Source organism: Hyla sarda, unplaced genomic scaffold (assembly GCF_029499605.1).
Source record: "Hyla sarda isolate aHylSar1 unplaced genomic scaffold, aHylSar1.hap1 scaffold_742, whole genome shotgun sequence".
In the NCBI taxonomy this organism is placed as follows: Eukaryota; Metazoa; Chordata; class Amphibia; order Anura; family Hylidae; genus Hyla; species Hyla sarda.
Genome location: NW_026610765.1, coordinates 26,941 through 96,025, shown reverse-complemented (window position 1 = coordinate 96,025; position 69,085 = coordinate 26,941).

The following is a 69,085-nucleotide window of genomic DNA, read 5'->3' as shown; positions in this document are numbered from 1 at the left end:
TCTCTTATCTGGCTCGCTCACATATCTGGCTCGCTCGCTCTCACATCTAGCTGGCTCGCTTGCTCTCATATTTGGCTCGCTCGCTTGCTCTCTTGTCTGGCTCGCTCTCTTATCTGGCTCGCTCTCATATCTGGCTTGCTAGCTTGCTCTCATATCTGGCTCCCTCGCTTGCTCTCTTGTCTGTCTCGCTCTCTTTTATGGCTCGCTCGCATATCTGGCTCGCTCGCTCTCACATCTGGCTCGCTCGCTTGCTCGCACGCATATCTGGTTCGCTCGCTCTCATATCTTACTCGCTCCGTCTCATGTCTGGCTCGCTCGCTCTCATATCTAGCTTGCTCGCTTGCTCTCATATCTGGCTCGCTCGCTTGCTCTCTTGTCTGGCTCGCTCTCTTATCTGGCTCGCTCGCATATCTTGCGCGCTCACTCTCAAATCTGGCTCGCTTGCTTGCTCTCATATCTGGCTAGCTCGCTTGCTCTCATATCTGGCTAGCTCGTTTGCTCTCTTGTCTGGCTCTCTTGCTCTCATATCTGGCTCGCTCGCTTGCTTAATTGTCTGGCTCGCTCTCTTATCTGGCTCGCTCGCATATCTTGCTCGCTCGCTCTCACATCTGGCTCGCTCGCTCTCATATCTGGCTTGCTCGCTTGCTCTCATATCTGGCTCGCTCGCTTGCTCTCATATCTGGCTAGCTCGCTTGCTCTCATATCTGGCTAGCTCGTTTGCTCTCTTGTCTTGCTCGCTCTCTTATCTGGCTCACTTGCTCTCATATCTGGCTGGCTCGCTTGCTCTCATATCTGGCTCGCTCGCTTGCTCTCATATCTGGCTCTCTTGCTCTCATATCTGGCTCGCTCGCTTGCTTAATTGTCTGGCTCGCTCTCTTATCTGGCTCGCTCGCATATCTTGCTCGCTCGCTCTCACATCTGGCTCGCTCGCTTGCTCTCAAATGTGGCTCGCTCGCTTGCTCTCATGTCTGGCTCGTTCGCTCTCATATCTGGCTCGCTCGCTTTCATATCTTACTCGCTCGCTCTCATGTCTGGCTACCTCGCTCTCATATCTGGCTTGCTCTCATATCTGGCTCGCTCGCTTGCTCTCTTGTCTGGCTCGGTCTCTTATCTGACTCGCTCGCATATCTGGCTCGCTCGCTCTCAAATCTGGCTCGCTCGCTTGCTCTCATATCTGGCTAGCTCGCTTGCTCTCATATCTGGCTAGCTCGCTTGCTCTCTTGTCTTGCTCGCTCTCTTATCTGGCTCGCTCGCTCTCATATCTGGATGGCTCGCTTGCTCTTATATCTGGCTCGCTCGCTTGCTCTCATATCTGGCTCTCTTGCTCTCATATCTGGCTCGCTCGCTTGCTTAATTGTCTGGCTCGCTCTCTTATCTGGCTTGCTCTCTCTCACATCTGGCTTGCTCGCTGCTCTCTTGTCTGGCTCGCTCTCTTATCTGGCTCGCTCGCATATCTTGCTCGCTCGCTCTCACATCTGGCTCGCTCGCTTGCTCTCAAATGTGGCTCGCTCGCTTGCTCTCATGTCTGGCTCGTTCGCTCTCATATCTGGCTCGCTCGCTTTCATATCTTACTCGCTCGCTCTCATGTCTGGCTCTCTCTCTCCCATATCTGGCTTGCTCTCATATCTGGCTCGCTCGCTTGCTCTCTTGTCTGGCTCGCTCTCTTATCTGACTCGCTCGCATATCTGGCTCGCTCGCTCTCAAATCTGGCTCGCTCGCTTGCTCTCATACTTGGCTAGCTCGCTTGCTCTCATATCTGGCTAGCTCGCTTGCTCTCTTGTCTTGCTCGCTCTCATATCTGGCTCGCTCTTTCTCATGTCTGGCTCGCTCACTCTCATGTCTGGCTCGCTCTCATATCTGGATCGCTCGCTTGCTCTCATATCTGGCTCGCTCGCTTGCTTAATTGTCTGGCTCACTCTCTTATCTGCCTCGCTCTCTCTCACATCTGGCTTGCTCGCTTGCTCTAATATCTGGCTCACTCGCTGCTCTCTTGTCTGGCTCGCTCTCTTATCTGGCTCGCTCGCATATCTTACTCGCTCGCTCTTACATTTGGCTCACTTGCTCTCTTGTCTGGCTCACTCTCTTATCTGGCTTGCTCGCTAGCATATCTGGCTCGCTCGCTTGCTCTCTTGTCTGGCTGGCTCTCTTATCTGTCTCGCTCTCACATCTGGCTCGCTCGCTTGCTCTCATATGTGGCTTGCTCGCTTGCTCTCATATCTGGCTCGCTCGCTTGCTCTCATATCTGGCTCGCTCGCTTTTTCTCATATCTGGCTCGCTCGCTTGCTCTCTTGTCTGGCTCGCTCTCTTCTCTGGCTCGCTCGCATATCTGGCTCGCTCGCTCTCAAATCTGGCACGCTCACTTGCTCTCATATTTGGCTAGCTCGCTTTCTCTCTTGTCTTGCTCACTCTCATATCTAGCTCGCTCGCTCTCATATCTGGCTGGTTCGCTTACTCTCATATCTGGCTCGCTCGCTTGCTCTCTTGTCTGGCTCGCTCTCTTATCTGGCTTGCTCGCTAGCATATCTGGCTCGCACGCTTGCTCTCTTGTCTGGCTTGCTCTCTTATCTGTCTCGCTCTCACATCTGGCTCGCTCGCTTGCTCTCATATCTGGCTCGCTCGTTTGCTCTCTTGTCTGGCTCGCTCTCTTATCTGGCTTGCTCGTTAGCATATCTGGCTCGCACGCTTGCTCTCTTGTCTGGCTTGCTCTCTTATCTGGCTCTATCGCTCTCATATCTGGCTCGCTCGCTTGCTCTCATGTCTGGCTCGCTCGCTCTCATATCTGGCTTTCTCACTTGCTCTCTTATCTGGCTCGCTCGCATATCTGGCTCGCTAGCTCTCAAATCTGGCTCGCTCGCTTGCTCTCATATTTGGCTAGCTCGCTTTCTCTATTGTCTTGCTCGCTCTCTTATCTGGCTCGCTCGCTCTCATATCTGGCTGGTTCGCTTGCTCTCATATCTGGCTCGCTCGCTTGCTCTCTTGTCTGGCTCGCTCTCTTATCTGGCTTGCTCGCTAGCATATCTGGCTCGCACGCTTGCTCTCTTGTCTGGCTTGGTCTCATATCTGGCTCGCTTGCTCTCATATCTGGCTCGCTCGCTTGCTCTCATGTCTGGCTCGCTCGCTCTCATATCTGGCTTTCTTGCTTGCTCTCTTGTCTGGTTCGCTCTCTTATCTGGCTCTCTCTCATATCTGGCTTGCTCGCTTGCTCTCATATCTGGCTCGCTCGCTTGCTCTCTTGTCTGGCTCGCTCTCTTATCTGGCTCGATCGCTCTCATATCTGGCTCGCTCGCTTGCTCTCATGTCTGGCTCGCTCGCTCTCATATCTGGCTTTCTAGCTTGCTCTCTTGTCTGGCTCGCTCTCTTATCTGGCTTGCTCGCATATCTGGCTTGCTCGCTAGCATATCTCTCATATCTGTCTGGCTCGCTCGCTTGCTCTCTTGTCTGGCTCGCTCTCTTATCTGGCTTGCTCGCTAGCATATCTGGCTCGCACGCTTGCTCTCTTGTCTGGATTGCTCTCTTATCTGTCTCGCTCTCACATCTGGCTCGCTCGCTTGCTCTCATATCTGGTTCGTTCGCTTGCTCTTTTGTCTGGCTCGCTCTCTTATCTGGCTTACTCGCTAGCATATCTAGCTCGCACGCTTGCTCTCTTATCTTGCTCGATCGCTCTCATATCTGGCTCGCTCGCTTGCTCTCATGTCTGGCTCGCTCGCTCTCATATCTGGCTTTCTCGCTTGCTCTCTTGTCTGGCTCGCTCTCTTATCTGGCTTGCTCGCATATCTGGCTCGCTCGCTCTCACATCTGGCTGGCTCGCTTGCTCTCATTTCTGGCTGGCTCGCTTGCTCTCATATCTGGCTCGCTCGCTTGCTCTCTTGTCTGTCTCGCTCTCTTTTATGGCTCGCTCGCATATCTGGCTCGCTCGCTCTCAAATCTGGCTCGCTCGCTTGCTCTCATATCTGGCTTGCTCGCTTGCTCTCATATCTGGCTCGCTCGCTTGCTCTCTTGTCTGGCTCGCTCTCTTATCTGGCTCGATCGCTCTCATATCTGGCTCGCTCGCTTGCTCTCATGTCTGGCTCGCTCGCTCTCATATCTGGCTTTCTAGCTTGCTCTCTTGTCTGGCTCGCTCTCTTATCTGGCTTGCTCGCATATCTGGCTTGCTCGCTAGCATATCTCTCATATCTGTCTGGCTCGCTCGCTTGCTCTCTTGTCTGGCTCGCTCTCTTATCTGGCTTGCTCGCTAGCATATCTGGCTCGCACGCTTGCTCTCTTGTCTGGATTGCTCTCTTATCTGTCTCGCTCTCACATCTGGCTCGCTCGCTTGCTCTCATATCTGGTTCGTTCGCTTGCTCTTTTGTCTGGCTCGCTCTCTTATCTGGCTTACTCGCTAGCATATCTAGCTCGCACGCTTGCTCTCTTATCTTGCTCGATCGCTCTCATATCTGGCTCGCTCGCTTGCTCTCATGTCTGGCTCGCTCGCTCTCATATCTGGCTTTCTCGCTTGCTCTCTTGTCTGGCTCGCTCTCTTATCTGGCTTGCTCGCATATCTGGCTCGCTCGCTCTCACATCTGGCTGGCTCGCTTGCTCTCATTTCTGGCTGGCTCGCTTGCTCTCATATCTGGCTCGCTCGCTTGCTCTCTTGTCTGTCTCGCTCTCTTTTATGGCTCGCTCGCATATCTGGCTCGCTCGCTCTCAAATCTGGCTCGCTCGCTTGCTCTCATATCTGGCTAGCTCGCTTGCTCTCTTGTCTTGCTCGCTCTCTTATCTGGCTCGCTCGCTCTCATATCTGGCTGGCTCGCTTGCTCTCATATCTGGTTCGCTCGCTTGCTCTCTTGTCTGGCTCGCTCTGTTATCTGGCTAGCTCGCTAGCATATCTGGCTCGCACGCTTGCTCTCTTGTCTGGCTTGGTCTCTTATCTGGCTCGCTCGCTCTCATATCTGGCTCGCTCGCTTGCTCTCATGTCTGGCTCGCTCGCTCTCATATCTGGCTTTCTTGCTTGCTCTCTTGTCTGGCTCGCTCTCATACCTGGCTCGCTCGCTCTCACATCTAGCTGGCTCCCTTGCTCTCATATCTGGCTCGCTTGCTCTCTTGTCTGGCTCGCTTTCTTATCTGGCTCGCTCTTATATCTGCCTTGCTAGCTCACTCTCATATCTGGCTCGCTCGCTTGCTCTCTTGTCTGTCTCGCTCTCTTTTATGGCTCGCTCGCATATCTGGCTCCCTTGCTCTCACATCTGGCTCGCTCGCTTGCTCTCTTGTCTGGCTCGCTCTCTTATCTGGCTCGCTCGCTCGCATATCTGGCTCGCTCGCTCTCATGTCTGGCTCGCTCGCTCTCATATCTGGCTTGCTCGCTTGCTCTCATATCTGGCTTGCTCGCTTGCTCTCATATCTGGCTCGCTCACTTGCTCTCATATCTGGCTCGCTCGCTTGTTCTCATATCTGGCTCGCTCGCTTGCTCTCTTGTCTGGCTCGCTCTCTTATCTGGCTCGCTCGCATATCTGGCTCGCTCGCTCTCATATCTGGCTCGCTCGCTTGCTCTCATATTTGGCTAGCTCGCTTTCTCTCTTGTCTTGCTCGCTCTCTTATCTGGCTTGCTCGCTCTCATATCTGGCTGGTTCGCTTGCTCTCTTGTCTGGCTCGCTCTCTTATCTGGCTTGCTCGCTAGCATATCTGGCTTGCACGCTTGCTCTCTTGTCTGGCTTGCTCTCTTATCTGGCTCGCTCGCTCTCATATCTGGCTCGCTCGCTTGCTCTCATATCTGGCTCGCTCGCTTGCTCTCTTGTCTGGCTCGCTCTCTTATCTGGCTCGCTCATATATCTGGCTCGCTCGCTCTCACATCTAGCTGGCTCGCTTGCTCTCATATTTGGCTCGCTCGCTTGCTCTCTTGTCTGGCTCGCTCTCTTATCTGGCTCGCTCTCATATCTGGCTTGCTAGCTTGCTCTCATATCTGGTTCGCTCATTTGCTCTCTTTTCTGTCTCGCTCTCTTTTATAGCTCGCTCGCATATCTGGCTTGCTCGCTCTCACATCTGGCTCGCTCGCTTGCTCGCACGCATATCTGGTTCGCTCGCTCTCATATCTTACTCGCTCCGTCTCATGTCTGGCTCGCTCGCTCTCATATCTAGCTTGCTCGCTTGCTCTCATATCTGGCTCGCTCGCTTGCTCTCTTGTCTGGCTCGCTCTTCTATCTGGCTCGCTCGCATATCTTGCGCGCTCACTCTCAAATCTGGCTCGCTTGCTTGCTCTCATATCTGGCTAGCTCGCTTGCTCTCATATCTGGCTAGCTCGTTTGCTCTCTTGTCTTGCTCGCTCTCTTATCTGGCTCGCTCGCTCTCATATCTGGCTGGCTCGCTTGCTCTCATATCTGGCTCGCTCGCTTGCTCTCATATCTGGCCCTCTTGCTCTCATATCTGGCTCGCTCGCTTGCTCTCATATCTGGCCCTCTTGCTCCCATATCTGGCTCGCTCGCTTGCTTAATTGTCTGGCTCGCTCTCTTATCTGGCTCGCTCGCTCTCATATCTGGCTGGCTCGCTTGCTCTCATATCTGGCTCTCTTGCTCTCATATCTGGCTCGCTCGCTTGCTTAATTGTCTGGCTCGCTCTCTTATCTGGCTCGCTCTCATATCTTGCTCGCTCGCTCTCACATCTGGCTCGCTCGCTCGCTCTCATATCTGGCTTGCTCGCTTGCTCTCATATCTGGCTAGCTCGCTTGCTCTCATATCTGGCTAGCTCGTTTGCTCTCTAGTCTTGCTCGCTCTCTTATCTGGCTAGCTCGCTCTCATATCTGGCTGGCTCGCTTGCTCTCATATCTGGCTCGCTCGCTTGCTCTCATATCTGGCTCTCTTGTTCTCATATCTGGCTCGCTCGCTTGCTTAATTGTGTGGCTCGCTCTCTTATCTGGCTCGCTCGCATATCTTGCTCGCTCGCTCTCACATCTGGCTCGCTCGCTTGCTCTCAAATGTGGCTCGCTCGCTTGCTCTCATGTCTGGCTCGTTCGCTCTCATATCTGGCTCGCTCACTTTCATATCTTACTCGCTCGCTCTCATGTCTGGCTACCTCACTCTCATATCTGGCTTGCTCTCATATCTGGCTCGCTCGCTTGCTCTCTTGTCTGGCTCGCTCTCTTATCTGACTTGCTCGCATATCTGGCTCGCTCGCTCTCAAATCTGGCTCGCTCGCTTGCTCTCATATCTGGCTAGCTCGCTTGCTCTCATATCTGGCTAGCTCGCTTGCTCTCTTGTCTTGCTCGCTCTCTTATCTGGCTCGCTCGCTCTCATATCTGGCTGGCTCGCTTGCTCTCATATCTGGCTCTCTTGCTCTCATATCTGGCTCGCTCGCTTGCTTAATTGTCTGGCTCGCTCTCTTATCTGGCTTGCTCTCTCTCACATCTGGCTTGCTCGCTGCTCTCTTGTCTGGCTCGCTCTCTTATCTGGCTCGCTCGCATATCTTGCTCGCTTGCTCTCACATCTGGCTCGCTCGCTTGCTCTCAAATGTGGCTAGCTCGCTTGCTCTCTTGTCTTGCTCACTCTCTTATCTGGCTCGCTCGCTCTCATATCTGGCTGGCTCGCTTGCTCTCATATCTGGCTCGCTCGCTTGCTCTCTTGTCTGGCTCGCTCTCTTATCTGGTTTGCTCGCTAGCATATCTGGCTCGCACGCTTGCTCTCTTGTCTGGCTTGCTCTCTTATCTGGCTCGCTCGCTTTCATATCTGGCTCGCTCGCTTGCTCTCATGTCTGGCTCGCTCGCTTGCTCTCATGTCTGGCTCGCTCTCATATCTGGCTTTCTCGCTTGCTCTCTTGTTTGGCTCGCTCTCTTATCTGGCTCGCTCGCATATCTGGCTCGCTCGCATATCTGGCTTGCTCGCTCTCACATCTGGCTGGCTTGCTTGCTCTCATTTCTGGCTGGCTCGCTTGCTCTCATATCTTTCTCACTCGCTTCCTCTCTTGTCTGTCTCACTCTCTTTTATGGCTCGTTTGCATATCTGGCTCGCTCGCTTGCTCTCATATCTGGCATGCTCGCTCACTCTCATATCTGGCTTGCTCGCTTGCTCTCATATTCGGCTCGCTCGCTTGCATATCTGGCTTGCTCGCTTGCTCTCTTGTCTGGCTCGCTCTCTTATCTGGCTCGCTCGCATATCTGGCTCGCTCGCTCTCACATCTAGCTGGCTCGCTTGCTCTCATATCAGGCTCGCTTGCTCTCTTGTCTGGCTCGCTCTCTTATCTGGCTCGCTCTTATATCTGCCTTGCTAGCTCGCTCTCATATCTGGCTCGCTCGCTTGCTCTCTTGTCTGTCTCGCTCTCTTTTATGGCTCGCTCGCATATCTGGCTAGCTTGCTCTCACATCTGGCTCGCTCGCTTGCTCTCTTGTCTGGCTCGCTCTCTTATCTGGCTTGCTCGCATATCTGGCTCGCTCGCTCTCACATCTGGCTGGCTCGCTTGCTCTCATTTCTGGCTTGTTCGCTCTCATATCTGGCTCGCTCGCTTTCATATCTTACTCGCTCGCTCTCATGTCTGGCTCGCTCTCTCCCATATCTGGCTTGCTCTCATATCTGGCTCGCTCGCTTGCTCTCTTGTCTGGCTCGCTCTCTTATCTGACTCTCTCGCATATCTGGCTCGCTCGCTCTCAAATCTAGCTCGCTCGCTTGCTCTCATATCTGGCTAGCTCGCTTGCTCTCATATCTGGCTAGCTCGCTTGCTCTTTTGTCGTGCTCGCTCTCTTATCTGGCTCGCTTGCTCTCATATCTGGCTGGCTCGCTTGCTCTCATATCTGGCTCGCTCGCTTGCTCTCATATCTGGCTCGCTCGTTCTCATGTCTGGCTCGCTCACTCTCATGTTTGGCTTGCTCTCATATCTGGATCGCTCGCTTGCTCTCATATCTGGCTCGCTCGCTTGCTTAATTGTCTGGCTCACTCTCTTATCTGCCTCGCTCTCTCTCACATCTGGCTTGCTGGCTTGCTCTAATATCTGGCTCGCTCGCTGCTCTCTTGTCTGGCTCGCTCTCTTATCTGGCTCGCTCGCATATCTTGCTCGCTCGCTCTCACATTTGGCTCACTTGCTCTCTTGTCTGGCTCACTCTCTTATCTGGCTTGCTCGCTAGCATATCTGGCTCGCTCACTTGCTCTCTTGTCTGGCTTGCTCTCTTATCTGTCTCGCTCTCACATCTGGCTCGCTTGCTCTCATATCTGGCTCGCACGCTTGCTCTCTTGTCTGGCTTGCTCTCTTATCTGGCTCGATCGCTCTCATATCTGGCTCGCTCGCTTGCTCTCATGTCTGGCTCGCTCGCTCTCATATCTGGCTTTCTCACTTGCTCTCTTGTCTGGTCGCTCTCTTATCTGGCTTGTTCTCATATCTGGCTTGCTCGCTTGCTCTCTTGTCTGGCTCGCTCTCTTATCTGGCTCGCTCGCATAGCTGGCTCGCTAGCTCTCAAATCTGGCTCGCTCGCTTGCTCTCATATTTGGCTAGCTCGCTTTCTCTCTTGTCTTGCTCGCTCTCTTATCTGGCTCGCTCGCTCTCATATCTGGCCGGTTCGCTTGCTCTCATATCTGGCTCGCTCGCTTGCTCTCTTGTCTGGCTCGCTCTCTTATCTGGCTTGCTCGCTAGCATATCTGGCTCGCACGCTTGCTCTCTTGTCTGGCTTGGTCTCTTATCTGGCTCGCTCGCTCTCATATCTGGCTCGCTCGCTTGCTCTCATGTCTGGCTCGCTCGCTCTCATATCTGGCTCGCTCGCTTGCTCTCATGTCTGGCTTGCTCGCTCTCATATCTGGCTTTCTCGCTTGCTCTCTTGTCTAGTTCGCTCTCTTATCTGGCTCTCTCTCATATCTGGCTTGCTCGCTTGCTCTCATATCTGGCTCGCTCGCTTGCTCTCTTGTCTGGCTCGCTCTCTTATCTGGCTCGATCGCTCTCATATCTGGCTCGCTCGCTTGCTCTCATGTCTGGCTCTCTCGCTCTCATATCTGGCTTTCTCGCTTGCTCTCTTGTCTGGCTCGCTCTCTTATCTGGCTTGCTCGCATATCTGGCTCGCTCGCTCTCACATCTGGCTGGCTCGCTTGCTCTCATTTCTGGCTGGCTCGCTTGCTCTCATATCTGGCTCGCTTGCTTGCTCTCTTGTCTGTCTCGCTCTCTTTTATGGCTCGCTCGCATATCTGGCTCACTCGCTCTCAAATCTGGCTCGCTCGCTTGCTCTCATATCTGGCTTGCTCGCTTGCTCTCATATCCGGCTCGCTCGCTTGCTCTCATATCTGGCTCGCTCGCTTGCTCTCTTGTCTGGCTCGCTCTCTTATCTGTCTCGCTCGCATATCTGGCTCGCTCGCTCTCAAATCTGGCTCGCTCGCTTGCTCTCATATCTGGCTAGCTCGCTTGCTCTCTTGTCTTGCTCGCTCTCTTATCTGGCTCGCTTGCTCTCATATCTGTCTGGCTCGCTTGCTCTCATATCTGGCTCGCTCGCTTGCTCTCTTGTCTGGCTCGCTCTCTTATCTGGCTAGCTCGCTAGCATATCTGGCTCGCACGCTTGCTCTCTTGTCTGGCTTGCTCTCTTATCTGGCTTGCTCGCTCTCATATCTGGCTTTCTCGCTTGCTCTCTTGTCTGGCTTGCTCTCTTATCTGGCTTGCTCGCATATCTGGCTCGCTCGCTCTCACATCTGACTGGCTCGCTTGCTCTCATTTCTGGCTGGCTCGCTTGCTCTCATATCTGGCTCGCTCGCTTGCTCTCGTCTGTCTCGCTCTCTTTTATGGCTCGCTCGCATATCTGGCTTGCTCGCTCTCAAATCTGGCTCGCTCGCTTGCTCTCATATCTTGCTTGCTCGCTTGCTCTCATATCCGGCTCGCTTGCTCTCATATCTGGCTCGTTCGCTTGCTCTCTTGTCTGGCTCGCTCTCTTATCTGGCTCGCTCGCATATCTGGCTCGCTCGCTCTCACATCTAGCTGGCTCGCTTGCTCTCATATCTGGCTCGCTTGCTCTCTTGTCTGGCTCGCTCTCTTATCTGGCTCGCTCTTATATCTGCCTTGCTAGCTCGCTCTCATATCTGGCTCGCTCGCTTGCTCTCTTGTCTGTCTCGCTCTCTTTTATGGCTCGCTCGCATATCTGGCTAGCTTGCTCTCACATCTGGCTCGCTCGCTTGCTCTCTTGTCTGGGTCATTCTCTTATCTGGCTCGCTCGCTCTCATATCTGGCTCGCTCGCTCTCATATCTGGCTCGCTCGCTCTCATATCTGGCTTGCTCGCTTGCTCTCATATCTGGCTCGCTCGCTTACTGTCATATCTGGCTCGCTTGCTTGCTCTCTTGTCTGGCTCACTCTCTTATCTGGCTCGCTCGCATATCTGGCTCGCTCGCTCTCAAATCGGGCTCGCTCGCTTGCTCTCATATCTGGCTTGCTCGCTTGCTCTCATATCTGGCTCGCTCGCTTGCTCTCATATCTGGCTCGCTCGCTTGCTCTCATATCTGTCTCGCTCGCTTTTTCTCATATCTGGATCGCTCGCTTGCTCTCTTGTCTGGCTCGCTCTCTTATCTGGCTCGCTCGCATATCTGGCTCGCTCGCTCTCAAATCTGGCTCGCTCGCTTGCTCTCATATTTGGCTAGCTCGCTTTCTCTCTTGTCTTGCTCGCTCTCATATCTGGCTCGCTCGCTCTCGTATCTGGCTGGTTCGCTTGCTCTCATATCTGGCTCACTCGCTTGCTCTCTTGTCTGGCTTGCTCTCTTATCTGTCTCGCTCTCACATCTGGCTCGCTCGCTTGCTCTCATATCTGGCTTGCTCGCTTGCTCTTTTGTCTGGCTCGCTCTCTTATCTGGCTTGCTCGCTAGCATATCTGGCTCGCACGCTTGCTCTCTTATCTGGCTCGATCGCTCTCAAATCTGGCTCGCTCGCTTGCTCTCATATCTGGCTAGCTCGCTTGCTCTCATATCTGGCTAGCTCGCTTGCTCTCTTGTCTTGCTCGCTCTCTTATCTGGCTTGCTCGCTCTCATATCTGGCTGGCTCGCTTGCTCTCATATCTGGCTCGCTCGCTTGCTCTCATATCTGGCTCGCTTGTTCTCATGTCTGGCTCGCTCACTCTCATGTCTGGCTCGCTCTCATATCTGGATCGCTCGCTTGCTCTCATATCTGGCTCGCTCGCTTGCTCTCATGTCTGGCTCACTCTCTTATCTGCCTCGCTCTCTCTCACATCTGGCTTGCTCGCTTGCTCTAATATCTGGCTCGCTCGCTGCTCTCTTGTCTGGCTCGCTCTCTTATCTGGCTCGCTCGCATATCTTGCTCGCTCGCTCTCACATTTGGCTCACTTGCTCTCTTGTCTGGCTCACTCTCTTATCTGGCTTGCTCGCTAGCATATCTGGCTCGCTCGCTTGCTCTCTTGTCTGGCTTGCTCTCTTATCTGTCTCGCTCTCACATCTGGCTCGCTCGCTTGCTCTCATATCTGGCTCGCACGCTTGCTCTCTTGTCTGGCTTGCTCTCTTATCTGGCTCGATCGCTCTCATATCTGGCTCGCTCGATTGCTCTCATGTCTGGCTCGCTCGCTCTCATATCTGGCTTTCTCACTTGCTCTCTTGTCTGGTCGCTCTCTTATCTGGCTCGCTCTCATATCTGGCTTGCTCGCTTGTTCTCATATCTGGCTTGCTCTCTTGTCTGGCTCGCTCTCTTATCTGGCTCGCTCGCATAGCTGGCTCGCTAGCTCTCAAATCTGGCTCGCTCGCTTGCTCTCATATTTGGCTAGCTCGCTTTCTCTCTTGTCTTGCTCGCTCTCTTATCTGGCTCGCTCGCTCTCATATCTGGCCGGTTCGCTTGCTCTCATATCTGGCTCGCTCGCTTGCTCTCTTGTCTGGCTCGCTCTCTTATCTGGCTTGCTCGCTAGCATATCTGGCTCGCACGATTGCTCTCTTGTCTGGCTTGGTCTCTTATCTGGCTCGCTCGCTCTCATATCTGGCTCGCTCGCTTGCTCTCATGTCTGGCTCGCTCGCTCTCATATCTGGCTCGCTCGCTTGCTCTCATGTCTGGCTCGTTCGCTCTCATATCTGGCTTTCTCGCTTGCTCTCTTGTCTGGTTCGCTCTCTTATCTGTCTCTCTCTCATATCTGGCTTGCTCGCTTGCTCTCATATCTGGCTCGCTCGCTTGCTCTCTTGTCTGGCTCGCTCTCTTATCTGGCTCGATCGCTCTCATATCTGGCTCGCTCGCTTGCTCTCATGTCTGGCTCTCTCGCTCTCATATCTGGCTTTCTCGCTTGCTCTCTTGTCTGGCTCGCTCTCTTATCTGGCTTGCTCGCATATCTGGCTCGCTCGCTTGCTCTCATATCTGGCTCGCTCGCTTACTCTCATATCTGGCTCGCTCGCTTGCTCTCTTGTCTGGCTCACTCTCTTATCTGGCTCGCTCGCATATCTGGCTCGCTCGCTCTCAAATCTGGCTCGCTCGCTTGCTCGCATATCTGGCTTGCTCGCTTGCTCTCATATCTGGCTCGCTCGCTTGCTCTCATATCTGGCTCGCTCGCTTTTTCTCATATCTGGCTCGCTCGCTTGCTCTCTTGTCAGGCTCGCTCTCTTCTCTGGCTCGCTCGCATATCTGGCTCGCTCGCTCTCAAATCTGGCTCGCTCGCTTGCTCTCATATTTGGCTAGCTCGCTTTCTCTCTTGTCTTGCTCGCTCTCATATCTGGCTCGCTCGCTCTCATATCTGGCTGGTTCGCTTGCTCTCATATCTGGCTCGCTCGCTTGCTCTCTTGTCTGGCTCGCTCTCTTATCTGGCTTGCTCGCTAGCATATCTGGCTCGCACGCTTGCTCTCTTGTCTGACTTGCTCTCTTATCTGTCTCGCTCTCAAATCTGGCTCGCTCGCTTGCTCTCTTGTCTGGCTCGCTCTCTTATCTGGCTTGCTCGCTAGCATATCTGGCTCGCACGCTTGCTCTCTTATCTGGCTCGATCGCTCTCATATCTGGCTCGCTCGCTTGCTCTCATGTCTGGCTCGCTCGCTTTCATATCTGGCTTTCTCGCTTGCTCTCTTGTCTGGCTCGCTCTCTTATCTGGCTTGCTCGCATATCTGGCTCGCTCGCTCTCACATCTGGCTGGCTCGCTTGCTCTCATTTCTGGCTGGCTCGCTTGCTCTCATATCTGGCTCGCTTGCTCTCTTGTCTGTCTCGCTCTCTTTTATGGCTCGCTCGCATATCTGGCTCGCTCGCTCTCAAATCTGGCTCGCTCGCTTGCTCTCATATCTGGCTTGCTCGCTTGCTCTCATATCCGGTTCGCTCGCTTGCTCTCATATCTGGCTCGCTCGCTTGCTCTCTTGTCTGGCTCGCTCTCTTATCTGGCTCGCTCGCATATCTGGCTCGTCGCTCTCACATCTAGCTGGCTCGCTTGCTCTCATATCAGGCTCGCTTGCTCTCTTGTCTGGCTCGCTCTCTTATCTAACTCGCTCTTATATCTGCCTTGCTAGCTCGCTCTCATATCTGGCTCGCTCGCTTGCTCTCTTGTCTGTCTCGCTCTCTTTTATGGCTCGCTCGCATATCTGGCTAGCTTGCTCTCACATCTGGCTCGCTCGCTTGCTCTCTTGTCTGGCTCGCTCTCTTATCTGGCTAGCTTGCTAGCATGTCTGGCTCGCACGCTTGCTCTCTTGTGTGGCTTGATCTCTTATCTGGCTCGCTCGCTTGCTCTCATGTCTGGCTCGCTCGCTCTCATATCTGGCTTTCTCGCTTGCTCTCTTGTCTGGCTCGCTCTCTTATCTGGCTTGCTCGCATATCTGGCTCGCTCGCTCTCACATCTGGCTGGCTCGCTTGCTCTCATTTCTGGCTCGTTCGCTCTCATATCTGGCTCGCTCGCTTTCATATCTTACTCGCTCGCTCTCATGTCTGGCTCGCTCTCTCCCATATCTGGCTTGCTCTCATATCTGGCTCGCTTGCTCTCTTGTCTGGCTCGCTCTCTTATCTGACTCGCTCGCATATCTGGCTCGCTCGCTCTCAAATCTGGCTCGCTCGCTTGCTCTCATATCTGGCTAGCTCGCTTGCTCTCATATCTGGCTAGCTCGCTTGCTCTTTTGTCTTGCTCGCTCTCTTATCTGGCTCGCTCGCTCTCATATCTGGCTGGCTCGCTTGCTCTCATATCTGGCTCGCTCGCTTGCTCTCATATCTGGCTCGCTCGTTCTCATGTCTGGCTCGCTCACTCTCATGTCTGGCTCGCTCTCATATCTGGATCGCTCGCTTGCTCTCATATCTGTCTGGCTCGCTTGCTCTCATATCTGGCTCGCTCGCTTGCTCTCATATCGGGCTCGCTCGTTCTCATGTCTGGCTCGCTCGCTCTCAAATCTGGCTCGCTCGCTTGCTCTCATATTTGGCTAGCTCGCTTTCTCTCTTGTCTTGCTCGCTCTCATATCTGGCTCGCTCGCTCTCATATCTGGCTGGTTCGCTTGCTCTCATATCTGGCTCGCTCGCTTGCTCTCTTGTCTGACTTGCTCTCTTATCTGTCTCGCTCTCACATCTGGCTCGCTCGCTTGCTCTCTTGTCTGGCTCGCTCTCTTATCTGGCTTGCTCGCTAGCATATCTGGCTCGCACGCTTGCTCTCTTATCTGGCTCGATCGCTCTCATATCTGGCTCGCTCGCTTGCTCTCATGTCTGGCTCGCTCGCTTTCATATCTGGCTTTCTCGCTTGCTCTCTTGTCTGGCTCGCTCTCTTATCTGGCTTGCTCGCATATCTGGCTCGCTCGCTCTCACATCTGGCTGGCTCGCTTGCTCTCATTTCTGGCTGGCTCGCTTGCTCTCATATCTGGCTCGCTTGCTCTCTTGTCTGTCTCGCTCTCTTTTATGGCTCGCTCCCATATCTGGCTCGCTCGCTCTCAAATCTGGCTCGCTCGCTTGCTCTCATATCTGGCTTGCTCGCTTGCTCTCATATCCGGCTCGCTCGCTTGCTCTCATATCTGGCTCGCTCGCTTGCTCTCTTGTCTGGCTCGCTCTCTTATCTGGCTCGCTCGCATATCTGGCTCGTCGCTCTCACATCTAGCTGGCTCGCTTGCTCTCATATCAGGCTTGCTTGCTCTCTTGTCTGGCTCGCTCTCTTATCTGGCTCGCTCTTATATCTGCCTTGCTAGCTCGCTCTCATATCTGGCTCGCTCGCTTGCTCTCTTGTCTGTCTCGCTCTCTTTTATGGCTCGCTCGCATATCTGGCTAGCTTGCTCTCACATCTGGCTCGCTCGCTTGCTCTCTTGTCTGGCTCGCTCTCTTATCTGGCTAGCTTGCTAGCATGTCTGGCTCGCACGCTTGCTCTCTTGTCTGGCTTGATCTCTTATCTGGCTCGCTCGCTTGCTCTCATGTCTGGCTCGCTCGCTCTCATATCTGGCTTTCTCGCTTGCTCTCTTGTCTGGCTCGCTCTCTTATCTGGCTTGCTCGCATATCTGGCTCGCTCGCTCTCACATCTGGCTGGCTCGCTTGCTCTCATTTCTGGCTCGATCGCTCTCATATCTGGCTCGCTCGCTTGCTCTCATGTCTGGCTCGCTCGCTTTCATATCTGGCTTTCTCGCTTGCTCTCTTGTCTGGCTCGCTCTCTTATCTGGCTTGCTCGCATATCTGGCTCGCTCGCTCTCACATCTGGCTGGCTCGCTTGCTCTCATTTCTGGCTGGCTCGCTTGCTCTCATATCTGGCTCGCTTGCTCTCTTGTCTGTCTCGCTCTCTTTTATGGCTCGCTCGCATATCTGGCTCGCTCGCTCTCAAATCTGGCTCGCTCGCTTGCTCTCATATCTGGCTTGCTCGCTTGCTCTCATATCCGGTTCGCTCGCTTGCTCTCATATCTGGCTCGCTCGCTTGCTCTCTTGTCTGGCTCGCTCTCTTATCTGGCTCGCTCGCATATCTGGCTCGTCGCTCTCACATCTAGCTGGCTCGCTTGCTCTCATATCAGGCTCGCTTGCTCTCTTGTCTGGCTCGCTCTCTTATCTAACTCGCTCTTATATCTGCCTTGCTAGCTCGCTCTCATATCTGGCTCGCTCGCTTGCTCTCTTGTCTGTCTCGCTCTCTTTTATGGCTCGCTCGCATATCTGGCTAGCTTGCTCTCACATCTGGCTCGCTCGCTTGCTCTCTTGTCTGGCTCGCTCTCTTATCTGGCTAGCTTGCTAGCATGTCTGGCTCGCACGCTTGCTCTCTTGTGTGGCTTGATCTCTTATCTGGCTCGCTCGCTTGCTCTCATGTCTGGCTCGCTCGCTCTCATATCTGGCTTTCTCGCTTGCTCTCTTGTCTGGCTCGCTCTCTTATCTGGCTTGCTCGCATATCTGGCTCGCTCGCTCTCACATCTGGCTGGCTCGCTTGCTCTCATTTCTGGCTCGTTCGCTCTCATATCTGGCTCGCTCGCTTTCATATCTTACTCGCTCGCTCTCATGTCTGGCTCGCTCTCTCCCATATCTGGCTTGCTCTCATATCTGGCTCGCTTGCTCTCTTGTCTGGCTCGCTCTCTTATCTGACTCGCTCGCATATCTGGCTCGCTCGCTCTCAAATCTGGCTCGCTCGCTTGCTCTCATATCTGGCTAGCTCGCTTGCTCTCATATCTGGCTAGCTCGCTTGCTCTTTTGTCTTGCTCGCTCTCTTATCTGGCTCGCTCGCTCTCATATCTGGCTGGCTCGCTTGCTCTCATATCTGGCTCGCTCGCTTGCTCTCATATCTGGCTCGCTCGTTCTCATGTCTGGCTCGCTCACTCTCATGTCTGGCTCGCTCTCATATCTGGATCGCTCGCTTGCTCTCATATCTGTCTGGCTCGCTTGCTCTCATATCTGGCTCGCTCGCTTGCTCTCATATCGGGCTCGCTCGTTCTCATGTCTGGCTCGCTCGCTCTCAAATCTGGCTCGCTCGCTTGCTCTCATATTTGGCTAGCTCGCTTTCTCTCTTGTCTTGCTCGCTCTCATATCTGGCTCGCTCGCTCTCATATCTGGCTGGTTCGCTTGCTCTCATATCTGGCTCGCTCGCTTGCTCTCTTGTCTGACTTGCTCTCTTATCTGTCTCGCTCTCACATCTGGCTCGCTCGCTTGCTCTCTTGTCTGGCTCGCTCTCTTATCTGGCTTGCTCGCTAGCATATCTGGCTCGCACGCTTGCTCTCTTATCTGGCTCGATCGCTCTCATATCTGGCTCGCTCGCTTGCTCTCATGTCTGGCTCGCTCGCTTTCATATCTGGCTTTCTCGCTTGCTCTCTTGTCTGGCTCGCTCTCTTATCTGGCTTGCTTGCATATCTGGCTCGCTCGCTCTCACATCTGGCTGGCTCGCTTGCTCTCATTTCTGGCTCGATCGCTCTCATATCTGGCTCGCTCGCTTGCTCTCATGTCTGGCTCGCTCGCTTTCATATCTGGCTTTCTCGCTTGCTCTCTTGTCTGGCTCGCTCTCTTATCTGGCTTGCTCGCATATCTGGCTCGCTCGCTCTCACATCTGGCTGGCTCGCTTGCTCTCATTTCTGGCTGGCTCGCTTGCTCTCATATCTGGCTCGCTTGCTCTCTTGTCTGTCTCGCTCTCTTTTATGGCTCGCTCGCATATCTGGCTCGCTCGCTCTCAAATCTGGCTCGCTCGCTTGCTCTCATATCTGGCTTGCTCGCTTGCTCTCATATCCGGTTCGCTCGCTTGCTCTCATATCTGGCTCGCTCGCTTGCTCTCTTGTCTGGCTCGCTCTCTTATCTGGCTCGCTCGCATATCTGGCTCGTCGCTCTCACATCTAGCTGGCTCGCTTGCTCTCATATCAGGCTCGCTTGCTCTCTTGTCTGGCTCGCTCTCTTATCTAACTCGCTCTTATATCTGCCTTGCTAGCTCGCTCTCATATCTGGCTCGCTCGCTTGCTCTCTTGTCTGTCTCGCTCTCTTTTATGGCTCGCTCGCATATCTGGCTAGCTTGCTCTCACATCTGGCTCGCTCGCTTGCTCTCTTGTCTGGCTCGCTCTCTTATCTGGCTAGCTTGCTAGCATGTCTGGCTCGCACGCTTGCTCTCTTGTGTGGCTTGATCTCTTATCTGGCTCGCTCGCTTGCTCTCATGTCTGGCTCGCTCGCTCTCATATCTGGCTTTCTCGCTTGCTCTCTTGTCTGGCTCGCTCTCTTATCTGGCTTGCTCGCATATCTGGCTCGCTCGCTCTCACATCTGGCTGGCTCGCTTGCTCTCATTTCTGGCTCGTTCGCTCTCATATCTGGCTCGCTCGCTTTCATATCTTACTCGCTCGCTCTCATGTCTGGCTCGCTCTCTCCCATATCTGGCTTGCTCTCATATCTGGCTCGCTTGCTCTCTTGTCTGGCTCGCTCTCTTATCTGACTCGCTCGCATATCTGGCTCGCTCGCTCTCAAATCTGGCTCGCTCGCTTGCTCTCATATCTGGCTAGCTCGCTTGCTCTCATATCTGGCTAGCTCGCTTGCTCTTTTGTCTTGCTCGCTCTCTTATCTGGCTCGCTCGCTCTCATATCTGGCTGGCTCGCTTGCTCTCATATCTGGCTCGCTCGCTTGCTCTCATATCTGGCTCGCTCGTTCTCATGTCTGGCTCGCTCACTCTCATGTCTGGCTCGCTCTCATATCTGGATCGCTCGCTTGCTCTCATATCTGTCTGGCTCGCTTGCTCTCATATCTGGCTCGCTCGCTTGCTCTCATATCGGGCTCGCTCGTTCTCATGTCTGGCTCGCTCGCTCTCAAATCTGGCTCGCTCGCTTGCTCTCATATTTGGCTAGCTCGCTTTCTCTCTTGTCTTGCTCGCTCTCATATCTGGCTCGCTCGCTCTCATATCTGGCTGGTTCGCTTGCTCTCATATCTGGCTCGCTCGCTTGCTCTCTTGTCTGACTTGCTCTCTTATCTGTCTCGCTCTCACATCTGGCTCGCTCGCTTGCTCTCTTGTCTGGCTCGCTCTCTTATCTGGCTTGCTCGCTAGCATATCTGGCTCGCACGCTTGCTCTCTTATCTGGCTCGATCGCTCTCATATCTGGCTCGCTCGCTTGCTCTCATGTCTGGCTCGCTCGCTTTCATATCTGGCTTTCTCGCTTGCTCTCTTGTCTGGCTCGCTCTCTTATCTGGCTTGCTCGCATATCTGGCTCGCTCGCTCTCACATCTGGCTGGCTCGCTTGCTCTCATTTCTGGCTGGCTCGCTTGCTCTCATATCTGGCTCGCTTGCTCTCTTGTCTGTCTCGCTCTCTTTTATGGCTCGCTCCCATATCTGGCTCGCTCGCTCTCAAATCTGGCTCGCTCGCTTGCTCTCATATCTGGCTTGCTCGCTTGCTCTCATATCCGGCTCGCTCGCTTGCTCTCATATCTGGCTCGCTCGCTTGCTCTCTTGTCTGGCTCGCTCTCTTATCTGGCTCGCTCGCATATCTGGCTCGTCGCTCTCACATCTAGCTGGCTCGCTTGCTCTCATATCAGGCTTGCTTGCTCTCTTGTCTGGCTCGCTCTCTTATCTGGCTCGCTCTTATATCTGCCTTGCTAGCTCGCTCTCATATCTGGCTCGCTCGCTTGCTCTCTTGTCTGTCTCGCTCTCTTTTATGGCTCGCTCGCATATCTGGCTAGCTTGCTCTCACATCTGGCTCGCTCGCTTGCTCTCTTGTCTGGCTCGCTCTCTTATCTGGCTAGCTTGCTAGCATGTCTGGCTCGCACGCTTGCTCTCTTGTCTGGCTTGATCTCTTATCTGGCTCGCTCGCTTGCTCTCATGTCTGGCTCGCTCGCTCTCATATCTGGCTTTCTCGCTTGCTCTCTTGTCTGGCTCGCTCTCTTATCTGGCTTGCTCGCATATCTGGCTCGCTCGCTCTCACATCTGGCTGGCTCGCTTGCTCTCATTTCTGGCTCGTTCGCTCTCATATCTGGCTCGCTCGCTTTCATATCTAACTCGCTCGCTCTCATGTCTGGCTCGCTCTCTCCCATATCTGGCTTGCTCTCATATCTGGCTCGCTCTCTTATCTGACTCGCTCGCATATCTGGCTCGCTCGCTCTCAAATCTGGCTCGCTCGCTTGCTCTCATATCTGGCTAGCTCGCTTGCTCTCATATCTGGCTAGCTCGCTTGCTCTTTTGTCTTGCTCGCTCTCTTATCTGGCTCGCTCGCTCTCATATCTGGCTGGCTCGCTTGCTCTCATATCTGGCTCGCTCGCTTGCTCTCATATCTGGCTCGCTCGTTTTCATGTCTGGCTCGCTCACTCTCATGTCTGGCTCGCTCTCATATCTGGATCGCTCGCTTGCTCTCATATCTGGCTCGCTCGCTTGCTTAATTGTCTGGCTCACTCTCTTATCTGCCTCGCTCTCTCTCACATCTGGCTTGCTCGCTTGCTCTAATATCTGGCTCGCTCGCTGCTCTCTTGTCTGGCTCGCTCTCTTATCTGGCTCGCTCGCATATCTTGCTCGCTCGCTCTCACATTTGGCTCACTTGCTCTCTTGTCTGGCTCACTCTCTTATCTGGCTTGCTTGCTAGCATATCTGGCTCGCTCGCTTGCTCTCTTGTCTGGCTTGCTCTCTTATCTGTCTCGCTCTCACATCTGGCTCGCTCGCTTGCTCTCATATCTGGCTCGCACGCTTGCTCTCTTGTCTGGCTTGCTCTCTTATCTGGCTCGATCGCTCTCATATCTGGCTCGCTCGCTTGCTCTCATGTCTGGCTCGCTCGCTCTCATATCTGGCTTTCTCACTTGCTCTCTTGTCTGGTCGCTCTCTTATCTGGCTTGTTCTCATATCTGGCTTGCTCGCTTGCTCTCTTGTCTGGCTCGCTCTCTTATCTGGCTCGCTCGCATAGCTGGCTCGCTAGCTCTCAAATCTGGCTCGCTCGCTTGCTCTCATATTTGGTTAGCTCGCTTTCTCTCTTGTCTTGCTCGCTCTCTTATCTGGCTCGCTCGCTCTCATATCTGGCCGGTTCGCTTGCTCTCATATCTGGCTCGCTCGCTTGCTCTCTTGTCTGGCTCGCTCTCTTATCTGGCTTGCTCGCTAGCATATCTGGCTCGCACGCTTGCTCTCTTGTCTGGCTTGGTCTCTTATCTGGCTCACTCGCTCTCATATCTGGCTCGCTCGCTTGCTCTCATGTCTGGCTCGCTCGCTCTCATATCTGGCTCGCTCGCTCGCTTGCTCTCATGTCTGGCTCGCTCGCTCTCATATCTGGCTTTCTCGCTTGCTTTCTTGTCTAGTTCGCTCTCTTATCTGGCTCTCTCTCATATCTGGCTTGCTCGCTTGCTCTCATATCTGGCTCGCTCGCTTGCTCTCTTGTCTGGCTCGCTCTCTTATCTGGCTCGATCGCTCTCATATCTGGCTCGCTCGCTTGCTCTCATGTCTGGCTCTCTCGCTCTCATATCTGGCTTTCTCGCTTGCTCTCTTGTCTGGCTCGCTCTCTTATCTGGCTTGCTCGCATATCTGGCTCGCTCGCTCTCACATCTGGCTGGCTCGCTTGCTCTCATTTCTGGCTGGCTCGCTTGCTCTCATATCTGGCTCGCTCGCTTGCTCTCTTGTCTGTCTCGCTCTCTTTTATGGCTCGCTCGCATATCTGGCTCACTCGCTCTCAAATCTGGCTCGCTCGCTTGCTCTCATATCTGGCTCGCTCGCTTGCTCTCTTGTCTGGCTCGCTCTCTTATCTGGCTCGCTCGCATATCTGGCTCGCTCGCTCTCAAATCTGGCTCGCTCGCTTGCTCTCATATCTGGCTAGCTCCCTTGCTCTCTTGTCTTGCTCGCTCTCTTATCTGGCTCGCTTGCTCTCATATCTGTCTGGCTCGCTTGCTCTCATATCTGGCTCGCTCGCTTGCTCTCTTGTCTGGCTCGCTCTCTTATCTGGCTAGCTCGCTAGCATATCTGGCTCGCACGCTTGCTCTCTTGTCTGGCTTGCTCTCTTATCTGGCTTGCTCGCTCTCATATCTGGCTTTCTCGCTTGCTCTCTTGTCTGGCTTGCTCTCTTATCTGGCTTGCTCGCATATCTGGCTCGCTCGCTCTCACATCTGGCTGGCTCGCTTGCTCTCATTTCTGGCTGGCTCGCTTGCTCTCATATCTGGCTCGCTCGCTTGCTCTCGTCTGTCTCGCTCTCTTTTATGGCTCGCTCGCATATCTGGCTTGCTTGCTCTCAAATCTGTCTCGCTCGCTTGCTCTCATATCTTGCTTGCTCGCTCTCATATCCGGCTCGCTCGCTCGCTCTCATATCTGGCTCGTTCGCTTGCTCTCTTGTCTGGCTCGCTCTCTTATCTGGCTCGCTCGCATATCTGGCTCGCTCGCTCTCACATCTAGCTGGCTCGCTTGCTCTCATATCTGGCTCGCTTGCTCTCTTGTCTGGCTCGCTCTCTTATCTGGCTCGCTCTTATATCTGCCTTGCTAGCTCGCTCTCATATCTGGCTCGCTCGCTTGCTCTCTTGTCTGTCTCGCTCTCTTTTATGGCTCGCTCGCATATCTGGCTAGCTTGCTCTCACAACTGGCTCGCTTGCTCTCTTGTCTGGGTCATTCTCTTATCTGGCTCGCTCGCTCGCATATCTGGCTCGCTCGCTCTCATGTCTGGCTCGCTCTCATATCTGGCTTGCTTGCTTGCTCTCATATCTGGCTCGCTCGCTTACTGTCATATCTGGCTCGCTTGCTTGCTCTCTTGTCTGGCTCACTCTCTTGTCTGGCTCACTCTCTTATCTGGCTCGCTCGCATATCTGGCTCGCTCGCTCTCAAATCGGGCTCGCTCGCTTGCTCTCATATCTGGCTCGCTCGCTTGCTCTCATATCTGGCTCGCTCGCTTGCTCTCATATCTGGCTCGCTCGCTTGCTCTCATATCTGGCTCGCTCGCTTTTTCTCATATTTGGATCGCTCGCTTGCTCTCCTGTCTGGCTCGCTCTCTTATCTGGCTCGCTCGCATATCTGGCTCGCTCGCTCTCAAATCTGGCTCGCTCGCTTACTCTCATATTTGGCTAGCTCGCTTTCCCTCTTGTCTTGCTCGCTCTCATATCTGGCTCGCTCGCTCTCATATCTGGCTGGTTCGCTTGCTCTCATATCTGGCTCACTCGCTTGCTCTCTTGTCTGGCTTGCTCTCTTATCTGTCTCGCTCTCACATCTGGCTCGCTCGCTTGCTCTCTTGTCTTGCTCGCTCTCTTATCTGGCTCGCTTGCTCTCATATCTGTCTGGCTCGCTTGCTCTCATATCTGGCTCGCTCGCTTGCTCTCTTGTCTGGCTCGCTCTCTTATCTGGCTAGCTCGCTAGCATATCTGGCTCGCACGCTTGCTCTCTTGTCTGGCTTGCTCTCTTATCTGGCTTGCTCGCTCTCATATCTGGCTTTCTCGCTTGCTCTCTTGTCTGGCTTGCTCTCTTATCTGGCTTGCTCGCATATCTGGCTCGCTCGCTCTCACATCTGGCTGGCTCGCTTGCTCTCATTTCTGGCTGGCTCGCTTGCTCTCATATCTGGCTCGCTCGCTTGCTCTCGTCTGTCTCGCTCTCTTTTATGGCTCGCTCGCATATCTGGCTCGCTCGCTCTCAAATCTGGCTCGCTCGCTTGCTCTCATATCTTGCTTGCTCGCTTGCTCTCATATCCGGCTCGCTCGCTCGCTCTCATATCTGGCTTGCTCGCTTGCTCTCTTGTCTGGCTCGCTCTCTTATCTGGCTCGCTCGCATATCTGGCTCGCTCGCTCTCACATCTAATTGGCTCGCTTGCTCTCATATCTGGCTCGCTTGCACTCTTGTCTGGCTCGCTCTCTTATCTGGCTCGCTCTTATATCTGCCTTGCTAGCTCGCTCTCATATCTGGCTCGCTCGCTTGCTCTCTTGTCTGTCTCGCTCTCTTTTATGGCTCGCTCCCATATCTGGCTAGCTTGCTCTCACATCTGGCTCGCTCGCTTGCTCTCTTGTCTGGGTCGCTCTCTTATCTGGCTCGCTCGCTCGCATATCTGGCTCGCTCGCTCTCATGTCTGGCTCGCTCGCTCTCATATCTGGCTTGCTCGCTTGCTCTCATATCTGGCTCGCTCGCTTACTCTCATATCTGGCTCGCTTGCTCTCTTGTCTGGCTCACTCTCTTATCTGGCTCGCTCGCATATCTGGCTCGCTCGCTCTCAAATCGGGCTCGCTCGTTGCTCTCATATCTGGCTTGCTCGCTTGCTCTCATATCTGGCTCGCTCGCTTTCTCTCATATCTGGCTCGCTCGCTTTTTCTCATATCTGGCTTGCTAGCTTGCTCTCTTGTCTGGCTCGCTCTCTTATCTGGCTCGCTCGCATATCTGGCTCGCTCGCTCTCAAATCTGGCTCGCTCGCTTGCTCTCATATTTGGTTAGCTCGCTTTCTCTCTTGTCTTGCTCGCTCTCATATCTGGCTCGCTCGCTCTCATATCTGGCTGGTTCGCTTGCTCTCATATCTGGATCGCTTGCTTGCTCTCTTGTCTGGCTTGCTCTCTTATCTGTCTTGCTCTCACATCTGGCTCGCTCGCTTGCTCTCATATCTGGCTCGCTCGCTTGCTCTTTTGTCTGGCTCGCTCTCTTATCTGGCGTGCTTGCTAGCATATCTGGCTCGCACGCTTGCTCTCTTATCTGGCTCGATCGCTCTCATATCTGGCTCGCTCGCTTGCTCTCATGTCTGGCTCGCTCTCATATCTGGCTTTCTCGCTTGCTCTCTTGTCTGGCTCGCTCTCTTATCTGGCTTGCTTGCATATCTGGCTCGCTCGCTCTCACATCTGGCTGGCTCTCTTGCTCTCATTTCTGGCTGGCTTGCTTGCTCTCATATCTGTCTCGCTCGCTTGCTCTCTTGTCTGTCTCGCTCTCTTTTATGGCTTGCTCGCATATCTGGCTCGCTCGCTCTCAAATCTGGCTTGCTCGCTTGCTCTCATATCTGGCTTGCTCGCTTGCTCTCATATCCAGCTCGCTCGCTTGCTCTCATATCTGGCTCGCTCGCTTGCTCTCTTGTCTGGCTCGCTCTCTTATCTGGCTCGCTCGCATATCTGGCTCGCTCGCTCTCTTTAATCTGGCTCGCTCGCTTGCTCTCATATCTGGCTAGCTCGCTTGCTCTCTTGTCTTGCTCGCTCTCTTATCTGGCTCGCTCGCTCTCATATCTGGCTGGCTCGCTTGCTCTCATATCTGGCTCGCTTGCTTGCTCTCTTGTCTGGCTCGCTCTCTTATCTGGCTAGCTCGCTAGCATATCTGGCTCGCACGCTTGCTCTCTTGTCTGGCTTGCTCTCTTATCTGGCTCGCTCGCTCTCATATCTGGCTCGCTCGCTTGCTCTCATGTCTGGCTCGCTCGCTCTCATATCTGGCTTTCTCGCTTGCTCTCTTGTCTGGCTCGCTCTCTTATCTGGCTCGCTCTCATACCTGGCTCGCTCGCTCTCACATCTAGCTGGCTCCCTTGCTCTCATATCTGGCTCGCTTGTTCTCTTGTCTGGCTCGCTTTCTTATCTGGCTCGCTCTTATATCTGCCTTGCTAGCTTGCTCTCATATCTGGCTCGCTCGCTTGCTCTCTTGTCTGTCTCGCTCTCTTTTATGGCTCGCTCGCATATCTGGCTCCCTTGCTCTCACATCTGGCTCGCTCACTTGCTCTCTTTTCTGGCTCGCTCTCTTATCTGGCTCGCTCGCTCGCTCGCATATCTGGCTCGCTCGCTCTCATGTCTGGCTCGCTCGCTCTCATATCTGGCTTGCTCGCTTGCTCTCATATCTGGCTTGCTCGCTTGCTCTCATATCTGGCTCGCTCGCTTGCTCTCATATCTGGCTCGCTCGCTTGTTCTCATATCTGGCTCGCTCGCTTGCTCTCTTGTCTGGCTCGCTCTCTTATCTGGCTCGCTCGCATATCTTGCCCCGCTCGCTCTCATATCTGGCTTGCTCTCATATTTGGCTAGCTCGCTTTCTCTCATGTCTTGCTCGCTCTCTTATCTGGCTCGCTCGCTCTCATATCTGGCTGGTTCGCTTGCTCTCATATCTGGCTTGCACGCTTGCTCTCTTGTCTGGCTTGCTCTCTTATCTGGCTCGCTCGCTCTCATATCTGGCTCGCTCGCTTGCTCTCATATCTGGCTCGCTCGCTTGCTCTCTTGTCTGGCTCGCTCTCTTATCTGGCTCGCTCACATATCTGGCTCGCTCGCTCTCACATCTAGCTGGCTCGCTTGCTCTCATATTTGGCTCGCTCGCTTGCTCTCTTGTCTGGCTCGCTCTCTTATCTGGCTCGCTCTCATATCTGGCTTGCTAGCTTGCTCTCATATCTGGCTCGCTCGCTTGCTCTCTTGTCTGTCTCGCTCTCTTTTATGGCTCGCTCGCATATCTGGCTAGCTTGCTCTCACATCTGGCTCGCTCTCTTATCTGGCTTGCTCGCATATCTGGCTCGCTCGCTCTCACATCTGGCTGGCTCGCTTGCTCTCATTTCTGGCTCGTTCGCTCTCATATCTGGCTCGCTCGCTTTCATATCTTACTCGCTCGCTCTCATGTCTGGCTCGCTCTCTCCCATATCTGGCTTGCTCTCATATCTGGCTCGCTCGCTTGCTCTCTTGTCTGGCTCGCTCTCTTATCTGACTCGCTCGCATATCTGGCTCGCTCGCTATCAAATCTGGCTCGCTCGCTTGCTCTCATATCTGGCTAGCTCGCTAGCTCTCATATCTGGCTAGCTCGCTTGCTCTTTTGTCTTGCTCGCTCTCTTATCTGGCTCGCTCGCTTGCTCTCATATCTGGCTCGCTCGTTCTCATGTCTGGCTCGCTCACTCTCATGTCTGGCTCGCTCTCATATCTGGATCGCTCGCTTGCTCTCATATCTGGCTCGCTCGCTTGCTTAATTGTCTGGCTCACTCTCTTATCTGCCTCGCTCTCTCTCACATCTGGCTTGCTCGCTTGCTCTAATATCTGGCTCGCTCGCTGCTCTCTTGTCTGGCTCACTCTCTTATCTGGCTCGCTCGCATATCTTGCTCGCTCGCTCTCACATTTGGCTCACTTGCTCTCTTGTCTGGCTCACTCTCTTATCTGGCTTGCTCGCTAGCATATCTGGCTCGCTCGCTTGCTCTCTTGTCTGGCTTGCTCTCTTATCTGTCTCGCTCTCACATCTGGCTCGCTCGCTTGCTCTCATATCTGGCTCGCACGCTTGCTCTCTTGTCTGGCTTGCTCTCTTATCTGGCTCGATCGCTCTCATATCTGGCTCGCTCGCTTGCTCTCATGTCTGGCTCGCTCGCTCTCATATCTGGCTTTCTCACTTGCTCTCTTGTCTGGTCGCTCTCTTATCTGGCTTGTTCTCATATCTGGCTTGCTCGCTTGCTCTCTTGTCTGGCTCGCTCTCTTATCTGGCTCGCTCGCATAGCTGGCTCGCTAGCTCTCAAATCTGGCTCGCTCGCTTGCTCTCGTATTTGGCTAGCTCGCTTTCTCTCTTGTCTTGCTCGCTCTCTTATCTGGCTCGCTCGCTCTCATATCTGGCCGGTTCGCTTGCTCTCATATCTGGCTCGCTTGCTCTCTTGTCTGGCTCGCTCTCTTATCTGGCTTGCTCGCTAGCATATCTGGCTCGCACGCTTGCTCTCTTGTCTGGCTTGGTCTCTTATCTGGCTCGCTCGCTCTCATATCTGGCTCGCTCGCTTGCTCTCATGTCTGGCTCGCTCGCTCTCATATCTGGCTCGCTCGCTTGCTCTCATTTCTGGCTCGCTCGCTCTCATATCTGGCTTTCTCGCTTGCTTTCTTGTCTAGTTCGCTCTCTTATCTGGCTCTCTCTCATATCTGGCTTGCTCGCTTGCTCTCATATCTGGCTCGCTCGCTTGCTCTCTTGTCTGGCTCGCTCTCTTATCTGGCTCGATCGCTCTCATATCTGGCTCGCTCGCTTGCTCTCATGTCTGGCTCTCTCGCTCTCATATCTGGCTTTCTCGCTTGCTCTCTTGTCTGGCTCGCTCTCTTATCTGGCTTGCTCGCATATCTGGCTCGCTCGCTCTCACATCTGGCTGGCTCGCTTGCTCTCATTTCTGGCTGGCTCGCTTGCTCTCATATCTGGCTCGCTCGCTTGCTCTATTGTCTGTCTCGCTCTCTTTTATGGCTCGCTCGCATATCTGGCTCACTCGCTCTCAAATCTGGCTCGCTCGCTTGCTCTCATATCTGGCTTGCTCGCTTGCTCTCATATCCGGCTCGCTCGCTTGCTCTCATATCTGGCTCGCTCGCTTGCTCTCTTGTCTGGCTCGCTCTCTTATCTGGCTCGCTCGCATATCTGGCTCGCTCGCTCTCAAATCTGGCTCGCTCGCTTGCTCTCATATCTGGCTAGCTCGCTTGCTCTCTTGTCTTGCTCGCTCTCTTATCTGGCTCGCTTGCTCTCATATCTGTCTGGCTCGCTTGCTCTCATATCTGGCTCGCTCGCTTGCTCTCTTGTCTGGCTCGCTCTCTTATCTGGCTAGCTCGCTAGCATATCTGGCTCGCACGCTTGCTCTCTTGTCTGGCTTGCTCTCTTATCTGGCTTGCTCGCTCTCATATCTGGCTTTCTCGCTTGCTCTCTTGTCTGGCTTGCTCTCTTATCTGGCTTGCTCGCATATCTGGCTCGCTCGCTCTCACATCTGGCTGGCTCGCTTGCTCTCATTTCTGGCTGGCTCGCTTGCTCTCATATCTGGCTCGCTCGCTTGCTCTCGTCTGTCTCGCTCTCTTTTATGGCTCGCTCGCATATCTGGCTTGCTCGCTCTCAAATCTGGCTCGCTCGCTTGCTCTCATATCTTGCTTGCTCGCTTGCTCTCATATCCGGCTCGCTCGCTCGCTCTCATATCTGGCTCGCTCGCTTGCTCTCTTGTCTGGCTCGCTCTCTTATCTGGCTCGCTCGCATATCTGGCTCGCTCGCTCTCACATCTAGCTGGCTCGCTTGCTCTCATATCTGGCTCGCTTGCTCTCTTGTCTGGCTCGCTCTCTTATCTGGCTCGCTCTTATATCTGCCTTGCTAGCTCGCTCTCATATCTGGCTCGCTCGCTTGCTCTCTTGTCTGTCTCGCTCTCTTTTATGGCTCGCTCGCATATCTGGCTAGCTTGCTCTCACATCTGGCTCGCTCGCTTGCTCTCTTGTCTGGGTCATTCTCTTATCTGGCTCGCTCGCTCGCATATCTGGCTCGCTCGCTCTCATATCTGGCTTGCTCGCTTGCTCTCATATCTGGCTCGCTCGCTTACTGTCATATCTGGCTCGCTTGCTTGCTCTCTTGTCTGGCTCACTCTCTTATCTGGCTCGCTCGCATATCTGGCTCGCTCGCTCTCAAATCGGGCTCGCTCGCTTGCTCTCATATCTGGCTTGCTCGCTTGCTCTCATATCTGGCTCGCTCGCTTGCTCTCATATCTGGCTCGCTCGCTTTTTCTCATATCTGGATCGCTCGCTTGCTCTCTTGTCTGGCTCGCTCTCTTATCTGGCTCGCTCGCATATCTGGCTCGCTCGCTCTCAAACCTGGCTCGTTCGCTTGCTCTCATATTTGGCTAGCTCGCTTTCTCTCTTGTCTTGCTCGCTCTCATATCTGGCTCGCTCGCTCTCATATCTGGCTGGTTCGCTTGCTCTCATATCTGGCTCGCTCGCTTGCTCTCTTGTCTGGCTTGCTCTCTTATCTGTCTCGCTCTCACATCTGGCTCGCTCGCTTGCTCTCATATCTGGCTCGCTCGCTTGCTTTTTTGTCTGTCTCGCTCTCTTATCTGGCTTGCTCGCTAGCATATCTGGCTCGCACGCTTGCTCTCTTATCTGGCTTGATCGCTCTCAAATCTGGCTCGCTCGCTTGCTCTCATATCTGGCTAGCTCGCTTGCTCTCATATCTGGCTTTCTCGCTTGCTCTCTTGTCTAGTTCGCGCTCTTATCTGGCTCTCTCTCATATCTGGCTTGCTCGCTTGCTCTCATATCTGGCTCGCTCGCTTGCTCTCTTGTCTGGCTCGCTCTCTTATCTGGCTCGATCGCTCTCATATCTGGCTCGCTCGCTTGCTCTCATGTCTGGCTCTCTCGCTCTCATATCTGGCTTTCTCGCTTGCTCTCTTGTCTGGCTCGCTCTCTTATCTGGCTTGCTCGCATATCTGGCTCGCTCGCTCTCACATCTGCCTGGCTCGCTTGCTCTCATTTCTGGCTGGCTCGCTTGCTCTCATATCTGGCTCGCTCGCTTGCTCTCTTGTCTGTCTCGCTCTCTTTTATGGCTCGCTTGCATATCTGGCTCACTCGCTCTCAAATCTGGCTCGCTCGCTTGCTCTCATATCTGGCTTGCTCGCTTGCTCGCTTGCTCTCATATCCGGCTCGCTCGCTTGCTCTCATATCTGGCTCGCTCGCTTGCTCTCTTGTATGGCTCGCTCTCTTATCTGGCTCGCTCGCATATCTGGCTCGCTCGCTCTCAAATCTGGCTCGCTCGCTTGCTCTCATATCTGGCTAGCTCGCTTGCTCTCTTGTCTTGCTCGCTCTCTTATCTGGCTCGCTTGCTCTCATATCTGTCTGGCTCGCTTGCTCTCATATCTGGCTCGCTCGCTTGCTCTCTTGTCTGGCTCGCTCTCTTATCTGGCTAGCTCGCTAGCATATCTGGCTTGCACGCTTGCTCTCTTGTCTGGCTTGCTCTCTTATCTGGCTTTCTCGCTCTCATATCTGGCTTTCTCGCTTGCTCTCTTGTCTGGCTTGCTCTCTTATCTGGCTTGCTCGCATATCTGGCTCGCTCGCTCTCACATCTGGCTGGCTCTCTTGCTCTCATTTCTGGCTGGCTCGCTTGCTCTCATATCTGGCTCGCTCGCTTGCTCTCGTCTGTCTCGCTCTCTTTTATGGCTCGCTCGCATATCTGGCTTGCTCGCTCTCATATCTGGCTTTCTCGCTTGCTCTCTTGTCTGGCTTGCTCTCTTATCTGGCTTGCTCGCATATCTGGCTCGCTCGCTCTCACATCTGGCTGGCTCGCTTGCTCTCATATCTTGCTTGCTCGCTTGCTCTCATATCCGGCTCGCTCGCTCGCTCTCATATCTGACTCGCTCGCTTGCTCTCTTGTCTGGCTCGCTCTCTTATCTGGCTCGCTCGCATATCTGGCTCGCTCGCTCTCACATCTAGCTGGCTCGCTTGCTCTCATATCTGGCTCGCTTGCTCTCGTCTGGCTCGCTCTCTTATCTGGCTCGCTCTTATATCTGCCTTGCTAGCTCGCTTTCATATCTGGCTCGCTCGCTTGCTCTCTTGTCTGTCTCGCTCTCTTTTATGGCTCGCTCGCATATCTGGCTAGCTTGCTCTCACATCTGGCTCGCTCGCTTGCTCTCTTGTCTGGGTCATTCTTTTATCTGGCTCGCTCGCTCGCATATCTGGCTCGCTCGCTCTCATATCTGGCTTGCTCGCTTGCTCTCATATCTGGCTCGCTCGCTTACTGTCATATCTGGCTCGCTTGCTTGCTCTCTTGTCTGGCTCACTCTCTTATCTGGCTCGCTCACATATCTGGCTCGCTCGCTCTCAAATCGGGCTCGCTCGCTTGCTCTCATATCTGGCTTGCTCGCTTGCTCTCATATCTGGCTCGCTTGCTTGCTCTCATATCTGGCTCGCTCGCTTTTTCTCATATCTGGCTCGCTCGCTTGCTCTCTTGTCTGGCTCGCTCTCTTATCTGGCTCGCTCGCATATCTGGCTCGCTCGCTCTCAAATCTGGCTCGCTCTCTTGCTCTCATATTTGGTTAGCTCGCTTTCTCTCTTGTCTTGCTCGCTCTCATATCTGGCTCGCTCGCTCTCATATCTGGCTGGTTCGCTTGCTCTCATATCTGGATCGCTCGCTTGCTCTCTTGTCTGGCTTGCTCTCTTATCTGTCTCGCTCTCACATCTGGCTCGTTCGCTTGCTCTCATATCTGGCTCGCTCGCTTGCTCTTTTGTCTGGCTCGCTCTCTTATCTGGCTTGCTCGCTAGCATATCTGGCTCGCACGCTTGCTCTCTTATCTGGCTCGATCGCTCTCCTATCTGGCTCGCTCGCTTGCTCTCCTGTCTGGCTCGCTCTCATATCTGGCTTTCTCGCTTGCTCTCTTGTCTGGCTCGCTCTCTTATCTGGCTTGCTTTCATATCTGGCTCGCTCGCTCTCACATCTGGCTGGCTCGCTTGCTCTCATTTCTGGCTGGCTCGCTTGCTCTCATATCTGGCTCGCTCGCTTGCTCTCTTGTCTGTCTCGCTCTCTTTTATGGCTTGCTCGCATATCTGGCTCGCTCGCTCTCAAATCTGGCTCGCTCGCTTGCTCTCATATCTGGCTTGCTCGCTTGCTCTCATATCCGGCTCGCTCGCTTGCTCTCATATCTGGCTCGCTCGCTTGCTCTCTTGTCTGGCTCGCTCTCTTATCTGGCTCGCTCGCATATCTGGCTCGCTCGCTCTCTTTAATATGGCTCGCTCGCTTGCTCTCATATCTGGCTAACTCGCTTGCTCTCTTGTCTTGCTCGCTCTCTTATCCGGCTCGCTCGCTCTCATATCTGGCTGGCTCGCTTGCTCTCATATCTGGCTCGCTCGCTTGCTCTCTTGTCTGGCTCGCTCTCTTATCTGGCTAGCTCGCTAGCATATCTGGCTCGCACGCTTGCTCTCTTGTCTGGCTTGCTCTCTTATCTGGCTCGCTCGCTCTCATATCTGGCTCGCTCGCTTGCTCTCATGTCTGGCTCGCTCACTCTCATATCTGGCTTTCTCGCTTGCTCTCTTGTCTGGCTCGCTCTCTTATCTGGCTCGCTCTCATACCTGGCTCGCTCGCTCTCACATGTAGCTGGCTCCCTTGCTCTCATATCTGGCTCGCTTGTTCTCTTGTCTGGCTCGCTTTCTTATCTGGCTCGCTCTCATATATGCCTTGCTAGCTTGCTCTCATATCTGGCTCGCTCGCTTGCTCTCTTGTCTGTCTCGCTCTCTTTTATGGCTCGCTCGCATATCTGGCTCCCTTGCTCTCACATCTGGCTCGCTCGCTTGCTCTCTTTTCTGGCTCGCTCTCTTATCTGGCTCGCTCGCTCGCTCGCATATCTGGCTCGCTCGCTCTCATGTCTGGCTCGCTCGCTCTCATATCTGGCTTGCTCGCTTGCTCTCATATCTGGCTTGCTCGCTTGCTCTCATATCTGGCTCGCTCGCTTGCTCTCATATCTGGCTCGCTCGCTTGTTCTCATATCTGGCTCGCTCGCTTGCTCTCTTGTCTGGCTCGCTCTCTTATCTGGCTCGCTCGCATATCTGGCCCCGCTCGCTCTCATATCTGGCTTGCTCTCATATTTGGCTAGCTCGCTTTCTCTCTTGTCTTGCTCGCTCTCTTATCTGGCTCGCTCGCTCTCATATCTGGCTGGTTCGCTTGCTCTCATATCTGGCTCGCTCGCTTGCTCTCTTGTCTGGCTCGCTCTCTTATCTGGCTTGCTCGCTAGCATATCTGGCTTGCACGCTTGCTCTCTTGTCTGGCTTGCTCTCTTATCTGGCTCGCTCGCTCTCATATCTGGCTCGCTCGCTTGCTCTCATATCTGGCTCGCTCGCTTGCTCTCTTGTCTGGCTCGCTCTCTTATCTGGCTCGCTCACATATCTGGCTCGCTCGCTCTCACATCTAGCTGGCTCGCTTGCTCTCATATTTGGCTCGCTCGCTTGCTCTCTTGTCTGGCTCGCTCTCTTATCTGGCTCGCTCTCATATCTGGCTTGCTAGCTTGCTCTCATATCTGGCTCGCTCGCTTGCTCTCTTGTCTGTCTCGCTCTCTTTTATGGCTCGCTCGCATATCTGGCTCGCTCGCTCTCACATGTGGCTCGCTCGCTCGCATATCTGGTTCGCTCGCTCTCATATCTTACTCGCTCCGTCTCATGTCTGGCTCGCTTGCTCTCATATCTTGCTTGCTCGCTTGCTCTCATATCCGGCTCGCTCACTCGCTCTCATATCTGGCTCGCTCGCTCTCACATCTAGCTGGCTCGCTTGCTCTCATATCTGGCTCGCTTGCTCTCTTGTCTGGCTCGCTCTCTTATCTGGCTCGCTCTTATATCTGCCTTGCTAGCTCGCTCTCATATCTGGCTCGCTCGCTTGCTCTCTTGTCTGTCACGCTCTCTTTTATGGCTCGCTCGCATATCTGGCTAGCTTGCTCTCACATCTGGCTCGCTCGCTTGCTCTCTTGTCTGGGTCGCTCTCTTATCTCGCTCGCTCGCTCGCATATCTGGCTCGCTCGCTCTCATGTCTGGCTCGCTCGCTCTCATATCTGGCTTGCTCGCTTGCTCTCATATCTGGCTCGCTCGCTTACTCTCATATCTGGCTCGCTTGCTTGCTCTCTTGTCTGGCTCACTCTCTTATCTGGCTCGCTCGCATATCTGGCTCGCTCGCTCTCAAATCGGGCTCGCTCGCTTGCTCTCATATCTGGCTTGCTCGCTTGCTCTCATATCTGGCTCGCTCGCTTGCTCTCATATCTGGCTCGCTCGCTTTTTCTCATATCTGGCTCGCTCGCTTGCTCTCTTGTCTGGCTCGCTCTCTTATCTGGCTCGCTCGCATATCTGGCTCGCTCGCTCTCAAATCTGGCTCGCTCGCTTGCTCTCATATTTGGTTAGCTCGCTTTCTCTCTTGTCTTGCTCGCTCTCATATCTGGCTCGCTCGCTCTCATATCTGGCTGGTTCGCTTGCTCTCATATCTGGATCGCTCGCTTGCTCTCTTGTCTGGCTTGCTCTCTTATCTGTCTCGCTCTCACATCTGGCTCGCTCGCTTGCTCTCATATCTGGCTCGCTCGCTTGCTCTTTTGTCTGGCTCGCTCTCTTATCTGGCTTGCTCGCTAGCATATCTGGCTCGCACGCTTGCTCTCTTATCTGGCTCGATCGCTCTCATATCTGGCTCGCTCGCTTGCTCTCATGTCTGGCTCGCTCTCATATCTGGCTTTCTCGCTTGCTCTCTTGTCTGGCTCGCTCTCTTGTCTGGCTTGCTTGCATATCTGGCTCGCTCGCTCTCACATCTGGCTGGCTCGCTTGCTCTAATTTCTGGCTGGCTCGCTTGCTCTCATATCTGGCTCGCTCGCTTGCTCTCTTGTTTGTCTCGCTGTCTTTTATGGCTTGCTCGCATATCTGGCTCGCTCGCTCTCAAATCTGGCTCGCTCGCTTGCTCTCATATCTGGCTTGCTCGCTTGCTCTCATATCCGGCTCGCTCGCTTGCTCTCATATCTGGCTCGCTCGCTTGCTCGCTTGCTCTCATATCCGGCTTGCTCACTCGCTCTCATATCTGGCTTGCTCGCTTGCTCTCTTGTCTGGCTCGCTCTCTTATCTGGCTCGCTCGCATATCTGGCTCGCTCGCTCTCACATCTAGCTGGCTCGCTTGCTCTCATATCTGGCTTGCTTGCTCTCTTGTCTGGCTTGCTCTCTTATCTGGCTCGCTCTTATATCTGCCTTGCTAGCTCGCTCTCATATCTGGCTCGCTCGCTTGCTCTCTTGTCTGTCTCGCTCTCTTTTATGGCTCGCTCGCATATCTGGCAAGCTTGCTCTCACATCTGGCTCGCTCGCTTGCTCTCTTGTCTGGGTCGCTCTCTTATCTGGCTCGCTCGCTCGCATATCTGGCTCGCTCGCTCTCATGTCTGGCTCGCTCGCTCTCATATCTGGCTTGCTCGCTTGCTCTCATATCTGGCTCGCTCGCTTATTCTCATATCTGGCTCGCTTGCTTGCTCTCTTGTCTGGCTCAGTCTCTTATCTGGCTCGCTCGCATATCTGGCTCGCTCGCTCTCAAATCGGGCTCGCTCGCTTGGTCTCATATCTGGCTCGCTCGCTTGCTCTCATATCTGGCTCGCTCGCTTGCTCTCATATCTGGCTCGCTCGCTTGCTCTCATATCTGGCTCGCTCGCTTTTTCTCATATCTGGCTCGCTCGCTTGCTCTCTTGTCTGGCTCGCTCTCTTATCTGGCTCGCTCGCATATCTGGCTCGCTCGCTCTCAAATCTGGCTCGCTCGCTTGCTCTCATATTTGGTTAGCTCGCTTTCTCTCTTGTCTTGCTCGCTCTCATATCTGGCTCGCTCGCTCTCATATCTGGCTGGTTCGCTTGCTCTCATATCTGGATCGCTCGCTTGCTCTCTTGTCTGGCTTGCTCTCTTATCTGTCTCGCTCTCACATCTGGCTCGCTCGCTTGCTCTCATATCTGGCTCGCTCGCTTGCTCTTTTGTCTGGCTCGCTCTCTTATCTGGCTTGCTCGCTAGCATATCTGGCTCGCACGCTTGCTCTCTTATCAGGCTCGATCGCTCTCATATCTGGCTCGCTCGCTTGCTCTCATGTCTGGCTCGCTCTCATATCTGGCTTTCTCGCTTGCTCTCTTGTCTGGCTCGCTCTCTTATCTGGCTTGCTTGCATATCTGGCTCGCTCGCTCTCACATCTGGCTGGCTCGCTTGCTCTCATTTCTGGCTGGCTCGCTTGCTCTCATATCTGGCTCGGTCGCTTGCTCTCTTGTCTGTCTCGCTCTCTTTTATGGCTTGCTCGCATATCTGGCTCGCTCGCTTGCTCTCATATCTGGCTTGCTCGCTTGCTCTCATATCCGGCTCGATCGCTTGCTCTCATATCTGGCTCGCTCGCTTGCTCTCTTGTCTGGCTCGCTCTCTTATCTGGCTCGCTCGCATATCTGGCTCGCTCGCTCTCTTTAATCTGGCTCGCTCGCTTGCTCTCATATCTGGCTAGCTCGCTTGCTCTCTTGTCTTGCTCGCTCTCTTATCTGGCTCGCTCGCTCTCATATCTGGCTGGCTCGCTTGCTCTCATATCTGGCTCGCTTGCTTGCTCTCTTGTCTGGCTCGCTCTCTTATCTGGCTAGCTCGCTAGCATATCTGGCTCGCACGCTTGCTCTCTTGTCTGGCTTGCTCTCTTATCTGGCTCGCTCGCTCTCATATCTGGCTCGCTCGCTTGCTCTCATGTCTGGCTCGCTCGCTCTCATATCTGGCTTTCTCGCTTGCTCTCTTGTCTGGCTCGCTCTCTTATCTGGCTCGCTCTCATACCTGGCTCGCTCGCTCTCACATCTAGCTGGCTCGCTTGCTCTCATATCTGGCTCGCTTGTTCTCTTGTCTGGCTCGCTTTCTTATCTGGCTCGCTCTTATATCTGCCTTGCTAGCTTGCTCTCATATCTGGCTCGCTCGCTTGCTCTCTTGTCTGTCTCGCTCTCTTTTATGGCTCGCTTGCATATCTGGCTCCCTTGCTCTCACATCTGGCTCGCTCGCTTGCTCTCTTTTCTGGCTCGCTCTCTTATCTGGCTCGCTCGCTCGCTCGCATATCTGGCTCGCTCGCTCTCATGTCTGGCTCGCTCGCTCTCATATCTGGCTTGCTCGCTTGCTCTCATATCTGGCTTGCTCGCTTGCTCTCATATCTGGCTCGCTCGCTTGCTCTCATATCTGGCTCGCTCGCTTGTTCTCATATCTGGCTCGCTCGCTTGCTCTCTTGTCTGGCTCGCTCTCTTATCTGGCTCGCTCGCATATCTGGCCCCGCTCGCTCTCATATCTGGCTTGCTCTCATATTTGGCTAGCTCGCTTTCTCTCTTGTCTTGCTCGCTCTCTTATCTGGCTCGCTCGCTCTCATATCTGGCTGGTTCGCTTGCTCTCATATCTGGCTCGCTCGCTTGCTCTCTTGTCTGGCTCGCTCTCTTATCTGGCTTGCTCGCTAGCATATCTGGCTTGCACGCTTGCTCTCTTGTCTGGCTTGCTCTCTTATCTGGCTCGCTCGCTCTCATATCTGGCTCGCTCGCTTGCTCTCATATCTGGCTCGCTCGCTTGCTCTCTTGTCTGGCTCGCTCTCTTATCTGGCTCACTCACATATCTGGCTCGCTCGCTCTCACATCTAGCTGGCTCGCTTGCTCTCATATTTGGCTCGCTCGCTTGCTCTCTTGTCTGGCTCGCTCTCTTATCTGGCTCGCTCTCATATCTGGCTTGCTAGTTTGCTCTCATATCTGGCTCGCTCGCTTGCTCTCTTGTCTGTATCGCTCTCTTTTATGGCTCGCTCGCATATCTGGCTCGCTCGCTCTCACATCTGGCTCGCTCGCTTGCTCGCTCGCATATCTGGTTCGCTCGCTCTCATATCTTACTCGCTCCGTCTCATGTCTGGCTCGCTCGCTCTCATATCTGGCTTGCTCGCTTGCTCTCATATCTGGCTCGCTCGCTTGCTCTCTTGTCTGTCTCGCTCTCTTTTATGGCTCGCTCGCATATCTGGCTCGCTCACTCTCACATCTGGCTCGCTCGCTTGCTCGCTCGCATATCTGGTTCGCTCGCTCTCATATCTTACTCGCTCCGTCTCATGTCTGGCTCGCTCGCTCTCATATCTGGCTTGCTCGCTTGCTCTCATATCTGGCTCGCTCGCTTGCTCTCTTGTCTGGCTCGCTCTCTTATCTGGCTCGCTCGCATATCTTGCGCGCTCACTCTCAAATCTGGCTCGCTTGCTTGCTCTCATATCTGGCTAGCTCGCTTGCTCTCATATCTGTCTAGCTCGTTTGTTCTCTTGTCTTGCTCGCTCTCTTATCTGGCTCGCTCGCTCTCATATCTGACTGGCTCGCTCGCTCTCATATCTGGCTCGCTCGCTTGCTCTCATATCTGGCTCTCTTGCTCTCATATCTGGCTCGCTCGCTTGCTTAATTGTCTGGCTCGCTCTCTTATCTGGCTCGCTCGCATATCTCGCTCGCTCGCTCTCACATCTGGCTCGCTAGCTTGCTCTCAAATGTGGCTCGCTCGCTTGCTCTCATGTCTGGCTCGTTCGCTCTCATATCTGGCTCGCTCGCTTTAATATCTTACTCGCTCGCTCTCATGTCTGGCTCCCTCGCTCTCATATCTGGCTTGCTCTCATATCTGGCTCGCTCGCTTGCTCTCTTGTCTGGCTCGCTCTCTTATCTGACTCGCTCGCATATCTGGCTCGCTCGCTCTCAAATCTGGATCGCTCGCTTGCTCTCATATCTGGCTAGCTCGCTTGCTCTCTTGTCTTGCTCGCTCTCTTATCTGGCTCGCTCGCTCTCATATCTGGCTGGCTCGCATGCTCTCATATCTGGCTCGCTCGCTTGCTCTCATATCTGGCTCTCTTGCTCTCAGATCTGGCTCGCTCGCTTGCTTAATTGTCTGGCTCGCTCTCTTATCTGGCTTGCTCTCTCTCACATCTGGCTTGCTCGCTTGCTCTAATATCTGGCTCGCTCGCTGCTCTCTTGTCTGGCTCGCTCTCTTATCTGGCTCGCTCGCATATCTTGCTCGCTCGCTCTCACATTTGGCTCACTTGCTCTCTTGTCTGGCTCACTCTCTTATCTGGCTTGCTCGCTAGCATATCTGGCTCGCTCGCTTGCTCTCTTGTCTGGCTTGCTCCCTTATCTGTCTCGCTCTCACATCTGGCTCGCTCGCTTGCTCTCATATTTGGCTCGCACGCTTGCTCTCTTGTCTGGCTTGCTCTCTTATCTGGCTCGATCGCTCTCATATCTGGCTCGCTCGCTTGCTCTCATGTCTGGCTCGCTCGCTCTCATATCTGGCTCGCTCGCTTGCTCTCATGTCTGGCTCGCTCGCTCTCATATCTGGCTTTCCCGCTTGCTCTCTTGTCTAGTTCGCTCTCTTATCTGGCTCTCTCTCATATCTGGCTTGCTCGCTTGCTCTCATATCTGGCTCGCTCGCTTGCTCTCTTGTCTGGCTCGCTCTCTTATCTGGCTCGATCGCTCTCATATCTGGCTCGCTCGCTTGCTCTCATGTCTGGCTCTCTCGCTCTCATATCTGGCTTTCTCGCTTGCTCTCTTGTCTGGCTCGCTCTCTTATCTGGCTTGCTCGCATATCTGGCTCGCTCGCTCTCACATCTGGCTGGCTCGCTTGCTCTCATTTCTGGCTGGCTCGCTTGCTCTCATATCTGGCTCGCTCGCTTGCTCTCTTGTCTGTCTCGCTCTCTTTTATGGCTCGCTCCCATATCTGGCTCACTCGCTCTCAAATCTGGCTCGCTCGCTTGCTCTCATATCTGGCTTGCTCGCTTGCTCTCATATCCGGCTCGCTCGCTTGCTCTCATATCTGGCTCGCTCGCTTGCTCTCTTGTCTGGCTCGCTCTCTTATCTGGCTCGCTCGCATATCTGGCTCGCTCGCTCTCAAATCTGGCTCGCTCGCTTGCTCTCATATCTGGCTAGCTCGCTTGCTCTCTTGTCTTGCTCGCTCTCTTATCTGGCTCGCTTGCTCTCATATCTGTCTGGCTCGCTTGCTCTCATATCTGGCTCGCTCGCTTGCTCTCTTGTCTGGCTCGCTCTCTTATCTGGCTAGCTCGCTAGCATATCTGGCTCGCACGCTTGCTCTCTTGTCTGGCTTGCTCTCTTATCTGGCTTGCTCGCTCTCATATCTGGCTTTCTCGCTTGCTCTCTTGTCTGGCTTGCTCTCTTATCTGGCTTGCTCGCATATCTGGCTCGCTCGCTCTCACATCTGGCTGGCTCGCTTGCTCTCATTTCTGGCTGGCTCGCTTGCTCTCATATCTGGCTCGCTCGCTTGCTCTCGTCTGTCTCGCTCTCTTTTATGGCTCGCTCGCATATCTGGCTTGCTCGCTCTCAAATCTGGCTCGCTCGCTTGCTCTCATATCTTGCTTGCTCGCTTGCTCTCATATCCGGCTCGCTCGCTCGCTCTCATATCTGGCTCGCTCGCTTGCTCTCTTGTCTGGCTCGCTCTCTTATCTGGCTCGCTCGCATATCTGGCTAGCTCGCTCTCACATCTAGCTGGCTCGCTTGCTCTCATATCTGGCTCGCTTGCTCTCTTGTCTGGCTCGCTCTCTTATCTGGCTCGCTCTTATATCTGCCTTGCTAGCTCGCTCTCATATCTGGCTCGCTCGCTTGCTCTCTTGTCTGTCTCGCTCTCTTTTATGGCTCGCTCGCATATCTGGCTAGCTTGCTCTCACATCTGGCTCGCTCGCTTGCTCTCTTGTCTGGGTCATTCTCTTATCTGGCTCGCTCGCTCGCATATCTGGCTCGCTCGCTCTCATATCTGGCTTGCTCGCTTGCTCTCATATCTGGCTCGCTCGCTTACTGTCATATCTGGCTCGCTTGCTTGCTCTCTTGTCTGGCTCACTCTCTTATCTGGCTCGCTCGCATATCTGGCTCGCTCGCTCTCAAATCGGGCTCGCTCGCTTGCTCTCATATCTGGCTTGCTCGCTTGCTCTCATATCTGGCTCGTTTGCTTGCTCTCATATCTGGCTCGCTCGCTTTTTCTCATATCTGGCTCGCTCGCTTGCTCTCTTGTCTGGCTCGCTCTCTTATCTGGCTCGCTCGCATATCTGGCTCGCTCGCTCTCAAATCTGGCTCGCTCGCTTGCTCTCATATTTGGTTAGCTCGCTTTCTCTCTTGTCTTGCTCGCTCTCATATCTGGCTCGCTCGCTCTCATATCTGGCTGGTTCGCTTGCTCTCATATCTGGATCGCTCGCTTGCTCTCTTGTCTGGCTTGCTCTCTTATCTGTCTCGCTCTCACATCTGGCTCGCTCGCTTGCTCTCATATCTGGCTCGCTCGCTTGCTCTTTTGTCTGGCTCGCTCTCTTATCTGGCTTGCTCGCTAGCATATCTGGCTCGCACGCTTGCTCTCTTATCTGGCTCGATCGCTCTCCTATCTGGCTCGCTCGCTTGCTCTCATGTCTGGCTCGCTCTCATATCTGGCTTTCTCGCTTGCTCTCTTGTCTGGCTCGCTCTCTTATCTGGCTTGCTTTCATATCTGGCTCGCTCGCTCTCACATCTGGCTGGCTCGCTTGCTCTCATTTCTGGCTGGCTCGCTTGCTCTCATATCTGGCTCGCTCGCTTGCTCTCTTGTCTGTCTCGCTCTCTTTTATGGCTTGCTCGCATATCTGGCTCGCTCGCTCTCAAATCTGGCTCGTTTGCTTGCTCTCATATCTGGCTTGCTCGCTTGCTCTCATATCCGGCTCGCTCGCTTGCTCTCATATCTGGCTCGCTCGCTTGCTCTCTTGTCTGGCTCGCTCTCTTATCTGGCTTGCTCGCATATCTGGCTCGCTCGCTCTCTTTAATCTGGCTCGCTCGCTTGCTCTCATATCTGGCTAACTCGCTTGCTCTCTTGTCTTGCTCGCTCTCTTATCCGGCTCGCTCGCTCTCATATCTGGCTGGCTCGCTTGCTCTCATATCTGGCTCGCTCGCTTGCTCTCTTGTCTGGCTCGCTCTCTTATCTGGCTAGCTCGCTAGCATATCTGGCTCGCACGCTTGCTCTCTTGTCTGGCTTGCTCTCTTATCTGGCTCGCTCGCTCTCATATCTGGCTCGCTCGCTTGCTCTCATGTCTGGCTCGCTCGCTCTCATATCTGGCTTTCTCGCTTGCTCTCTTGTCTGGCTCGCTCTCTTATCTGGCTCGCTCTCATACCTGGCTCGCTCGCTCTCACATGTAGCTGGCTCCCTTGCTCTCATATCTGGCTCGCTTGTTCTCTTGTCTGGCTCGCTTTCTTATCTGGCTCGCTCTTATATCTGCCTTGCTAGCTTGCTCTCATATCTGGCTCGCTCGCTTGCTCTCTTGTCTGTCTCGCTCTCTTTTATGGCTCGCTCGCATATCTGGCTCCCTTGCTCTCACATCTGGCTCGCTCGCTTGCTCTCTTTTCTGGCTCGCTCTCTTATCTGGCTCGCTCGCTCGCATATCTGGCTCGCTCGCTCTCATGTCTGGCTCGCTCGCTCTCATATCTGGCTTGCTTGCTTGCTCTCATATCTGGCTTGCTCGCTTGCTCTCATATCTGGCTCGCTCGCTCGCTCTCATATCTGGCTCGCTCGCTTGTTCTCATATCTGGCTCGCTCGCTTGCTCTCTTGTCTGGCTCGCTCTCTTATCTGGCTCGCTCGCATATCTGGCCCCGCTCGCTCTCATATCTGGCTTGCTCTCATATTTGGCTAGCTCGCTTTCTCTCTTGTCTTGCTCGCTCTCTTATCTGGCTCGCTCGCTCTCATATCTGGCTGGTTCGCTTGCTCTCATATCTGGCTCGCTCGCTTGCTCTCTTGTCTGGCTCGCTCTCTTATCTGGCTTGCTCGCTAGCATATCTGGCTTGCACGCTTGCTCTCTTGTCTGGCTTGCTCTCTTATCTGGCTCGCTCGCTCTCATATCTGGCTCGCTCGCTTGCTCTCATATCTGGCTCGCTCGCTTGCTCCCTTGTCTGGCTCGCTCTCTTATCTGGCTCGCTCACATATCTGGCTCGCTCGCTCTCACATCTAGCTGGCTCGCTTGCTCTCATATTTGGCTCGCTCGCTTGCTCTCTTGTCTGGCTCGCTCTCTTATCTGGCTCGCTCTCATATCTGGCTTGCTAGATTGCTCTCATATCTGGCTCGCTCGCTTGCTCTCTTGTCTGTCTCGCTCTCTTTTATGGCTCGCTCGCATATCTGGCTCGCTCGCTCTCACATCTGGCTCGCTCGCTCGCTCGCATATCTGGTTCGCTCGCTCTCATATCTTACTCGCTCCGTCTCATGTCTGGCTCGCTTGCTCTCATATCTTGCTTGCTCGCTTGCTCTCATATCCGGCTCGCTCACTCGCTCTCATATCTGGCTCGTTCGCTCTCACATCTAGCTGGCTCGCTTGCTCTCATATCTGGCTCGCTTGCTCTCTTGTCTGGCTCGCTCTCTTATCTGGCTCGCTCTTATATCTGCCTTGCTAGCTCGCTCTCATATCTGGCTCGCTCGCTTGCTCTCTTGTCTGTCTCGCTCTCTTTTATGGCTCGCTCGCATATCTGGCTAGCTTGCTCTCACATCTGGCTCGCTCGCTTGCTCTCTTGTCTGGGTCACTCTCTTATCTGGCTCGCCAGACATGAGAGCAAGCGAGCGAGCCAGATATGAGAGCTCTCTTTAATCTGGCTCGCTCGCTTGCTCTCATATCTGGCTAGCTCGCTTGCTCTCTTGTCTTGCTCGCTCTCTTATCTGGCTCGCTCGCTCTCATATCTGGCTGGCTCGCTTGCTCTCATATCTGGCTCGCTTGCTTGCTCTCTTGTCTGGCTCGCTCTCTTATCTGGCTAGCTCGCTAGCATATCTGGCTCGCACGCTTGCTCTCTTGTCTGGCTTGCTCTCTTATCTGGCTCGCTCGCTCTCATATCTGGCTCGCTCGCTTGCTCTCTTATCTGTCTCGCTCTCACATCTGGCTCGTTCGCTTGCTCTCATATCTGGCTCGCACGCTTGCTCTCTTGTCTGGCTTGCTCTCTTATCTGGCTCGATCGCTCTCATATCTGGCTCGCTCGCTTGCTCTCATGTCTGGCTCGCTCGCTCTCATATCTGGCTCGCTCGCTTGCTCTCATGTCTGGCTCGCTCGCTCTCATATCTGGCTTTCCCGCTTGCTCTCTTGTCTAGTTCGCTCTCTTATCTGGCTCTCTCTCATATCTGGCTTGCTCGCTTGCTCTCATATCTGGCTCGCTCGCTTGCTCTCTTGTCTGGCTCGCTCTCTTATCTGGCTCGATCGCTCTCATATCTGGCTCGCTCGCTTGCTCTCATGTCTGGCTCTCTCGCTCTCATATCTGGCTTTCTCGCTTGCTCTCTTGTCTGGCTCGCTCTCTTATCTGGCTTGCTCGCATATCTGGCTCGCTCGCTCTCACATCTGGCTGGCTCGCTTGCTCTCATTTCTGGCTGGCTCGCTTGCTCTCATATCTGGCTCGCTCGCTTGCTCTCTTGTCTGTCTCGCTCTCTTTTATGGCTCGCTCGCATATCTGGCTCACTCGCTCTCAAATCTGGCTCGCTCGCTTGCTCTCATATCTGGCTTGCTCGCTTGCTCTCATATCCGGCTCGCTCGCTTGCTCTCATATCTGGCTCGCTCGCTTGCTCTCTTGTCTGGCTCGCTCTCTTATCTGGCTCGCTCGCATATCTGGCTCGCTCGCTCTCAAATCTGGCTCGCTCGCTTGCTCTCATATCTGGCTAGCTCGCTTGCTCTCTTGTCTTGCTCGCACTCTTATCTGGCTCGCTTGCTCTCATATCTGTCTGGCTCGCTTGCTCTCATATCTGGCTCGCTCGCTTGCTCTCTTGTCTGGCTCGCTCTCTTATCTGGCTAGCTCGCTAGCATATCTGGCTCGCACGCTTGCTCTCTTGTCTGGCTTGCTCTCTTATCTGGCTTGCTCGCTCTCATATCTGGCTTTCTCGCTTGCTCTCTTGTCTGGCTTGCTCTCTTATCTGGCTTGCTCGCATATCTGGCTCGCTCGCTCTCACATCTGGCTGGCTCGCTTGCTCTCATTTCTGGCTGGCTCGCTTGCTCTCATATCTGGCTCGCTCGCTTGCTCTCGTCTGTCTCGCTCTCTTTTATGGCTCGCTCGCATATCTGGCTTGCTCGCTCTCAAATCTGGCTCGCTCGCTTGCTCTCATATCTGGCTTGCTCGCTTGCTCTCATATCCGGCTCGCTCGCTTGCTCTCATATCTGGCTCGCTCGCTTGCTCTCTTGTCTGGCTCGCTCTCTTATCTGGCTCGCTCGCATATCTGGCTCGCTCGCTCTCACATCTAGCTGGCTCGCTTGCTCTCATATCTGGCTCGCTTGCTCTCCTGTCTGGCTCGCTCTCTTATCTGGCTCGCTCTTATATCTGCCTTGCTAGCTCGCTCTCATATCTGGCTCGCTCGCTTGCTCTCTTGTCTGTCTCGCTCTCTTTTATGGCTCGCTCGCATATCTGGCTAGCTTGCTCTCACATCTGGCTCGCTCGCTTGCTCTCTTGTCTGGCTCGCTCTCTTATCTGGCTCGCTCGCTCGCATATCTGGCTCGCTCGCTCTCATGTCTGGCTCGCTTCGCTCTCATATCTGGCTTGCTCGCTCGCTCTCATATCTGGCTCGCTCGCTTGCTCTCTTGTCTGGCTCGCTCTCTTATCTGGCTCGCTCGCATATCTGGCTCGCTCGCTCTCACATCTAGCTGGCTCGCTTGCTCTCATATCTGGCTCGCTTGCTCTCTTGTCTGGCTCGCTCTCTTATCTGGCTCGCTCTTATATCTGCCTTGCTAGCTCGCTTTCATATCTGGCTCGCTCGCTTGCTCTCTTGTCTGTCTCGCTCTCTTTTATGGCTCGCTCGCATATCTGGCTAGCTTGCTCTCACATCTGGCTCGCTCGCTTGCTCTCTTGTCTGGGTCATTCTCTTATCTGGCTCGCTCGCTCGCATATCTGGCTCGCTCGCTCTCATATCTGGCTTGCTCGCTTGCTCTCATATCTGGCTCGCTCGCTTACTGTCATATCTGGCTCGCTTGCTTGCTCTCTTGTCTGGCTCACTCTCTTATCTGGCTCGCTCGCATATCTGGCTCGCTCACTCTCAAATCGGGCTCGCTCGCTTGCTCTCATATCTGGCTTGCTCGCTCTCATATCTGGCTCGCTTGCTTGCTCTCATATCTGGCTCGCTCGCTTTTTCTCATATCTGGCTCGCTCGCTTGCTCTCTTGTCTGGCTCGCTCTCTTATCTGGCTCGCTCGCATATCTGGCTCGCTCGCTCTCAAATCTGGCTCGCTCGCTTGCTCTCATATTTGGTTAGCTCGCTTTCTCTCTTGTCTTGCTCGCTCTCATATCTGGCTCGCTCGCTCTCATATCTGGCTGGTTCGCTTGCTCTCATATCTGGATCGCTCGCTTGCTCTCTTGTCTGGCTTGCTCTCTTATCTGTCTCGCTCTCACATCTGGCTCGCTCGCTTGCTCTCATATCTGGCTCGCTCGCTTGCTCTTTTGTCTGGCTCGCTCTCTTATCTGGCTTGCTCGCTAGCATATCTGGCTCGCACGCTTGCTCTCTTATCTGGCTCGATCGCTCTCCTATCTGGCTCGCTCGCTTGCTCTCATGTCTGGCTCGCTCTCATATCTGGCTTTCTCGCTTGCTCTCTTGTCTGGCTCGCTCTCTTATCTGGCTTGCTTTCATATCTGGCTCGCTCGCTCTCACATCTGGCTGGCTCGCTTGCTCTCATTTCTGGCTGGCTCGCTTGCTCTCATATCTGGCTCGCTCGCTTGCTCTCTTGTCTGTCTCGCTCTCATTTATGGCTTGCTCGCATATCTGGCTCGCTCGCTCTCAAATCTGGCTCGTTTGCTTGCTCTCATATCTGGCTTGCTCGCTTGCTCTCATATCCGGCTCGCTCGCTTGCTCTCATATCTGGCTCGCTCGCTTGCTCTCTTGTCTGGCTCGCTCTCTTATCTGGCTCGCTCGCATATCTGGCTCGCTCGCTCTCTTTAATCTGGCTCGCTTGCTTGCTCTCATATCTGGCTAACTCGCTTGCTCTCTTGTCTTGCTCGCTCTCTTATCCGGCTCGCTCGCTCTCATATCTGGCTGGCTCGCTTGCTCTCATATCTGGCTCGCTCGCTTGCTCTCTTGTCTGGCTCGCTCTCTTATCTGGCTAGCTCGCTAGCATATCTGGCTCGCACGCTTGCTCTCTTGTCTGGCTTGCTCTCTTATCTGGCTCGCTCGCTCTCATATCTGGCTCGCTCGCTTGCTCTCATGTCTGGCTCGCTCGCTCTCATATCTGGCTTTCTCGCTTGCTCTCTTGTCTGGCTCGCTCTCTTATCTGGCTCGCTCTCATACCTGGCTCGCTCGCTCTCACATGTAGCTGGCTCCCTTGCTCTCATATCTGGCTCGCTTGTTCTCTTGTCTGGCTCGCTTTCTTATCTGGCTCGCTCTTATATCTGCCTTGCTAGCTTGCTCTCATATCTGGCTCGCTCGCTTGCTCTCTTGTCTGTCTCGCTCTCTTTTATGGCTCGCTCGCATATCTGGCTCCCTTGCTCTCACATCTGGCTCGCTCGCTTGCTCTCTTTTCTGGCTCGCTCTCTTATCTGGCTCGCTCGCTCGCATATCTGGCTCGCTCGCTCTCATGTCTGGCTCGCTCGCTCTCATATCTGGCTTGCTCGCTTGCTCTCATATCTGGCTTGCTCGCTTGCTCTCATATCTGGCTCGCTCGCTTGCTCTCATATCTGGCTCGCTCGCTTGTTCTCATATCTGGCTCGCTCGCTTGCTCTCTTGTCTGGCTCGCTCTCTTATCTGGCTCGCTCGCATATCTGGCCCCGCTCGCTCTCATATCTGGCTTGCTCTCATATTTGGCTAGCTCGCTTTCTCTCTTGTCTTGCTCGCTCTCTTATCTGGCTCGCTCGCTCTCATATCTGGCTGGTTCGCTTGCTCTCATATCTGGCTCGCTCGCTTGCTCTCTTGTCTGGCTCGCTCTCTTATCTGGCTTGCTCGCTAGCATATCTGGCTTGCACGCTTGCTCTCTTGTCTGGCTTGCTCTCTTATCTGGCTCGCTCGCTCTCATATCTGGCTCGCTCGCTTGCTCTCATATCTGGCTCGCTCGCTTGCTCTCTTGTCTGGCTCGCTCTCTTATCTGGCTCGCTCACATATCTGGCTCGCTCGCTCTCACATCTAGCTGGCTCGCTTGCTCTCATATTTGGCTCGCTCGCTTGCTCTCTTGTCTGGCTCGCTCTCTTATCTGGCTCGCTCTCATATCTGGCTTGCTAGCTTGCTCTCATATCTGGCTCGCTCGCTTGCTCTCTTGTCTGTCTCGCTCTCTTTTATGGCTCTCTCGCATATCTGGCTCGCTCGCTCTCACATCTGGCTCGCTCGCATATCTGGTTCGCTCGCTCTCATATCTTACTCGCTCCGTCTCATGTCTGGCTCGCTTGCTCTCATATCTTGCTTGCTCGCTTGCTCTCATATCCGGCTTGCTCACTCGCTCTCATATCTGGCTCGCTCGCTCTCACATCTAGCTGGCTCGCTTGCTCTCATATCTGGCTCGCTTGCTCTCTTGTCTGGCTCGCTCTCTTATCTGGCTCGCTCTTATATCTGCCTTGCTAGCTCGCTCTCATATCTGGCTCGCTCGCTTGCTCTCTTGTCTGTCTCGCTCTCTTTTATGGCTCGCTCGCATATCTGGCTAGCTTGCTCTCACATCTGGCTCGCTCGCTTGCTCTCTTGTCTGGTTCATTCTCTTATCTGGCTCGCTCGCTCGCATATCTGGCTCGCTCGCTCTCATATCTGGCTTGCTCGCTTGCTCTCATATCTGGCTCGCTCGCTTACTGTCATATCTGGCTCGCTTGCTTGCTCTCTTGTCTGGCTCACTCTCTTATCTGGCTCGCTCGCATATCTGGCTCGCTCGCTCTCAAATCGGGCTCGCTCGCTTGCTCTCATATCTGGCTTGCTCGCTTGCTCTCATATCTGGCTCGCTCGCTTGCTCTCATATCTGGCTCGCTCGCTTTTTCTCATATCTGGATCGCTCGCTTGCTCTCTTGTCTGGCTCGCTCTCTTATCTGGCTCGCTCGAATATCTGGCTCGCTCGCTCTCTAATCTGTCTCGTTCGCTTGCTCTCATATTTGGCTAGCTCGCTTTCTCTCTTGTCTTGCTCGCTCTCATATCTGGCTCGCTCGCTCTCATATCTGGCTGGTTCGCTTGCTCTCATATCTGGCTCACTCGCTTGCTCTCTTGTCTGGCTTGCTCTCTTATCTGTCTCGCTCTCACATCTGGCTCGCTCGCTTGCTCTCATATCTGGCTCGCTCGCTTGCTCTTTTGTCTGTCTCGCTCTCTTATCTGGCTTGCTCGCTAGCATATCTGGCTCGAACGCTTGCTCTCTTATCTGGCTTGATCGCTCTCAAATCTGGCTCGCTCGCTTGCTCTCATATCTGGCTAGCTCGCTTGCTCTCATATCTGGCTTTCTCGCTTGCTCTCTTGTCTAGTTCGCGCTCTTATCTGGCTCTCTCTCATATCTGGCTTGCTCGCTTGCTCTCATATCTGGCTCGCTCGCTTGCTCTCTTGTCTGGCTCGCTCTCTTATCTGGCTCGATCGCTCTCATACCTGGCTCGCTCGCTTGCTCTCATGTCTGGCTCTCTCGCTCTCATATCTGGCTTTCTCGCTTGCTCTCTTGTCTGGCTCACTCTCTTATCTGGCTTGCTCGCATATCTGGCTCGCTCGCTCTCACATCTGCCTGGCTCGCTTGCTCTCATTTCTGGCTGGCTCGCTTGCTCTCATATCTGGCTCGCTCGCTTGCTCTCTTGTCTGTCTCGCTCTCTTTTATGGCTCGCTTGCATATCTGGCTCACTCGCTCTCAAATCTGGCTCGCTCGCTTGCTCTCATATCTGGCTTGCTCGCTTGCTCTCATATCCGGCTCGCTCGCTTGCTCTCATATCTGGCTCGCTCGCTTGCTCTCTTGTATGGCTCGCTCTCTTATCTGGCTCGCTCGCATATCTGGCTCGCTCGCTCTCAAATCTGGCTCGCTCGCTTGCTCTCATATCTGGCTAGCTCGCTTGCTCTCTTGTCTTGCTCGCTCTCTTATCTGGCTCGCTTGCTCTCATATCTGTCTGGCTCGCTTGCTCTCATATCTGGCTCGCTCGCTTGCTCTCTTGTCTGGCTCGCTCTCTTATCTGGCTAGCTCGCTAGCATATCTGGCTCGCACGCTTGCTCTCTTGTCTGGCTTGCTCTCTTATCTGGCTTGCTCGCTCTCATATCTGGCTTTCTCGCTTGCTCTCTTGTCTGGCTTGCTCTCTTATCTGGCTTGCTCGCATATCTGGCTCGCTCGCTCTCACATCTGGCTGGCTCGCTTGCTCTCATTTCTGGCTGGCTCGCTTGCTCTCATATCTGGCTCGCTCGCTTGCTCTCGTCTGTCTCGCTCTCTTTTATGGCTCGCTCGCATATCTGGCTTGCTCGCTCTCAAATCTGGCTCGCTCGCTTGCTCTCATATCTTGCTTGCTCGCTTGCTCTCATATCCGTCTCGCTCGCTCTCATATCTGGCTCGCTCGCTTGCTCTCTTGTCTGGCTCGCTCTCTTATCTGGCTCGCTCGCATATCTGGCTCGCTCGCTCTCACATCTAGCTGGCTCGCTTGCTCTCATATCTGGCTCGCTTGCTCTCTTGTCTGGCTCGCTCTCTTATCTGGCTCGCTCTTATATCTGCCTTGCTAGCTCGCTTTCATATCTGGCTCGCTCGCTTGCTCTCTTGTCTGTCTCGCTCTCTTTTATGGCTCGCTCGCATATCTGGCTAGCTTGCTCTCACATCTGGCTCGCTCGCTTGCTCTCTTGTCTGGGTCATTCTCTTATCTGGCTCGCTCGCTCGCATATCTGGCTCGCTCGCTCTCATATCTGGCTTGCTCGCTTGCTCTCATATCTGGCTCGCTCGCTTACTGTCATATCTGGCTCGCTTGCTTGCTCTCTTGTCTGGCTCACTCTCTTATCTGGCTCGCTCGCATATCTGGCTCGCTCACTCTCAAATCGGGCTCGCTCGCTCTCATATCTGGCTCGCTTGCTTGCTCTCATATCTGGCTCGCTCGCTTTTTCTCATATCTGGCTCGCTCGCTTGCTCTCTTGTCTGGCTCGCTCTCTTATCTGGCTCGCTCGCATATCTGGCTCGCTCGCTCTCAAATCTGGCTCGCTCGCTTGCTCTCATATTTGGTTAGCTCGCTTTCTCTCTTGTCTTGCTCGCTCTCATATCTGGCTCGCTCGCTCTCATATCTGGCTGGTTCGCTTGCTCTCATATCTGGATCGCTCGCTTGCTCTCTTGTCTGGCTTGCTCTCTTATCTGTCTCGCTCTCACATCTGGCTCGCTCGCTTGCTCTCATATCTGGCTCGCTCGCTTGCTCTTTTGTCTGGCTCGCTCTCTTATCTGGCTTGCTCGCTAGCATATCTGGCTCGCACGCTTGCTCTCTTATCTGGCTCGATCGCTCTCCTATCTGGCTCGCTCGCTTGCTCTCATGTCTGGCTCGCTCTCATATCTGGCTTTCTCGCTTGCTCTCTTGTCTGGCTCGCTCTCTTATCTGGCTTGCTTTCATATCTGGCTCGCTCGCTCTCACATCTGGCTGGCTCGCTTGCTCTCATTTCTGGCTGGCTCGCTTGCTCTCATATCTGGCTCGCTCGCTTGCTCTCTTGTCTGTCTCGCTCTCATTTATGGCTTGCTCGCATATCTGGCTCGCTCGCTCTCAAATCTGGCTCGTTTGCTTGCTCTCATATCTGGCTTGCTCGCTTGCTCTCATATCCGGCTCGCTCGCTTGCTCTCATATCTGGCTCGCTCGCTTGCTCTCTTGTCTGGCTCGCTCTCTTATCTGGCTCGCTCGCATATCTGGCTCGCTCGCTCTCTTTAATCTGGCTCGCTTGCTTGCTCTCATATCTGGCTAACTCGCTTGCTCTCTTGTCTTGCTCGCTCTCTTATTCGGCTCGCTCGCTCTCATATCTGGCTGGCTCGCTTGCTCTCATATCTGGCTCGCTCGCTTGCTCTCTTGTCTGGCTCGCTCTCTTATCTGGCTAGCTCGCTAGCATATCTGGCTCGCACGCTTGCTCTCTTGTCTGGCTTGCTCTCTTATCTGGCTCGCTCGCTCTCATATCTGGCTCGCTCGCTTGCTCTCATGTCTGGCTCGCTCGCTCTCATATCTGGCTTTCTCGCTTGCTCTCTTGTCTGGCTCGCTCTCTTATCTGGCTCGCTCTCATACCTGGCTCGCTCGCTCTCACATGTAGCTGGCTCCCTTGCTCTCATATCTGGCTCGCTTGTTCTCTTGTCTGGCTCGCTTTCTTATCTAGCTCGCTCTTATATCTGCCTTGCTAGCTTGCTCTCATATCTGGCTCGCTCGCTTGCTCTCTTGTCTGTCTCGCTCTCTTTTATGGCTCGCTCGCATATCTGGCTCCCTTGCTCTCACATCTGGCTCGCTCGCTTGCTCTCTTTTCTGGCTCGCTCTCTTATCTGGCTCGCTCGCTCGCATATCTGGCTCGCTCGCTCTCATGTCTGGCTCGCTCGCTCTCATATCTGGCTTGCTCGCTTGCTCTCATATCTGGCTTGCTCGCTTGCTCTCATATCTGGCTCGCTCGCTTGCTCTCATATCTGGCTCGCTCGCTTGTTCTCATATTTGGCTCGCTCGCTTGCTCTCTTGTCTGGCTCGCTCTCTTATCTGGCTCGCTCGCATATCTGGCCCCGCTCGCTCTCATATCTGGCTTGTTCTCATATTTGGCTAGCTCGCTTTCTCTCTTGTCTTGCTCGCTCTCTTATCTGGCTCGCTCGCTCTCATATCTGGCTGGTTCGCTTGCTCTCATATCTGGCTCGCTCGCTTGCTCTCTTGTCTGGCTCGCTCTCTTATCTGGCTTGCTCGCTAGCATATCTGGCTTGCACGCTTGCTCTCTTGTCTGGCTTGCTCTCTTATCTGGCTCGCTCGCTCTCATATCTGGCTCGCTCGCTTGCTCTCATATCTGGCTCGCTCGCTTGCTCTCTTGTCTGGCTCGCTCTCTTATCTGGCTCGCTCACATATCTGGCTCGCTCGCTCTCACATCTAGCTGGCTCGCTTGCTCTCATATTTGGCTCGCTCGCTTGCTCTCTTGTCTGGCTCGCTCTCTTATCTGGCTCGCTCTCATATCTGGCTTGCTAGCTTGCTCTCATATCTGGCTCGCTCGCTTGCTCTCTTGTCTGTCTCGCTCTCTTTTATGGCTCGCTCGCATATCTGGCTAGCTTGCTCTCACATCTGGCTCGCTCGCTTGCTCTCTTGTCTGGGTCGCTCTCTTATCTGGCTCGCTCGCTCGCATATCTGGCTCGCTCGCTCTCATGTCTGGCTCGCTCGCTCTCATATCTGGCTTGCTCGCTTGCTCTCATATCTGGCTCGCTCGCTTACTCTCATATCTGGCTCGCTTGCTTGCTCTCTTGTCTGGCTCACTCTCTTATCTGGCTCGCTCGCATATCTGGCTCGCTCGCTCTCAAATCGGGCTCGCTCGCTTGCTCTCATATCTGGCTTGCTCGCTTGCTCTCATATCTGGCTCGCTCGCTTGCTCTCATATCTGGCTCGCTCGCTTTTTCTCATATCTGGCTCGCTCGCTTGCTCTCTTGTCTGGCTCGCTCTCTTATCTGGCTCGCTCGCATATCTGGCTCGCTCGCTCTCAAATCTTGCTCGCTCGCTTGCTCTCATATTTGGTTAGCTCGCTTTCTCTCTTGTCTTGCTCGCTCTCATATCTGGCTCGCTCGCTCTCATATCTGGCTGGTTCGCTTGCTCTCATATCTGGATCGCTCGCTTGCTCTTTTGTCTGGCTCGCTCTCTTATCTGGCTTGCTCGCTAGCATATCTGGCTCGCACGCTTGCTCTCTTATCTGGCTCGATCGCTCTCATATCTGGCTCGCTCGCTTGCTCTCATGTCTGGCTCGCTCTCATATCTGGCTTTCTCGCTTGCTCTCTTGTCTGGCTCGCTCTCTTGTCTGGCTTGCTTGCATATCTGGCTCGCTCGCTCTCACATCTGGCTGGCTCGCTTGCTCTCATTTCTGGCTGGCTCGCTTGCTCTCATATCTGGCTCGCTCGCTTGCTCTCTTGTCTGTCTCGCTCTCTTTTATGGCTTGCTCGCATATCTGGCTCGCTCGCTCTCAAATCTGGCTCGCTCGCTTGCTCTCATATCTGGCTTGCTCGCTTGCTCTCATATCCGGCTCTCTCGCTTGCTCTCATATCTGGCTCGCTCGCTTGCTCGCTTGCTCTCATATCCGTCTCGCTCACTCGCTCTCATATCTGGCTTGCTCGCTTGCTCTCTTGTCTGGCTCGCTCTCTTATCTGGCTCGCTCGCATATCTGGCTCGCTCGCTCTCACATCTAGCTGGCTCGCTTGCTCTCATATCTGGCTTGCTTGCTCTCTTGTCTGGCTCGCTCTCTTATCTGGCTCGCTCTTATATCTGCCTTGCTAGCTCGCTCTCATATCTGGCTCGCTCGCTTGCTCTCTTGTCTGTCTCGCTCTCTTTTATGGCTCGCTCGCATATCTGGCTAGCTTGCTCTCACATCTGGCTCGCTCGCTTGCTCTCTTGTCTGGGTCGCTCTCTTATCTGGCTCGCTCGCTCGCATATCTGGCTCGCTCGCTCTCATGTCTGGCTCGCTCGCTTTCATATCTGGCTTGCTCGCTTGCTCTCATATCTGGCTCGCTCGCTTACTGTCATATCTGGCTCGCTTGCTTGCTCTCTTGTCTGGCTCAGTCTCTTATCTGGCTCGCTCGCATATCTGGCTCGCTCGCTCTCAAATCGGGCTCGCTCGCTTGGTCTCATATCTGGCTTGCTCGCTTGTTCTCATATCTGGCTCGCTCGCTTGCTCTCATATCTGGCTCGCTCGCTTTTTCTCATATCTGGCTCGCTCGCTTGCTCTCTTGTCTGGCTCGCTCACTTATCTGGCTCGCTCGCATATCTGGCTCGCTCGCTCTCAAATCTGGCTCGCTCGCTTGCTCTCATATTTGGTTAGCTCGCTTTCTCTCTTGTCTTGCTCGCTCTCATATCTGGCTCGCTCGCTCTCATATCTGGCTGGTTCGCTTGCTCTCATATCTGGATCGCTCGCTTGCTCTCTTGTCTGGCTTGCTCTCTTATCTGTCTCGCTCTCACATCTGGCTCGCTCGCTTGCTCTCATATCTGGCTCGCTCGCTTGCTCTTTTGTCTGGCTCGCTCTCTTATCTGGCTTGCTCGCTAGCATATCTGGCTCGCACGCTTGCTCTCTTATCTGGCTCGATTGCTCTCATATCTGGCTCGCTCGCTTGCTCTCATGTCTGGCTCGCTCTCATATCTGGCTTTCTCGCTTGCTCTCTTGTCTGGCTCGCTCTCTTATCTGGCTTGCTTGCATATCTGGCTCGCTCGCTCTCACATCTGGCTGGCTCGCTTGCTCTCATTTCTGGCTGGCTCGCTTGCTCTCATATCTGGCTCGCTCGCTTGCTCTCTTGTCTGTCTCGCTCTCTTTTATGGCTTGCTCGCATATCTGGCTCGCTCGCTTTCTCTCATATCTGGCTTGCTCGCTTGCTCTCATATCCGGCTCGCTCGCTTGCTCTCATATCTGGCTCGCTCGCTTGCTCTCTTGTCTGGCTCGCTCTCTTATCTGGCTCGCTCGCATATCTGGCTCGCTCGCTCTCTTTAATCTGGCTCGCTCGCTTGCTCTCATATCTGGCTAGCTCGCTTGCTCTCTTGTCTTGCTCGCTCTCTTATCTGGCTCGCTCGCTCTCATATCTGGCTGGCTCGCTTGCTCTCATATCTGGCTCGCTTGCTTGCTCTCTTGTATGGCTCGCTCTCTTATCTGGCTAGCTCGCTAGCATATCTGGCTCGCACGCTTGCTCTCTTGTCTGGCTTGCTCTCTTATCTGGCTCGCTCGCTCTCATATCTGGCTCGCTCGCTTGCTCTCATGTCTGGCTCGCTCGCTCTCATATCTGGCTTTCTCGCTTGCTCTCTTGTCTGGCTCGCTCTCTTATCTGGCTCGCTCTCATACCTGGCTCGCTCGCTCTCACATCTAGCTGGCTCCCTTGCTCTCATATCTGGCTCGCTTGTTCTCTTGTCTGGCTCGCTTTCTTATCTGGCTCGCTCTTATATCTGCCTTGCTAGCTTGCTCTCATATCTGGTTCGCTCGCTTGCTCTCTTGTCTGTCTCGCTCTCTTTTATGGCTCGCTTGCATATCTGGCTCCCTTGCTCTCACATCTGGCTTGCTCACTTGCTCTCTTTTCTGGCTCGCTCTCTTATCTGGCTCGCTCGCTCGCATATCTGGCTCGCTCGCTCTCATGTCTGGCTCGCTTGCTCTCATATCTGGCTTGCTCGCTTGCTCTCATATCTGGCTCGCTCGCTTGCTCTCATATCTGGCTCGCTCGCTTGTTCTCATATCTGGCTCGCTCGCTTGCTCTCTTGTCTGGCTCGCTCTCTTATCTGGCTCGCTCGCATATCTGGCCCCGCTCGCTCTCATATCTGGCTTGCTCTCATATTTGGCTAGCTCGCTTTCTCTCTTGTCTTGCTCGCTCTCTTATCTGGCTCGCTCGCTCTCATATCTGGCTGGTTCGCTTGCTCTCATATCTGGCTCGCTCGCTTGCTCTCTTGTCTGGCTCGCTCTCTTATCTGGCTTGCTCGCTAGCATATCTGGCTTGCACGCTAGCTCTCTTGTCTGGCTTGCTCTCTTATCTGGCTCGCTCGCTCTCATATCTGGCTCGCTCGCTTGCTCTCATATCTGGCTCGCTCGCTTGCTCTCTTGTCTGGCTCGCTCTCTTATCTGGCTCACTCACATATCTGGCTCGCTCGCTCTCACATCTAGCTGGCTCGCTTGCTCTCATATTTGGCTCGCTCGCTTGCTCTCATATCTGGCTCGCTCGCTTGCTCTCTTGTCTGGCTCGCTCTCTTATCTGGCTCGCTCGCATATCTGGCTCGCTCGCTCTCTTTAATCTGGCTCGCTCGCTTGCTCTCATATCTGGCTAGCTCGCTTGCTCTCTTGTCTTGCTCGCTCTCTTATCTGGCTCGCTCGCTCTCATATCTGGCTGGCTCGCTTGCTCTCATATCTGGTTCGCTCGCTTGCTCTCTTGTCTGTCTCGCTCTCTTTTATGGCTCGCTTGCATATCTGGCTCCCTTGCTCTCACATCTGGCTTGCTCGCTTGCTCTCTTTTCTGGCTCGCTCTCTTATCTGGCTCGCTCGCTCGCTCGCATATCTGGCTCGCTCGCTCTCATGTCTGGCTCGCTTGCTCTCATATCTGGCTTGCTCGCTTGCTCTCATATCTGGCTCGCTCGCTTGCTCTCATATCTGGCTCGCTCGCTTGTTCTCATATCTGGCTCGCTCGCTTGCTCTCTTGTCTGGCTCGCTCTCTTATCTGGCTCGCTCGCATATCTGGCCCCGCTCGCTCTCATATCTGGCTTGCTCTCATATTTGGCTAGCTCGCTTTCTCTCTTGTCTTGCTCGCTCTCTTATCTGGCTCGCTCGCTCTCATATCTGGCTGGTTCGCTTGCTCTCATATCTGGCTCGCTCGCTTGCTCTCTTGTCTGGCTCGCTCTCTTATCTGGCTTTCTCGCTAGCATATCTGGCTTGCACGCTAGCTCTCTTGTCTGGCTTGCTCTCTTATCTGGCTCGCTCGCTCTCATATCTGGCTCGCTCGCTTGCTCTCATATCTGGCTCGCTCGCTTGCTCTCTTGTCTGGCTCGCTCTCTTATCTGGCTCACTCACATATCTGGCTCGCTCGCTCTCACATCTAGCTGGCTCGCTTGCTCTCATATTTGGCTCGCTCGCTTGCTCTCTTGTCTGGCTCGCTCTCTTATCTGGCTCGCTCTCATATCTGGCTTGCTAGCTTGCTCTCATATCTGGCTCGCTCGCTTGCTCTCTTGTCTGTCTCGCTCTCTTTTATGGCTCGCTCGCATATCTGGCTCGCTTGCTCTCTTGTCTGTCTCGCTCGCTTGCTCGCTCGCATATCTGGTTCGCTCGCTCTCATATCTTACTCGCTCCGTCTCATGTCTGGCTCGCTCGCTCTCATATCTGGCTTGCTCGCTTGCTCTCATATCTGGCTCGCTCGCTTGCTCTCTTGTCTGTCTCGCTCTCTTTTATGGCTCGCTCGCATATCTGGCTCGCTCACTCTCACATCTGGCTCGCTCGCTTGCTCGCTCGCATATCTGGTTCGCTCGCTCTCATATCTTACTCGCTCCGTCTCATGTCTGGCTCGCTCGCTCTCACATCTAGCTGGCTCGCTTGCTCTCATATTTGGCTCGCTCGCTTGCTCTCTTGTCTGGCTCGCTCTCTTATCTGGCTCGCTCTCATATCTGGCTTGCTAGCTTGCTCTCATATCTGGCTCGCTCGCTTGCTCTCTTGTCTGTCTCGCTCTCTTTTATGGCTCGCTCGCATATCTGGCTCGCTCGCTCTCACATCTGGCTCGCTCGCTTGCTCGCTCGCATATCTGGTTCGCTCGCTCTCATATCTTACTCGCTCCGTCTCATGTCTGGCTCGCTCGCTCTCATATCTGGCTTGCTCGCTTGCTCTCATATCTGGCTCGCTCGCTTGCTCTCTTGTCTGTCTCGCTCTCTTTTATGGCTCGCTCGCATATCTGGCTCGCTCACTCTCACATCTGGCTCGCTCGCTTGCTCGCTCGCATATCTGGTTCGCTCGCTCTCATATCTTACTCGCTCCGTCTCATGTCTGGCTCGCTCGCTCTCACATCTAGCTGGCTCGCTTGCTCTCATATTTGGCTCGCTCGCTTGCTCTCTTGTCTGGCTCGCTCTCTTATCTGGCTCGCTCTCATATCTGGCTTGCTAGCTTGCTCTCATATCTGGCTCGCTCGCTTGCTCTCTTGTCTGTCTCGCTCTCTTTTATGGCTCGCTCGCATATCTGGCTCGCTCGCTCTCACATCTGGCTCGCTCGCTCGCTCGCATATCTGGTTCGCTCGCTCTCATATCTTACTCGCTCCTTCTCATGTCTGGCTCGCTTGCTCTCATATCTTGCTTGCTCGCTTGCTCTCATATCCGGCTCGCTCACTCGCTCTCATATCTGGCTCGCTCGCTCTCACATCTAGCTGGCTCGCTTGCTCTCATATCTGGCTCGCTTGCTCTCTTGTCTGGCTCGCTCTCTTATCTGGCTCGCTCTTATATCTGCCTTGCTAGCTCGCTCTCATATCTGGCTCGCTCGCTTGCTCTCTTGTCTGTCTCGCTCTCTTTTATGGCTCGCTCGCATATCTGGCTAGCTTGCTCTCACATCTGGCTCGCTCGCTTGCTCTCTTGTCTGGGTCGCTCTCTTATCTGGCTCGCTCGCTCGCATATCTGGCTCGCTCGCTCTCATGTCTGGCTCGCTCACTCTCATATCTGGCTTGCTCGCTTTCTCTCATATCTGGCTCGCTCGCTTACTCTCATATCTGGCTCGCTTGCTTGCTCTCTTGTCTGGCTCACTCTCTTATCTGGCTCGCTCGCATATCTGGCTCGCTCGCTCTCAAATCGGGCTCGCTCGCTTGCTCTCATATCTGGCTTGCTCGCTTGCTCTCATATCTGGCTCGCTCGCTTGCTCTCATATCTGGCTCGCTCGCTTTTTCTCATATCTGGCTCGCTCGCTTGCTCTCTTGTCTGGCTCGCTCTCTTATCTGGCTCGCTCGCATATCTGGCTCGCTCGCTCTCAAATCTGGCTCGCTCGCTTGCTCTCATATTTGGTTAGCTCGCTTTCTCTCTTGTCTTGCTCGCTCTCATATCTGGCTCGCTCGCTCTCATATCTGGCTGGTTCGCTTGCTCTCATATCTGGATCGCTCGCTTGCTCTCTTGTCTGGCTTGCTCTCTTATCTGTCTCGCTCTCACATCTGGCTCGCTCGCTTGCTCTCATATCTGGCTCGCTCGCTTGCTCTTTTGTCTGGCTCGCTCTCTTATCTGGCTTGCTCGCTAGCATATCTGGCTCGCACGCTTGCTCTCTTATCTGGCTCGATCGCTCTCATATCTGGCTCGCTCGCTTGCTCTCATGTCTGGCTCGCTCTCATATCTGGCTTTCTCGCTTGCTCTCTTGTCTGGCTCGCTCTCTTGTCTGGCTTGCTTGCATATCTGGCTCGCTCGCTCTCACATCTGGCTGGCTCGCTTGCTCTCATTTCTGGCTGGCTCGCTTGCTCTCATATCTGGCTCGCTCGCTTGCTCTCTTGTCTGTCTCGCTCTCTTTTATGGCTTGCTCGCATATCTGGCTCGCTCGCTCTCAAATCTGGCTCGCTCGCTTGCTCTCATATCTGGCTTGCTCGCTTGCTCTCATATCCGGCTCTCTCGCTTGCTCTCATATCTGGCTCGCTCGCTTGCTCGCTTGCTCTCATATCCGTCTCGCTCACTCGCTCTCATATCTGGCTTGCTCGCTTGCTCTCTTGTCTGGCTCGCTCTCTTATCTGGCTCGCTCGCATATCTGGCTCGCTCGCTCTCACATCTAGCTGGCTCGCTTGCTCTCATATCTGGCTTGCTTGCTCTCTTGTCTGGCTCGCTCTCTTATCTGGCTCGCTCTTATATCTGCCTTGCTAGCTCGCTCTCATATCTGGCTCGCTCGCTTGCTCTCTTGTCTGTCTCGCTCTCTTTTATGGCTCGCTCGCATATCTGGCTAGCTTGCTCTCACATCTGGCTCGCTCGCTTGCTCTCTTGTCTGGGTCGCTCTCTTATCTGGCTCGCTCGCTCGCATATCTGGCTCGCTCGCTCTCATGTCTGGCTCGCTCGCTCTCATATCTGGCTTGCTCGCTTGCTCTCATATCTGGCTCGCTCGCTTACTCTCATATCTGGCTCGCTTGCTTGCTCTCTTGTCTGGCTCAGTCTCTTATCTGGCTCGCTCGCATATCTGGCTCGCTCGCTCTCAAATCGGGCTCGCTCGCTTGGTCTCATATCTGGCTTGTTCGCTTGTTCTCATATCTGGCTCGCTCGCTTGCTCTCATATCTGGCTCGCTCGCTTTTTCTCATATCTGGCTCGCTCGCTTGCTCTCTTGTCTGGCTCGCTCACTTATCTGGCTCGCTCGCATATCTGGCTCGCTCGCTCTCAAATCTGGCTCGCTCGCTTGCTCTCATATTTGGTTAGCTCGCTTTCTCTCTTGTCTTGCTCGCTCTCATATCTGGCTCGCTCGCTCTCATATCTGGCTGGTTCGCTTGCTCTCATATCTGGATCGCTCGCTTGCTCTCTTGTCTGGCTTGCTCTCTTATCTGTCTCGCTCTCACATCTGGCTCGCTCGCTTGCTCTCATATCTGGCTCGCTCGCTTGCTCTTTTGTCTGGCTCGCTCTCTTATCTGGCTTGCTCGCTAGCATATCTGGCTCGCACGCTTGCTCTCTTATCTGGCTCGATCGCTCTCATATCTGGCTCGCTCGCTTGCTCTCATGTCTGGCTCGCTCTCATATCTGGCTTTCTCACTTGCTCTCTTGTCTGGCTCGCTCTCTTATCTGGCTTGCTTGCATATCTGGCTCGCTCGCTCTCACATCTGGCTGGCTCGCTTGCTCTCATTTCTGGCTGGCTCGCTTGCTCTCATATCTGGCTCGCTCGCTTGCTCTCTTGTCTGTCTCGCTCTCTTTTATGGCTTGCTCGCATATCTGGCTCGCTCGCTTGCTCTCATATCTGGCTTGCTCGCTTGCTCTCATATCCGGCTCGCTCGCTTGCTCTCATATCTGGCTCGCTCGCTTGCTCTCTTGTCTGGCTCGCTCTCTTATCTGGCTCGCTCGCATATCTGGCTCGCTCGCTCTCTTTAATCTGGCTCGCTCGCTTGCTCTCATATCTGGCTAGCTCGCTTGCTCTCTTGTCTTGCTCGCTCTCTTATCTGGCTCGCTCGCTCTCATATCTGGCTGGCTCGCTTGCTCTCATATCTGGCTCGCTTGCTTGCTCTCTTGTCTGGCTCGCTCTCTTATCTGGCTAGCTCGCTAGCATATCTGGCTCGCACGCTTGCTCTCTTGTCTGGCTTGCTCTCTTATCTGGCTCGCTCGCTCTCATATCTGGCTCGCTCGCTTGCTCTCATGTCTGGCTCGCTCGCTCTCATATCTGGCTTTCTCGCTTGCTCTCTTGTCTGGCTCGCTCTCTTATCTGGCTCGCTCTCATACCTGGCTCGCTCGCTCTCACATCTAGCTGGCTCCCTTGCTCTCATATCTGGCTCGCTTGTTCTCTTGTCTGGCTCGCTTTCTTATCTGGCTCGCTCTTATATCTGCCTTGCTAGCTTGCTCTCATATCTGGTTCGCTCGCTTGCTCTCTTGTCTGTCTCGCTCTCTTTTATGGCTCGCTTGCATATCTGGCTCCCTTGCTCTCACATCTGGCTTGCTCGCTTGCTCTCTTTTCTGGCTCGCTCTCTTATCTGGCTCGCTCGCTCGCTCGCATATCTGGCTCGCTCGCTCTCATGTCTGGCTCGCTTGCTCTCATATCTGGCTTGCTCGCTTGCTCTCATATCTGGCTCGCTCGCTTGCTCTCATATCTGGCTCGCTCGCTTGTTCTCATATCTGGCTCGCTCGCTTGCTCTCTTGTCTGGCTCGCTCTCTTATCTGGCTCGCTCGCATATCTGGCCCCGCTCGCTCTCATATCTGGCTTGCTCTCATATTTGGCTAGCTCGCTTTCTCTCTTGTCTTGCTCGCTCTCTTATCTGGCTCGCTCGCTCTCATATCTGGCTGGTTCGCTTGCTCTCATATCTGGCTCGCTCGCTTGCTCTCTTGTCTGGCTCGCTCTCTTATCTGGCTTGCTCGCTAGCATATCTGGCTTGCACGCTAGCTCTCTTGTCTGGCTTGCTCTCTTATCTGGCTCGCTCGCTCTCATATCTGGCTCGCTCGCTTGCTCTCATATCTGGCTCGCTCGCTTGCTCTCTTGTCTGGCTCGCTCTCTTATCTGGCTCACTCACATATCTGGCTCGCTCGCTCTCACATCTAGCTGGCTCGCTTGCTCTCATATTTGGCTCGCTCGCTTGCTCTCTTGTCTGGCTCGCTCTCTTATCTGGCTCGCTCTCATATCTGGCTTGCTAGCTTGCTCTCATATCTGGCTCGCTCGCTTGCTCTCTTGTCTGTCTCGCTCTCTTTTATGGCTCGCTCGCATATCTGGCTCGCTCGCTCTCACATCTGGCTCGCTCGCTTGCTCGCTCGCATATCTGGTTCGCTCGCTCTCATATCTTACTCGCTCCGTCTCATGTCTGGCTCGCTCTCATATCTGGCTTGCTCGCTTGCTCTCATATCTGGCTCGCTCGCTTGCTCTCTTGTCTGTCTCGCTCTCTTTTATGGCTCGCTCGCATATCTGGCTCGCTCACTCTCACATCTGGCTCGCTCGCTTGCTCGCTCGCATATCTGGTTCGCTCGCTCTCATATCTTACTCGCTCCGTCTCATGTCTGGCTCGCTCGCTCTCATATCTGGCTTGCTCGCTTGCTCTCATATCTGGCTCGCTCGCTTGCTCTCTTGTCTGGCTCGCTCTCTTATCTGGCTCGCTCGCATATCTTGCGCGCTCACTCTCAAATCTGGCTCGCTTGCTTGCTCTCATATCTGGCTAGCTCGCTTGCTCTCATATCTGGCTAGCTCGTTTGTTCTCTTGTCTTGCTCGCTCTCTTATCTGGCTCGCTCGCTCTCATATCTGGCTGGCTCGCTCGCTCTCATATCTGGCTCGCTCGCTTGCTCTCATATCTGGCTCTCTTGCTCTCATATCTGGCTCGCTCGCTTGCTTAATTGTCTGGCTCGCTCTCTTATCTGGCTCGCTCGCATATCTCGCTCGCTCGCTCTCACATCTGGCTCGCTAGCTTGCTCTCAAATGTGGCTCGCTCGCTTGCTCTCATGTCTGGCTCGTTCGCTCTCATATCTGGCTCGCTCGCTTTCATATCTTACTCGCTCGCTCTCATGTCTGGCTCCCTCGCTTTCATATCTGGCTTGCTCTCATATCTGGCTCGCTCGCTTGCTCTCTTGTCTGGCTCGCTCTCTTATCTGACTCGCTCGCATATCTGGCTCGCTCGCTCTCAAATCTGTCTCGCTCGCTTGCTCTCATATCTGGCTAGCTCGCTTGCTCTCTTGTCTTGCTCGCTCTCTTATCTGGCTCGCTCGCTCTCATATCTGGCTGGCTCGCTTGCTCTCATATCTGGCTCGCTCGCTTGCTCTCATATCTGGCTCTCTTGCTCTCAGATCTGGCTCGCTCGCTTGCTTAATTGTCTGGCTCGCTCTCTTATCTGGCTTGCTCTCTCTCACATCTGGCTTGCTCGCTGCTCTCTTGTCTGGCTCGCTCTCTTATCTGGCTCGCTCGCATATCTTGCTCGCTCGCTCTCACATCTGGCTCGCTCGCTTGCTCTCAAATGTGGCTAGCTCGCTTGCTCTCTTGTCTTGCTCCCTCTCTTATCTGGCTCGCTCGCTCTCATATCTGGCTTGCTCGCTTGCTCTCATATCTGGCTCGCTCGCTTACTCTCATATCTGGCTCGCTTGCTTGCTCTCTTGTCTGGCTCAGTCTCTTATCTGGCTCGCTCGCATATCTGGCTCGCTCGCTCTCAAATCGGGCTCGCTCGCTTGGTCTCATATCTGGCTTGCTCGCTTGCTCTCATATCTGGCTCGCTCGCTTGCTCTCATATCTGGCTCGCTCGCTTTTTCTCATATCTGGCTCGCTCGCTTGCTCTCTTGTCTGGCTCGCTCTCTTATCTGGCTCGCTCGCATATCTGGCTCGCTCGCTCTCAAATCTGGCTCGCTCGCTTGCTCTCATATTTGGTTAGCTCGCTTTCTCTCTTGTCTTGCTCGCTCTCATATCTGGCTCGCTCGCTCTCATATCTGGCTGGTTCGCTTGCTCTCATATCTGGATCGCTCGCTTGCTCTCTTGTCTGGCTTGCTCTCTTATCTGTCTCGCTCTCACATCTGGCTCGCTCGCTTGCTCTCATATCTGGCTCGCTCGCTTGCTCTTTTGTCTGGCTCGCTCTCTTATCTGGCTTGCTCGCTAGCATATCTGGCTCGCACGCTTGCTCTCTTATCTGGCTCGATCGCTCTCATATCTGGCTCGCTCGCTTGCTCTCATGTCTGGCTCGCTCTCATATCTGGCTTTCTCGCTTGCTCTCTTGTCTGGCTCGCTCTCTTATCTGGCTTGCTTGCATATCTGGCTCGCTCGCTCTCACATCTGGCTGGCTCGCTTGCTCTCATTTCTGGCTGGCTCGCTTGCTCTCATATCTGGCTCGCTCGCTTGCTCTCTTGTCTGTCTCGCTCTCTTTTATGGCTTGCTCGCATATCTGGCTCGCTCGCTTGCTCTCATATCTGGCTTGCTCGCTTGCTCTCATATCCGGCTCGCTCGCTTGCTCTCATATCTGGCTCGCTCGCTTGCTCTCTTGTCTGGCTCGCTCTCTTATCTGGCTCGCTCGCATATCTGGCTCGCTCGCTCTCTTTAATCTGGCTCGCTCGCTTGCTCTCATATCTGGCTAGCTCGCTTGCTCTCTTGTCTTGCTCGCTCTCTTATCTGGCTCGCTCGCTCTCATATCTGGCTGGCTCGCTTGCTCTCATATCTGGCTCGCTTGCTTGCTCTCTTGTCTGGCTCGCTCTCTTATCTGGCTAGCTCGCTAGCATATCTGGCTCGCACGCTTGCTCTCTTGTCTGGCTTGCTCTCTTATCTGGCTTGCTCGCTCTCATATCTGGCTCGCTCGCTTGCTCTCATGTCTGGCTCGCTCGCTCTCATATCTGGCTTTCTCGCTTGCTCTCTTGTCTGGCTCGCTCTTTTATCTGGCTCGCTCTCATACCTGGCTCGCTCGCTCTCACATGTAGCTGGCTCCCTTGCTCTCATATCTGGCTCGCTTGTTCTCTTGTCTGGCTCGCTTTCTTATCTGGCTCGCTCTTATATCTGCCTTGCTAGCTTGCTCTCATATCTGGCTCGCTCGCTTGCTCTCTTGTCTGTCTCGCTCTCTTTTATGGCTCGCTCGCATATCTGGCTCCCTTGCTCTCACATCTGGCTCGCTCGCTTGCTCTCTTTTCTGGCTCGCTCTCTTATCTGGCTCGCTCGCTCGCATATCTGGCTCGCTCGCTCTCATGTCTGGCTCGCTCGCTCTCATATCTGGCTTGCTCGCTTGCTCTCATATCTGGCTTGCTCGCTTGCTCTCATATCTGGCTCGCTCGCTTGCTCTCATATCTGGCTCGCTCGCTTGTTCTCATATCTGGCTCGCTCGCTTGCTCTCTTGTCTGGCTCGCTCTCTTATCTGGCTCGCTCGCATATCTGGCCCCGCTCGCTCTCATATCTGGCTTGCTCTCATATTTGGCTAGCTTGCTTTCTCTCTTGTCTTGCTCGCTCTCTTATCTGGCTCGCTCGCTCTCATATCTGGCTGGTTCGCTTGCTCTCATATCTGGCTCGCTCGCTTGCTCTCTTGTCTGGCTCGCTCTCTTATCTGGCTTGCTCGCTAGCATATCTGGCTTGCACGCTTGCTCTCTTGTCTGGCTTGCTCTCTTATCTGGCTCGCTCGCTCTCATATCTGGCTCGCTCGCTTGCTCTCATATCTGGCTCGCTCGCTTGCTCTCTTGTCTGGCTCGCTCTCTTATCTGGTTCGCTCACATATCTGGCTCGCTCGCTCTCACATCTAGCTGGCTCGCTTGCTCTCATATTTGGCTCGCTCGCTTGCTCTCTTGTCTGGCTCGCTCTCTTATCTGGCTCGCTCTCATATCTGGCTTGCTAGCTTGCTCTCATATCTGGCTCGCTCGCTTGCTCTCTTGTCTGTCTCGCTCTCTTTTATGGCTCGCTCGCATATCTGGCTCGCTCGCTCTCACATCTGGCTCGCTCGCTCGCTCGCATATCTGGTTCGCTCGCTCTCATATCTTACTCGCTCCGTCTCATGTCTGGCTCGCTTGCTCTCATATCTTTGCTTGCTCGCTTGCTCTCATATCCGGCTCGCTCACTCGCTCTCATATCTGGCTCGCTCGCTCTCACATCTAGCTGGCTCGCTTGCTCTCATATCTGGCTCGCTTGCTCTCTTGTCTGGCTCGCTCTCTTATCTGGCTCGCTCTTATATCTGCCTTGCTAGCTCGCTCTCATATCTGGCTCGCTCGCTTGCTCTCTTGTCTGTCTCGCTCTCTTTTATGGCTCGCTCGCATATCTGGCTAGCTTGCTCTCACATCTGGCTCGCTCGCTTGCTCTCTTGTCTGGGTCGCTCTCTTATCTGGCTCGCTCGCTCGCATATCTGGCTCGCTCGCTCTCATGTCTGGCTCGCTCGCTCTCATATCTGGCTTGCTCGCTTGCTCTCATATCTGGCTCGCTCGCTTACTCTCATATCTGGCTCGCTTGCTTGCTCTCTTGTCTGGCTCACTCTCTTATCTGGCTCGCTCGCATATCTGGCTCGCTCGCTCTCAAATCGGGCTCGCTCGCTTGCTCTCATATCTGGCTTGCTCGCTTGCTCTCATATCTGGCTCGCTCGCTTGCTCTCATATCTGGCTCGCTCGCTTTTTCTCATATCTGGCTCGCTCGCTTGCTCTCTTGTCTGGCTCGCTCTCTTATCTGGCTCGCTCGCATATCTGGCTCGCTCACTCTCAAATCTGGCTCGCTCGCTTGCTCTCATATTTGGTTAGCTCGCTTTCTCTCTTGTCTTGCTCGCTCTCATATCTGGCTCGCTCGCTCTCATATCTGGCTGGTTCGCTTGCTCTCATATCTGGATCGCTCGCTTGCTCTCTTGTCTGGCTTGCTCTCTTATCTGTCTCGCTCTCACATCTGGCTCGCTCGCTTGCTCTCATATCTGGCTCGCTCGCTTGCTCTTTTGTCTGGCTCGCTCTCTTATCTGGCTTGCTCGCTAGCATATCTGGCTCGCACGCTTGCTCTCTTATCTGGCTCGATCGCTCTCATATCTGGCTCGCTCGCTTGCTCTCATGTCTGGCTCGCTCTCATATCTGGCTTTCTCGCTTGCTCTCTTGTCTGGCTCGCTCTCTTGTCTGGCTTGCTTGCATATCTGGCTCGCTCGCTCTCACATCTGGCTGGCTCGCTTGCTCTCATTTCTGGCTGGCTCGCTTGCTCTCATATCTGGCTCGCTCGCTTGCTCTCTTGTCTGTCTCGCTCTCTTTTATGGCTTGCTCGCATATCTGGCTCGCTCGCTCTCAAATCTGGCTCGCTCGCTTGCTCTCATATCTGGCTTGCTCGCTTGCTCTCATATCCGGCTCTCTCGCTTGCTCTCATATCTGGCTCGCTCGCTTGCTCGCTTGCTCTCATATCCGTCTCGCTCACTCGCTCTCATATCTGGCTTGCTCGCTTGCTCTCTTGTCTGGCTCGCTCTCTTGTCTGGCTCGCTCTCTTATCTGGCTCGCTCGCATATCTGGCTCGCTCGCTCTCACATCTAGCTGGCTCGCTTGCTCTCATATCTGGCTTGCTTGCTCTCTTGTCTGGCTCGCTCTCTTATCTGGCTCGCTCTTATATCTGCCTTGCTAGCTCGCTCTCATATCTGGCTCGCTCGCTTGCTCTCTTGTCTGTCTCGCTCTCTTTTATGGCTCG